Source organism: Trichomycterus rosablanca, chromosome 11 (genome assembly GCF_030014385.1).
Source record: "Trichomycterus rosablanca isolate fTriRos1 chromosome 11, fTriRos1.hap1, whole genome shotgun sequence".
Classification (NCBI taxonomy): Eukaryota; Metazoa; Chordata; class Actinopteri; order Siluriformes; family Trichomycteridae; genus Trichomycterus; species Trichomycterus rosablanca.
In genome coordinates, this window is record NC_085998.1 from 24,721,257 (window position 1) to 24,793,345 (window position 72,089).

Here is a 72,089-nt window from a genome sequence, read left to right on the forward strand (position 1 = left end):
ACCTGTCACAATAATAAACAAAATATGCTAGTAATACCATGTGAGTCAAAATTATGTTAACGCTAATGGATTAGTTTTCTTCTGCAGATAGATGTGCACCATGGGCGCGAAATGTGTGTCCGGGCTTTAAATGGCACTGTTGCTTGCTGGTTTTTGTTTGTTGAACATGATGGCGAACAGGTTGAGACTGTCCTGTAAATCATCTTACACATATTAAGTATATTTTGTGAATAAATGGTTTTCACCATTCAGGTGTTAATATAATTTTTAAAATTTCACTACATCAATTAAAACATTCAGTCTGGCTTAAAAAGTATGTGAAACTCTGTGTGAACAATGTTTTCTAACCCTAAAACAGGCAGCGTTTACAGACCAAGTGGTAAGTATTACACATTAATCATATTTATTTTTAATAACTTTTAAAAATGCTATTAACTAAAGTGCTTGTAACTTTTATAGTGTTCATTTGTATTCCTGGGTAAGGTAAGCTTCTGGTTAAAGTGTATATTTTTTGCTGTAACTTGTTCTAGACTCTATCTTTGTAACTTTGATTATTAACATTGCTAGAATTGAAGTAGCATTTAAGTAGCATTTAACTATTGTTAAAAGATAGTCTGTTGATGCATTAATCTGTGTTTTGCTGATTGGTTAAAGTGGCTTCAGGTGCCTATTGTTGGAGGCCAAGGTGTGAATTGAGGGGCAGGGCTAAGCTTAGTATAAAATTAAATCTCCAGCCATTGAATTAATCAGTGCTTGTAACTTTTATAGTAAGTAAGTAAGTAAGTAAGTAAGTAATTTATTTATAAAGCACATTTACAACCAAAGTGCTGTACATGTTGAAACATAAAACACACATATAAAAAAGCAACACAAAGTATAAAACAGTAGAACAACAGAAACGCAGACCATGACACTCATCCAGGAAACGCTAGTTGGTAGAAGTGCGTTTTTAGTCTAGATTTAAAAACAGAAATGGAGGAAGCGGCCCTGATGTCCAAAGGTAGACTGTTCCACAACCTCGGAGCAGCAACTGCAAAGGCTCGATCACCTTTGAGCTTTGACCGTGACCGTGGCACAGCCAAGAGCAATTGATTGGATGACCTAAGAGATCTAGGAGAACAATAGAAATGGAGCAAGTCTCTTATGTAAGATGGCGCCAATCCATATAGGGACTGAAAAACAAACAGAAGAACTTTAAATTGGATCCTGTAGCTTACAGGAAGCCAATGGAGAAATGCCAGGACCGGGGTAATGTGGTCAAACTTCTTTGTACCTGTGAGCAGACGTGCTGCTGCATTTTGGACTAGCTGTAACCAAGCTAATAAAGACTTACTTATACCCATATACAAACTGTTATAGTAGTCTAGGCGACATGAAATAAGTGCATGAATTACCTTTTCCAGGTCTTGTGGTGACAAAATTGATTTGATCTTAGCAATTGATCTAAGGTGAAAAAAGCTGCTTCTAACAACAGAGTTTATTTGTTTATCGAATTTCAGGTCAGAATCAAATATTACCCCAAGATTCTTTACCTGTGATTTCACATAGTCTGACAGTTCCCCAATGTTTTCTATTAAAGGATCTGTATATTTGGGAGAGCCAAAGAGAATAACTTCTGTTTTATCCTCATTCAGTTGAAGAAAACTATTTGCTAACCAACACTTAATCTCTTTCAAGCATTCCTTCAGGCGTTTAAAAGAGCACAAATCGGTTGGACGCAGGGGGAGGTACAGCTGGGTATCGTCGGCATAACAATGAAATTGAATACCATACTTCCTGATGATTTTCCCCAAAGGAAGCATATACAGTGTATCACAAAAATGAGTACACCCCTCACATTTCTGCAAATATTTCATTATATCTTTTCATGGGACAACACTATAGACATGAAACTTAGATACAACTTAGAGTAGTCAGTGTACAACTTGTATAGCAGTGTAGATTTACTGTCTTCTGAAAATAACTCAACACACAGCCATTAATGTCTAAATGGCTGGCAACATAAGTGAGTACACCCCACAGTGAACATGTCCAAATTGTGCCCAAATGTGTCGTTGTCCCTCCCTGGTGTCAGGTGTCAAGGTCCCAGGTGTAAATGGGGAGCAGGGCTGTTAAATTTGGTGTTTTGGGTACAATTCTCTCATACTGGCCACTGGATATTCAACATGGCACCTCATGGCAAAGAACTCTCTGAGGATGTGAGAAATAGAATTGTTGCTCTCCACAAAGATGGCCTGGGCTATAAGAAGATTGCTAACACCCTGAAACTGAGCTACAGCATGGTGGCCAAGGTCATACAGCGGTTTTCCAGGACAGGTTCCACTCGGAACAGGCTTCGCCAGGGTCGACCAAAGAAGTTGAGTCCACGTGTTCGGCGTCATATCCAGAGGTTGGCTTTAAAAAATAGACACATGAGTGCTGCCAGCATTGCTGCAGAGGTTGAAGACGTGGGAGGTCAGCCTGTCAGTGCTCAGACCATACGCCGCACACTGCATCAACTCGGTCTGCATGGTCGTCATCCCAGAAGGAAGCTGACGCACAAGAAAGCCAGCAAACAGTTTGCTGAAAACAAGCAGTCCAAGAACATGGATTACTGGAATGCCCTGTGGTCTGTCGAGACCAAGATAAACTTGTTTGGCTCAGATGGTGTCCAGCATGTGTGGCGGCGCCCTGGTGAGAAGTACCAAGACAACTGTATCTTGCCTACAGTCAAGCATGGTGGTGGTAGCATCATGGTCTTGGGCTGCATGAGTGTTGCTGGCACTGGGGAGCTGCAGTTCATTGAGGGAAACATGAATTTCAACATGTACTGTGACATTCTGAAACAGAGCATGATCCCCTCCCTTCGAAAACTGGGCCTCATGGCAGTTTTCCAACAGGATAACGACCCCAAACACAACCTCCAAGATGACAACTGCCTTGCTGAGGAAGCTGAAGGTAAAGGTGATGGACTAAACCCAATTGAGCACCTGTGGCGCATCCTCAAGTGGAAGGTGGAGGAGTTCAAGGTGTCTAACATCAACCAGCTCCGTGATGTCATCATGGAGGAGTGGAAGAGGATTCCAGTAGCAACCTGTGCAGCTCTGGTGAATTCCATGCCCAGGAGGGTTAAGGCAGTGCTGGATAATAATGGTGGTCACACAAAATATTGACACCTTGGGCACAATTTGGACATGTTCACTGTGGGGTGTACTCACTTATGTTGCCAGCCATTTAGACATTAATGGCTGTGTGTTGAGTTATTTTCAGAAGACAGTAAATCTACACTGCTATACAAGTTGTACACTGACTACTCTAAGTTATATCCAAGTTTCATGTCTATAGTGTTGTCCCATGAAAAGATATAATGAAATATTTGCAGAAATGTGAGGGGTGTACTCACTTTTGTGATACACTGTATAAAGCAAACAGTACCGGCCCCAGGATAGATCCTTGAGGAACCCCACAGCCAATGGTAGAAACAGAAGAAAAGAAATTACCGACATGTACTGAGAAGGTCCTATTGCAAAGATAAGACTTAAACCAACTCAGTGCTGCCCCCCTAAGGCCAACCACATGCTCAAGACGTTGAATCAGCAAATTGTGGTCAACAGTATCAAAAGCGGCGGTAAGGTCTAATAAGACTAAAATAGCACACTTTCCTGCATCTGCAGCAAGGAGCAGGTCATTAGTCACCTTTAGGAGGGCTGATTCTGTACTATGAAAAGGTTTAAAACCAGACTGAAAAATTTCCAAGATGTCATTTTTTGTCAAATGAGCCCACAGCTGTGAAAGCACCACTTTCTCCAATACTTTAGAAAGGAAGGGTAGTTTTGAGATTGGTCGATAATTATTAAGTATAGAGATATTAAGATTATGTTTTTTAAGTAAGGGCTGCACAGCAGCATGCTTAAAACACACAGGAACAGTACCAGAAGATAGACAGGCATTTATTATAGTCAACAGAGTAGGACCAATTGTATCAAATGTTTCCATAAGGATAATATCACCAGGAGAGGTTGTGGGTTTCATGCAAAAAACCACATCTTTCAATGCAGAAAGAGAGATGGGCTCAAAAAGATAGAAGCTATCCGAACACCCCAAATTTGGATGGGGGTCATTATTAGAGGGTGTTATATTTAATTTGATTGTCTCAATTTTCCCCATGAAAAACTGCAAAAAATCCTCACAAATTTTAGAGGACTCGACAGGGTAACAAATTGGTGGATTTAGAACAGAGTTAATAGTAGTGAATAAAACTCTGGGTTTGTTACTGTGCCTAGATATAATATTTGAAAAATAGCTTTCTCTAGCCAGCCTAGTAGCTTCTTGAAAAGCAAACAGGCAGCTCTTTAAAATCTCAAAAGATACCTGAAGCCTGTCTTTCTTCCATTTCCGCTCTGCTTTCCGACACTCTTTTCTAAGGATGCGGATATTATCATTTACCCATGGCTGATTGGGTTTACCCTTAGCCCGCCTGGTTGTGAAGGGAGCCACAGAGTCAAGGATTGATGAGCAGGTGGAGTTAAACATGGTGACCAATTCATCAGCAGTTGAATTAGATAAAGGAGGCACATTGCACTCTAGAGGGGACATCTTAAGAAAAGATTCTGAAAAAATGCTTGCTGTAGCAGAGTTTATAGGCCGATAACGACAGCTTGTAGCTCTGGTGCCGGTGGCTTGCATTGGCAATGTGATATTAAAAAATACTGATTTATGATCAGAAAACCCAACATCCTCGATTACAGTATTATTAATAGGAAAACCATAAGATAAAACAAGATCAAGAGTATGACCGAGACTATGAGTGGGACCACTGATTGACTGTACAAGGTTAAAAGATTCTATTAGGTGCATAAATTCACTGACCATAGGTTTGTTTGGGCAACAGACATGAATATTAAAATCCCCCAGAATTAAAAGTCTGTCTGCAGTAGGTATAATCCAAGCCAAGAAGTTAGAAAATTCATTGATAAAATTACCAACCACTTTAGGTGGTCTATATATAAGAGCACAAATCAGAGGATTACTACAATCCAGTTGTATAAGCTGCACTTCAAAACTAGTAAAATGTTCGACTGAAAGAGCTTCACATTTAAATCGGTTATTAAAAACCACAGCCACACCCCCTCCTCTACCAGTGGCTCTTGGACAGCTTAAAAAGGAACAGTCCGGAGGGCACAGTTCCAGTAGAGGGCTAAATGCGTCAACACTGAGCCATGTTTCAGTTAAAAATATAAAATCTAACTGATGATTTAAGAAGAAATCTTTCAGGATAAAAGTTTTGTTCGTGAGCGATCTCACATTGGCCAGTGCCATTTTCATCGGGGTGTATACAGCGGCCGAGCTCGGTTCCGGGACGAATTCTCGTAGGTTTGCGAGTACCGCTCCCTCTCTTCTACGGCGAAGTGGGCGTACCCGGACAGGCCAGCTGAGCGCCGATTTGTCAGGCTGAACACACCTGAGATAAACAGGTTTGAAATCTAATTAGTAGTCGCGGACAAGATCAGGTGCAAAGTCCACTCCGCGTTTCCCATCCCACTCCGTGGACAGCGTTGTCATTGAGACTAAACCGCTACTATTGTGCAAGGCAGCAGTGCTCTGAAGATGTGTTTGCGGAGCGGCAGTGCACACGGCTGACCAGAAGGATGGAATAGCGTTACCGTTTCGAAAATAAACAAGCTTTCTCCGGGAGCCCCTGTGAATATAACGAGGCCGGCGAAGGAGTCCAAGCTGTTTGATGACTAGAATACACGATGGAGTAGTGCAATTGTTGAACTTCATCAGCTGGTCAACGGAATAGTTCAACATTGTGCCGATCCCAGGAAAACTCATCCACCGTTCGCCACCAGCCGCAGACGCGATTGTACAGTAGAAAGAACAAAAGTATCAAAGAACAAATGAAAGTATCAAAAGTAACATAAAAAGAAATAGAGCCACAAAGTGTGTAAAAAGATGAAAACGAAAAACGATAAAATACAATAAAATACGATAAAATACGGTAACGGTAGCGGCAGCCAAATGCGCCAGCGTCCACCATCACCATGACAACTCTTTTTAAAATGCTATGAACTAAAGTGCTTGTAACTTTTATAGTGTTCATTTGTATTCCTGGGTAAGGTAAGCTTCTGGTTAAAGTGTATATTTTTTGCTGTAACTTGTTCTAGACTCTATCTTTGTAACTTTGATTATTAACATTGCTAGAATTGAAGTAGCATTTAAGTAGCATTTAACTATTGTTAAAAGATAGTCTGTTGATGCATTAATCTGTGTTTTGCTGGTTGGTTAAAGTGGCTTCAGGTGCCTATTGTTGGAGGCCTAGGTGTGAATTGAGGGGCAGGGCTAAGCTTAGTATACAGTGGCTTGCAAAAGTATTCATACCCCTTGAACTTTTCCATATTTTGTCACATTACAACCACAAACATAAATATATTTCACTGGAATTTAATGTGAAAGACCAACACAAAGTGGTATACAATTGTGAAGTGGAACGAAAGTTATACATGATTCAAAACATTTTTTACAAATAAAAAACTGAAAAGTGTGGTGTGCAAAAGTATCCAGCCCCCCTGAGTCAATACTTTGTGGAACCACCTTTGCTGCAATTACAGCTGCAAGTCTTTTAGGGTATGTCTCCACCAGCTTTGCACATCTAGTGACTGACATTTTTGCCCATTCTTCTTTGCAAAACAGCTCAAGCTCAGTCAGATTAGATGGAGAGCGTTTGTGAACAGCAGTTTTCAGATCTTGCCACAAATTCTCGATTGGGTTTAGGTCTGGACTTTGACTGGGCCATTCTAACACATGAATATGTTTTGTTTTAAACCATTCCATTGTAGCCCTGGCTTTATGTTTAGGGTCGTTGTCCTGCTGGAAGGTGAACCTCCGCCCCAGTCTCAAGTCTTTTGCAGACTCCAACAGGTTTTCTTCCAAGATTGCCCTGTATTTGGCTCCATCCATCTTCCCATCAACTTTGACCAACTTCCCTGTCCCTGCTGAAGAGAAGCAGCCCCAGAGCATGATGCTGCCACCACCATATTTGACAGTGGGGATGGTGTGTTCAGAGTGATGTGCAGTGTTAATTCTCTGCCACACATAGCGTTTTGCATTTAGGCCAAAAAGTTCAATTTTGGTCTCATCTGACCAAAGCACCTTGTTCCACATGTTTGCTGTGTCCCCAACATGGCTTCTGGCAAACTGCAAACGGGACTTTTTATGGTTTTCTTTTAACAATGGCTTTCTTCTTGCCACTCTTCCATAAAGACCACATTTGTGCAGTGCACGACTAATAGTTGTCCTGTGGACAGATTCCCCCACCTGAGCTGTGGATCTCTGCATTTCGTCCAGAGTCACCATGGGCCTCTTGGCTGCATCTCTGATCAGTGCTCTCCTTGTTCGGCCTGTAAGTTTAGGTGGACGGCCTTGTCTTGGTAGGTTTACAGTTGTGCCATACTCTTTCCATTTCCGGATAATGGATTGAACAGTGCTCCATGAGATGTTCAAAGCTTGGGAAATCTTTTTATAGCCTAAGCCTGCTTTAAACTTCTCCACAACCTTATTCCTGACCTGTCTGGTGTGTTCTTTGGACTTCATAATGCTGTTTACTCCCCAATATTCTCTTAACCAACCTCTGAGGCTGTCACGGAGCAGCTGTATTTGTACTGAGATTAGATTACACACAGGTGGACTTTTTTTAGTCATTAGCAGTCATCAGGCAACTTCTGAATGCAATTGGTTGCACTCAGAGAAAAGGGGGCTGGATACTTTTGCACACCGCACTTTTCAGTTTTTTATTTGTAAAAAATGTTTTGAATCATGTATAATTTTCCTTCCACTTCACAATTGTATACCACTTTGTGTTGGTCTTTCACATTAAATTCCAGTGAAATATATTTATGTTTGTGGTTGTAATGTGACAAAATATGGAAAAGTTCAAGGGGTATGAATACTTTTGCAAGCCACTGTAAAATTAAATCTCTGCTAGTAGCGGCTGGTCTTCTCTATCACTAGGTTTTTTTTTTTTCTACTAATCTAAACTAACTTGGGTAAGTACTATCAGTCTCTGACATTGTTCAATCTATCGAACTTTTTTCTCAGCATGTGCTACTCAAACATTCCTGTGCTTATATCTCACAGACCCTGCAGACATCAGAGGGCACATTACAGGAGCAGCAATGCCAGCAACCTCATCTACCCCCAACTGTTGCAACAGTCTCAAACAGTGGTGGTAGGTGGGGTCTGGAACTGTCAATCAGCCGTCCAGAAAGCTGACTTTATCTCAGCTTTTGCACTTTCTCACAGCCTTGACTTCCTGGCACTGACTGAGACATGGATCACCACCGAGAACTCAGCAACACCAGCAGCCTTATCCTCTGCCTACACCTTCTCTCATACACCGAGAGGATCTGGTAGGGGTGGTGGTACAGGTTTGCTCCTGACCAGGAAATGGCAATTCACTACTGTGAATGTTTCTCACCTTAACATTTCATCTTTTGAATTTCATGCTATTACTGTTACTTTTCCGATTACTCTTCATATCATTGTCATTTACAGACCACCTGGCGCACTGGGAGACTTCATAGAAGAGCTGGATGTTCTTCTGAGTTTCTTCCCTTCAGATGGAACTCCTCTGACTCTTCTTGGTGACTTTAATCTACCTACACTTCAGTCCTCCTGTCTTCTTCCTCTTCTTTCATCTTTCGACCTCCTCTTTAACCACAGCCCTCCGACACACAAAGGAGGCAATCTTCTGGACCTGGTCTTCAGCCGTCCAGCTTCTGTTCTGGACCTCAGTCACCCCACTCCTTCTCTCTCTGTCTCCCAACTCTTCCTACCTCCAACCACACTTTCACCCTTACAACACGCCCCAATCTTCACTCTTTATCTCCCTCCCTGCTGATCTCCACCATCCTAACTTCACTACCTAACCCTGACATGCTTGCTACCCTTCCACTCAACTCTGCAACTAATACTCTACTCTCTTCTCTTTCAACATCCCTCGATCAGCTCTGTCCTCCTACCCTCAAACGAGGAAAACCTTCTCACCCTGCTCCTTGGTTTTCAGATGCACTGCGCAGCAACAGAAGAGAATTAAGGGCAGCTGAGAGAAAGTGGAGGAAATCTAAGCTCGGGGTTAATCTTCACTCCTACCACAATCTGCTGTCCAGGTTCTCATCTGACGTGACTGCTGCAAAAACATCTTTCTACAAAGCCAAGCTTGAACAATCTGCTGCTGACCCACGTAAGCTTCATGCTATCTTTTCCTCTCTTCTAAACCCTCTTCCTCCTCCCCCTTCTGCCTCTCTCACTGCTACTGACTTTGCAACATTCTTTCAGGAAAAGATCGACTCAATCAATCCTTCTCTCCGACTGACCCACTTTCAACTGACCCTCAACCCACCAACACACTTACCAGCTTCACCCCACTCACCATGGATGAGGTTACACAGCTCCTCTCATCCAGCAATCCCACTACATGCACACTTGACCCTATACCATCCACCATCCTCAAAGACATCTCACAGGACCTAATCCCCTTCATCACACCCATCATCAACAACTTCCTTACATCAGGTGTTGTCCCTACTGCTTTTAAGAAGGCTCAGGTCATTCCCCTTCTTAAGAAACCTACACTAGACACTACAGACATTAACAACTACAGACCTGTCTCACTGCTCTCTTTTCTATCCAAAATTCTTGAACGTGCTGTCTATAACCAACTATCTGCCTTTCTCACTCAGAATGACCTCCACGATCCGTACCAGTCTGGCTTCAAGGCAGCACATTCTACAGAAACAGCTCTTGTAGCTGTTACTGAGAAGCTTCATGCAGCCAAAGCAGCCAAACTGTCATCTGTCCTTATTCTTCTTGACCTCTCTGCAGCCTTCGACACAGTGAATCACAGCATTCTCCTGACCACTCTCTCCAACCTTGGAGTAACAGGTTCAGCATGGCAATGGATGGCCTCCTACCTGGAAGGGCGCTCCTACCAAGTGTCATGGAGGGGATCCATATCTCCCCCCATGCACTCTCTCAACCGGTGTTCCTCAGGGCTCTGTACTTGGCCCACTTCTTTTCTCTATCTACACCAGCTCTCTGGGCAAGGTCATAGCCTCCCATGGCTTCTCCTACCACTCCTATGCAGATGACACTCAGCTCGTTCTGTCATTTCCTCCTTCAGACACGCAAGTCTCAGCTCGCATCTCAGCATGTCTGCAAGATATCTCACAATGGATGTCGGCTCATCATCTAAAACTTAATCCCAGCAAGACAGAGATGTTGCTCATTCCTGGAGATCAGTCTCCAACCCAGGACCTAGTCATTTCTCTGGATGACTCCCAGATCAGACCATCTGATAAGGTAAGAAGTCTTGGTGTTGTCCTTGATAACCAGCTGACATTCTCTCCTCATATAGCCAACATGACAAGAGCGTGTCGGTTCCTCCTGTTCAACATCAGGAAAATTCTTCCATTTCTCTCCAGGGAAGCTACCCAGATTCTGGTGCAATCACTTGTAATCTCACGGTTGGACTACTGCAACTCCCTTCTGGCTGGAGCTCCCATGTCCACGATTAAACCCTTACAGCTCATTCAAAATGCAGCTGCACGTCTGGTTTTTAACCAACCCAAACACTGCCACATCACCCCACTGCTACGTTCTCTTCACTGGCTTCCTGTAGCTGCACGCATTCAGTTTAAAACACTGACGCTTGCTTACAAAGCCAAAAATGGACCAGCCCCAAGCTACCTTCGTGGCCTAATCAAACCCCGCTCTGTACCACGCAACCTCCGAGCCTCTAGTCTCGCTCGACTTGATCCTCCACCCAGGACTCGAGGAAGACAAGCATCAAGGCTGTTCTCTGTTCTAGCGCCGAAGTGGTGGAATGAACTTCCTCTGTCTGTCCGAACATCTGTCTTTTGCTGTCTTTAAAAAAACGATTAAAAACCCACCTTTTTACTAAACACTTAGGCTGACTTGTACTTATTTACTAACATTTTGTTCCATTCTTTTCCATTTCCAAAAAAAAAAAAAAAAAAAAAAGAAGGCATTTTGGTTCTAACAGGTTTTAGCAGATTTATGTTCTTCGACTGTTGTTTACCTAAACTTGAGAAATAAAATGTTCACTATAGAAGCACTTCTGTAAGTCGCTCTGGATAAGAGCGTCTGCTAAATGCTGAAAATGTAAATGAAAATGTAAATAAAACTAACAATTTCATTAAAGATACTGTGACTATTGTCTCAATATGCTGATGAAGAAAAAATGGTCTAACAGTGTTTGTGGTGTTATTCAGCAACAACCTGAGACCCATGGATGATGTCCGCCATGATCAAATTGATCACTTCCCAGTTTCTACTGACAAGGTAAGATGCAGATTCTGCCCAGATGGACAACCATCTCCTGTCAGAAATGCCATGTTTGTCTGTGCATCAAAACCCCACACAACTGCTTCCAAAAATTCCACAAAAAATGAAGAGAGAATGATTGTGAGAGTGGGATGCACTGTTGATCATTTATGTTTATTGTCATTTTTGAATGAATTGTAAAATGGAGTTGGACTTCTGTGTTTATGTTACATTTTATGTGGTTGTGATTGACTGATGTAGAACTAAATGACAAGAATGTATCACTTCTCTTTATCAAATAAAACATTGAAATGTTTACTATTTTGATTCTTTCTACACCTTAATAGGGCAACATATCCTGGGAGATCTCAACTCAAAAAATCTGAAATACACAACTTTTGTTTTTGTAAAATGTTTTACTTAGGTGCAAAGTAGGAAAGCACTAATTATTTTTTATTATTTTTTTTACAACTAATCTTTCACTTCTGCCTGTTTTCCAATTAATGAGATTGGAGGTGCTGGTTGTGGAGATGTCTGGCTCAATACAGAATACACAGACCTTTAATTTCTGACAGTCTGCACCCAACACAAAATATGTGTTCATTTAAACCATGAAAAGGGTTGAAAAAAAGTAGTTCTAAAGACTTGAAATTTTGCAATTCACAACATAACTATTTACATATACAGTGGTGTTAAAAAAAATAGCAGTCCAACACCATTAACTTGATAAATCAATGTTTTTAGTAGAAATGCTATTTCTACATAGCAAAAAAATTACTTGAAAGTGGAGTAGAGTATTGAAAACAAAACAAACCCAACAATTAGGACATGCATGCCGTTCATTCTGAGTAATCGAAGCATTGATTGAAAGGGGGTTGTTCACCAATTAAACTCCTCACTGCTATTATTTTGAAGTCATTCATTCTGCAGAAGAATGGGTGTCAATTTTGGCCCTTATTTAAGGTAGGAGGGTGGCAAATGTTGCACAGGTTGGTCATAGCGCATTTCCTTCTGAAATATTGGGTAAAATGGGTTGTTCCAGACATTGTTCTGATGAACAGCATACTTTGATTAAAAAGTTGATTTTAGAGGGAAAAAACATACAGAGAAGTGCAGCAATGATAGGCTGCTCAGCTAAAATGATCTCAAATGCCTTAAAGTGACAACCAAAACCTGAAAGATGCAGAAGGAAGCGTGGAACTACTGTTTGAATGGATCAAAGAATAGCCAGAATGGCAAAGGTTCAGCCAGTGATCACCTCCAGAAATATCAAGAAACATCTGAAGTTCCCAGTGAGTACAGAAGATGATTAAGTGAAGCCAATTTACCAGCAAGAACTCCTTGCAAAGTCCCATTGTTAAGAAAAAGACATGTCCTGAATGGGTTCAAATTTCCCAAAGAACACATTGACTGGTCCAAAGAGAAATGGCTCAACATTTTGTGGACTGGTGAAAGCAAAATTGTTCTTTTTGGGTCAAGTGGCCATAGACAGTATGTCAGATGACCCTCGAGCACTGAATTCGAGCCAAAGTACACTGTGAAGACAATAAAGCATGGTGGTACAAAACTATGATATGGGGATGTTTTTCATACCATGGTGTTACATCTATTTATCACATACAAGGGATCATGGATCAGTTTAAATATATCAGAATACTTGAGATCATGTTGCCCTATGTCGAAGAAGAAATGCCCTTAAAATAGGTGTTTTAACATGACAATGACCCAAAACATCTTGGTTACAGACAAACAAGATTGAGGTAATAGCGTGGCCAGCCCAATCCCCTGACTTCAATCCCATAGAGAACTTGTGGGCTGATATCTAAAACGCGTTTTTTTGAGGCAAAACCCAAAATTGCAGAAGAACTGTGGAATGTAGTCTAATCATCCTGGACTGGAATACCTGTTCAGAGGTGCCAGAAGTTGGTGGACTCCATGCAACACAGATCTCGGAAACAATTGTTATGCCACTAAATATTAGTTCAGTAATTTAAAGTAAAGTGAAACCTCAAACATTTTCAGTTTATAGATACATTTTTTGAGTTTTTAAAGAAAAATGCTGGCACTGAACAGCCTAATATTCATTTTTCTTAACTTTCTGTAAAGGATTAACACAAACTGGCTAAATGTTGTTAATGTTTTGATTTAGAATGAAAAGTGTAGTATTTTCAGTGCATTTGCATTTATGGAAATAAAAGTTATTATAATAATTTTGTGCTTTATTCGCTTTTTTAAAATCACTGCTATTTTTTTGAACACTACTGTACAGGGGGTTTACTATACCCTCCCATGAAGTGAACATCTGGCGGTAATCACAGAAACATTTGGCAATTTACCTTTCTGACATATTAATATACAAAGGAAACTGGAGCTCCCAGAAGAAGAACCAACACACAGGGAGAACATGCAACTCCACACAGGAAGGACCTGGACTGCTCCACCTGGGAATTGAACCCAGGACATTCTTGCTGTGAGGCAACAGAGCTACCCACTGAGCCCACTGCTGCCCATGTTCTGTAGTACTGTTAATTGATTTTGCTCATAAATAAGTAAATGGTAAACATTGGCTTGTCTGTAAAAACAATACGAACCTGTCTCGTCTCTACAACTCTATGTCTAAAAATGTGAAATTTGTAGTACCTTTACTCACATTACACTCACTCAGTACAGACTGAGTTTTAACACCAGTTTTAAATTACACATTTAAGATTTTTTTTTTTTTTTTTTTTTACACCCATCACAGCCGACAAATTTACAGAGATCTTAAAAATAATCCTGTAAGCCAAATAAATGTGTAATTAAAGAAAAGATAACTTAATACTGGGCAAGATGCTTACCCTTCAGTACTAGAGTCAAGAACCCACATTTTATCTTTGGTGTTTTTATTATACACAAAAATGTAATCAAAACATTTTAACTAATAATAACATCAAGATTTTTACTTTTTTACTGTATTATTAATAAACAAATCATATAAAAGCAATAGGACAATACATCTGGACAACAGAAACCTTGGCCTCTTATTTAAATAAGCTAATTGGTGTTAACAGTATTTATTTACTTAATGTAGCATTTGAGAGTATAATACTTGCTTAATTAAAAAAAGGTATAAGTTTTCACCATTTTGTCTAGTAATCATGGTTTCTTTCTAGATTTGCCACTTTTCTCCTTTTTCACCTTTTTGCCTTGCCATGGCTTCATCTTATCTGCACCCTCCATTTTTCTTTTTGCACTAAAAAAAATAAAGAAAAGTTTAGAACATGTTATGGCACAAAAGCAGTAACACTGCCAATACTGTATATGCAGCATTCTTTTGAAATATTTTCTTTTACCTTGTAATGCTTACAACTGCTGTGTGACCTGCTTTCGTTAGAACTTGGTCCCACTCCTCATCATCTCCTCGGATCATGTACCTGCACAGAACAACAATAACTGAAAATGCTGAGCTCAGCAATTTCCATGTCTTGCATTCATAGGCATGAAATCAATACATTATTTAGTGTTGTATTATAGTCTGTCAAGTTAATGTAATATCCAAAATAAATAGTATAAATAGTAAACTGTATTCCAATATGAGTGGGAAAAAAAAGAGTAGACATTTGCTTTATGGTCATTAATGGGAAAAATCAAGTATCCTGATCAGGATGGGCCTTTTAATACACACACACACGTTTATGATCATAAATACATGTATCTTTTTAAAAAGTACAGTGAGTGCCCTGAACACTTACTGTGAAAGATCCATGTCTTTAATCTTTTCCATGTCCTTTTTGTGTTTTTCTTCGAACTCCTTGGCAGCCTCATCCTGAAAAAAATAAGGTTTACAGTCATTCAGCAAATTTTAACCAACAAACTAATTCAGCCTTTCAGACCAATTGAACTTATGTGGTTAAAACATGGTGTATTGCATTAAATTAAAATTTGAACAATTCTATTTCTCACATCCTCAGAGAGTTCTTTGCCATGAGGTGCCATGTTGAATATCCAGTGGCCAGTATGAGAGAATTGTACCCAAAACACCAAATTTAACAGCCCTGCTCCCCATTTACACCTGGGACCTTGACACATGACACCAGGGAGGGACAACGACACATTTGGGCACAATTTGGACATGTTCACTGTGGGGTGTACTCACTTATGTTGCCAGCTATTTAGACATTAATGGCTGTGTGTTGAGTTATTTTCAGAAGACAGTAAATCTACACTGCTATACAAGCTGTACACTGACTACTCTAAGTTATATCCAAGTTTCATGTCTATAGTGTTGTCCCATGAAAAGATATAATGAAATATTTGCAGAAATGTGAGGGGTGTACTCACTTTTGTGATACACTGTATATCTATCTGAACAATACAAATCTGTTTGTATTTTGTTAGCTTCGGGCCAATTCCAGCAAGTTCAGTTGTTCTGCCATCACCAAATGCCACCTTGAAGTCTATTTTTATCAATTTCTCGTTATACAAAACATGAAAACTCTACTGTCTGCAATGAAATAAGTCAGAGTACATGTAAAAAAAACCCCACTGGATTCTTTTTTTCCATTTGCATTTTCCATACTGTCTCAATTTTTCCTGATTTGGGGTTGTTTGTCGCTCGAACAATCCATTCAAGAATTATTTTTTTCTGCTTAGCAGCAATACACCATATTTTTCAGCATTATTGCAATCTTTATATAATCTCTAATTATAATCTTATCGTGATCATTGCAACATTTCTGAATTAAGACTAAAAGAACACACATACCAAACACAATCAAGTTTTAGTGCTTGATTGCATAGAAGCAGAGACTTTCAAATATTCTTATTCATTGAAAAATTTGACACTCTAAATAGTCTTAAAGAAGCTCCAAGGCACAGTTTTATTCTGTTGACGTGTAGCAAAGCACCAGGTGCTGGACAATCACTTTCTGCCTTCAGAACTACTTACCCTTCGAAAGTAATCATGAAGAAATGTGGTATCGTCAATAACGCTTTAATAATGAGCAACAGAAGATAGATTTTTTGGTTTCAAACCAAGTGTAAGCATTTTCAAATATTTTAACTTTCAAGAAAACATATCCTTTACATAAAACAAAAAGTGCACACCAATATTTAGGGTGAAGAGTATTTTAAAGTGAGGTCTCCAAATCTTTGCCATAAGGCTGTAAATACAGCATCAAGCATTAGGTGAGAATTATAGCACTCATTTTTCATTATACTTACCAGATCTGTGTGCAGTGTCAGAGCAGTTGGCTCCATGGTAATGTCTTTTAGGGGGACCATCTCTGTCTCAACTGCCTTCTTCTGAAGAGTATCAAAGTGCTACATAAAAGCAAAGGCAGAACAACAAAATAACTCATGCTGTGTTCACAATAGTGAGGAGTAACTAGAACTAATGTCTCAAGTTATGGCTTGATTGTACAGTCCTTTGCAAAAGTTTTAGGATGTGTTGAAAAATGCTGCAAAGTAAAAAAGCTTTCAAAAACATAAGTGTTAATAGTTTATTTTATCAATTTAAATTGACCACCCTTTTGCCAGTTCTGAGCTGATGGTACTGCTGGACATCTTTCAATTTCAAAGGAAAGTGAGCATGATGTGTTTCTTATCTGCTGCACTAAGTATCCTTAGCCAACCACTGAGTCTACAGTGCTCAACATTGCCCGTTTCTTTGTGCTTCTTCAAAAGAGCTTGAACAGCACATCTTGAAACCCCAATCAGCTTTGAAATCTTTGCCTGCTGTGCTCAGTTTTACCATGGTGTATGACCTGTGACATGATTTTATTTATTCACTTTTGCAATTTTGTTAATTGACAAAAATAAACTATTAACACTTCCTTTTTTGAAAGCATTCTTACTTTGCAGAATTTTTTCCACACCTGCCCAAAACTTTTGGAAGCTGCAGTTCTCACCTGCACCACCTTGCGGATAAGACGGTTAAACAGGCCCATGAGCTGAGAGCTGGGGAGCATGATTTCTTTCTCCAATTCATCTATAGATTTGTGCTGCAACCCAAGTCCTAAAAGCAGAGACTAAAAAGAAGTTTAAAGTTTACAAAAAAAAAAAAAAAAAAAAAAAAACATTAATGGGGTTTAGAAAACCTTTAAAGCCAGACATAGACTTACAGACTGTGCAGCAGACAATGATATAGCTGAGAGTTGGTTGAGGAAGTATGTCCGTGCCACAGTAGGCATCATGTCCATGATTAGGTGGTAGTCAACCATGTTTCTGGAATACATTTCCAAACGCTTCAGATCATATGGGGTAAACTGGGCAGCTAGCTCTTCACTGGTAAGCGCTGCAAACAGTTACATACATAGTTATTGTCATTACAGAAAGTACTTTTGATTTATTGAGGTAAATTACATAAATACATACTTCCTGAATTGTCATTTTTGATGTTCTTGTTTTGCAGCATATTCAGTGCTAAAGTAGGGCTAAAACTGCTAAACTGGTAGGAAAGCAGGGAGATGAATCTTCGCCTGAAATCTGTAATACAGAACAATCATTTAAAGTTGCTATTCTTATCATTTCCTGTTAAAGAACAAGCACACCTTAGTGTGGTGAATGATATTAAATGCAGGCAACATAAGATTTACCCTTCCAGAATGCAGACAGCCATAATCCCTGTCCTGCTGCATCATCTGTGTTTAGTGCCTTTAGCATTATACAGGAGTGCTCCCCTGTCAGATCATTCTAAATTTAACAGAAATACATATTAGCTTTACAAATTAAAGACACTGACTTAAGATTAGCCTGTAAACTGTCCTGACACAAAGGTTCTCAAACATACTTTTGGCCGATGACCCCATTTTAGGAGCCGAGAATATTTGTAAATCCCCTGCATTACAGTATTTTAGCCCTATATTTTTTTATTTAATAATTACAAAAGTGATCATTCAGTCTTTTTAATCCTGTTTACACATTAAACTCCACTGAATAAAAAATTAAAATCAAACTCTCAATCTCAAAGAGAAAAATACTGTGAATATTTAATTATAAAATAATTAAAACACCCATAAGATATATTAGCTAGAGTTGTAAATAAATGGTTTGAAAATTAAACAATGTTTACAAAAATCTAAGGTCTCGATTACTATGAGTTGTCACAATACTTTTGTTTACATAGTATTGCATGGATTATTGCAATCCAGCAATATAATCCAGCAATACACAGATATAATTAATATATAGGTTCTTAATCCTTACTGGAGTTTGTCTTAAATATACTGGAACAAATCCAGCCTTTTTCCAAAATCTGCAATGAAGAATAAAGAGATTCATAGAACACTGTAAAACATGTAACTGAGATATCTTATTGAAATATTTTGCTAAATTTTTGCATGAACACACATACTTAAGAAGTTGGGATGTAAGGCCGTATGACACGCCTAAGTAGTCCAGTCTTTCAGCCTTCCTCTCATTCAGCTTTAACAAGAGGGGAGGTAGATCCGTCCGAGGAGACAAGACCTCTTCTATCAGATTCATGGCCTACACACAAGCACACATGCAATAAAAATGGTTTTCATATTGTGTACATAATACAATTCTATTAAAAAATATATAATTGTACGGATGGGGTGGGATGTGTTAACTTTATAAATGTAATTTATTATGAGAGTAAAATCAGGTCTAGTGAAGATCCTTGTCACCTAGTCATAGAAATTACTAACATTTTACCTTTTATAAATAAGACTGCATGCATATCCACTTATTTACTTAGACCTAGAAGGAAGTATTTTATCCAGCATGTTTAAAAGCAGGGAACCTGAACACCATGAGGAAACCCACAAAACCACTTAAAGAACAATCAGAGAGAGTAACAGATGTAAAAATTGAGCCCAGATTCCCAGGACCCATGTTGCTGGGCAGCACATACTCTACTAGCTGCTCCATGTGCTGTGCTCTAACAGGTAACATTACAGTCATTTCAATCTAGACAGCATTAAATGGTCAGTGGCCACACAATATACACAAGAAAACCTGACTGGTTATCAATACTTCAAAGTAGAAAATACTTGTTTACTGCCATATTTAGTACATCTCATGCTGTTGCAAATAGACATTATGTCAAATTACCTTATTGCTGACTGAGTTAAATGCACAGGTAGCCTGCTGTTTTTTGTCATCCAAGAGAGGAAACTGTCCTTGGTAATAGCACTCCAGTAGCTGCATAGCACGAGTCCCATAACCCATCTAAAATTTAACATAAAAAGTCTGAAGTACAAACTTAAATATGAATAATAACTAAAAAAAAAGCTTAACAATTCAACACTGCAGAACCAAGCAAAACTGAAGAGCAAAAATAAGGCTCACCCCTTGATAGTCTGGGTTCACTGCAATTCGCACCACTCTTCCACCTGAAAGGCCGGCAAACTCTGAATCTTGAAACTAAACACACAAAATTTGTCCGCAGAAATCAAAAAAGAGGTAATATCATCCATCACATGATACATAATGGTTAGATTTTCCAATACCTGTTCTGAAACAGTCCAAGGGATAAGATCCCCTGAGGCTTTCTTTCCTCTAGACAAGCTTTTAAGAATTGACTGCTGAGAAATCTCTCCCTCCAAACACACCTTTAAGAAAAAAAAAAAAAGGAAAAACATAAATTACACATTTTTCAGCTTTATAAATGTCGATGCATTCCATTGGAAAATTGTTGTTGTGAGATTGTTGAGTTAATGAATGCATCAAAAGTACTTCAGAAACTAATAACGTAAAGAAGTATCTTACACATGCTTCTTTGCTGTTATACACATGTGAGGTAGTTAACACTGTTAATCTCCCAGCTCCATTGAGATCATTGACAAGCTCCTCCCGTGTAATTCTGGGCTGACCTCACCTTTCTCAGAATCATTCTTACCCCACCAGGTGAGATCTTGCATGGAGCTCCAGAGTGAGGGTGATTGACTGTGATCTTGTATTTCTTCCATTTTCGAATTATCGCACCAGCAGTGGTCTCTTTCTCACCAAGCTTCTTGCTGATGGTCTTGTAGCCCATACCAGCCTTGTGCAGGTCTACAATCTTGTCCCTGACGTCCTTTGATAGCTCTTTGGTCTTGCCCATGGTGGTCGAGAGATTTGAATGGAAGAAACTGATTCTGTTACAGGTGTCTTTTATACAGGGACAGGACTTGTAGGGCTGGGTATCGCCACTAATTTCCTGGATCGATTCGATTCCGATTCACAAGGTCCCGATTCGATTCGATCTTCAATTTGATTTTCGATTCAACACATTTAGGCATATTTGAGTTACATTAACAGGTTTTGTTTAAATATGTACAGATGTACAGAGAACGAATGTGATAATTGTACAAAGAACACTCATTATTAAAAATATTTGTTTTTACATAAATAAGTAATCCACAACAAAAAACAGTAACATAAATTTTTTTTTTTATTATTATTTTATATGTCTGACACGCTACAACAGTGTATGTGTAATGTAAACATACACCTGGCTGTTGCACAGCTTATGCCAAGTTCACACTACACAACTTTCTGATTTGCCGGGTCGCTGTACAGTTCACGCTGCACGACTGATGGGTGATGGGGGGGTTTCACATCTACACCATCTATCACCAGGAGGAATCTCAGATGAGTCTGTCTGGTCTCCCAAACTATGTTTTGTCACAAAAACACACGTGAGAAGTGACGAGGGGTTTAATGAAACCACGTCCTAAAATACACTCCAACAAGTAGCGAGCGATCAAAGTTTGTGCGCTGATGAGCAGCGTAATATCAAAGAGAAAAAAATAAAGGAATCTGAGTGGATTTGGCAACACGACCAACAGGGATTGTTCTGAAGTTGGAGGTTAATAAATATTTTGTTTTGTAGACAACGATAACTATATTACGCCCTTGCTCCACTTGTTTACAACCTCTCCCGTGTGTTTCCCCTCGCTGTTTCACATTGATTAAGAGCCGAGTTGCTCCCGAGCCGGCAAATCTAGCGCAGACCAGTCGCCGAAAATCAGGGCAGAAATCATGTAGTGTGAACCAGGCATTACTGGAGCTTCTGCCATGCTGAACTGATGTGCAGGTCAGATCTCGTTGCACGAAAAAACAGCGGCTGGTCACGCGAGATTAAAGAAGGTAACAGATTTCCGTGTACACCGTAAAAAGGGGCTCATTTAAAAGATCGATCTAGCGTTTATATGAATTGATATCGGATCATTCAAATAAAGATCGATTCGAATCGAAAAATCGATTTTATAAACCCACCCCTACTAATTTGTGTGCCTTTTGTGCACATAACCGGTCTGTGGGGGTCAGAATTCTTGCTGGTTGGTAGGGGATCAAATACAAATCAGTGTGGATTATACTTTAAACTGCTTTTACTAAGTCACAAAGTTAACATTAATATCTACAGTCACTGTCTGGCTGATGAATAAAGCTAGTAGGCCTGCTAGTTAGTTAGCAAGCTTCTAATATTACCCATTTGCTAGCTGAAGAGGGAAAATAAGATGGTGGGGTCATGTACCATGGCTAGAAAGAATATAAATGTTAGAGAAAAATCTAGCTGGAACCACCCATCTTTAAAGTATGAGACCGGAGAGTTTTAGTTTAAGACAGCATATTGTTACAGCCTTTGCTTTACATAAAATGAGTGCAAGTTAACTATCTTATTTATGGTGTGTACGTTTTACGTTGTGAGAGCAAAAAAACTGTGGCTACTTTTTTCAGTCTCTTTAGGTTAACTGCATACAGATACTTTACATTTACTCCACATAGTCCTCATGTACAACCCCCAAATAAGTAAAAGTTGAGACAGTATTTTTTTTCTCTAGTCAGATCCATCTAATTTGCTAACATACAGTGTATCACAAAAGTGAGTACACCCCTCACATTTCTGCAAATATTTCATTATATCTTTTCATGGGACAACATTATAGACATGAAACTTGGATATAACTTAGAGTAGTCAGTGTACAACTTGTATAGCAGTGAAGATTTACTGTCTTCTGAAAATAACTCAACACACAGCCATTAATGTCTAAATAGCTGGCAACATAAGTGAGTACACCCCACAGTGAACATGTCCAAATTGTGCCCAAATGTGTCGTTGTCCCTCCCTGGTGTCATGTGTCAAGGTCCCAGGTGTAAATGGGGAGCAGGGCTGTTAAATTTGGTGTTTTGGGTACAATTCTCTCATACTGGCCACTGGATATTCAACATGGCACCTCATGGCAAAGAACTCTCTGAGGATGTGAGAAATAGAATTGTTGCTCTCCACAAAGATGGCCTGGGCTATAAGAAGATTGCTAACACCCTGAAACTGAGCTACAGCATGGTGGCCAAGGTCATACAGCGGTTTTCCAGGACAGGTTCCACTCGGAACAGGCTTCGCCAGGGTCGACCAAAGAAGTTGAGTCCACGTGTTCGGCGTCATATCCAGAGGTTGGCTTTAAAAAATAGACACATGAGTGCTGCCAGCATTGCTGCAGAGGTTGAAGACGTGGGAGGTCAGCCTGTCAGTGCTCAGACCATACGCTGCACACTGCATCAACTCGGTCTGCATGGTCGTCATCCCAGAAGGAAGCTGACGCACAAGAAAGGCAGCAAACAGTTTGCTAAAAACAAGCAGTCCAAGAACATGGATTACTGGAATGCCCTGTGGTCTGACGAGACCAAGATAAACTTGTTTGGCTCAGATGGTGTCCAGCATGTGTGGCGGCACCCTGGTGAGAAGTACCAAGACAACTGTATCTTGCCTACAGTCAAGCATGGTGGTGGTAGCATCATGGTCTTGGGCTGCATGAGTGTTGCTGGCACTGGGGAGCTGCAGTTCATTGAGGGAAACATGAATTCCAACATGTACTGTGACATTCTGAAACAGAGCATGATCCCCTCCCTTCGAAAACTGGGCCTCATGGCAGTTTTCCAACAGGATAACGACCCCAAACACAACCTCCAAGATGACAACTGCCTTGCTGAGGAAGCTGAAGGTAAAGGTGATGGACTAAACCCAATTGAGCACCTGTGGCGCATCCTCAAGTGGAAGGTGGAGGAGTTCAAGGTGTCTAACATCCACCAGCTCCGTGATGTCATCATGGAGGAGTGGAAGAGGATTCCAGTAGCAACCTGTGCAGCTCTGGTGAATTCCATGCCCAGGAGGGTTAAGGCAGTGCTGGATAATAATGGTGGTAACACAAAATATTGACACTTTGGGCACAATTTGGACATGTTCACTGTGGGGTGTACTCACTTATGTTGCCAGCCACTTAGACATTAATGGCTGTGTGTTGAGTTATTTTCAGAAGACAGTAAATCTACACTGCTTTACAAGTTGTACACTGACTACTCTAAGTTATATCCAAGTTTTATTTCTATAGTGTTGTCCCATGAAAAGATATAATAAAATATTTGCAGAAATGTGAGGGGTGTACTCACTTTTGTGATACACTGTACATCTATTTCTGAATTTCAGGCCTGCAACACATTCCAATAAAGAAGACAGGGAAGTATTTAACTTGTTAAGTTGCCGTTCCTTCTCACAAAGATGCTTTGTCACCAAGGATATCAAGCGATGGACTGTTTTTTTCTGCACCATTATTCCTGCAAACACACCTTAAGACATGCGACAGTAAAAGGTTTTCGCTGTCACATTTTTCTCCACACGTTCTCTAATGGGACAGGTCAGGACTGCAGGCAGTCCATTACTTCCAAAAAAGTAATGACTGCCTGCAACGGAATGAATGTATATTAACATATAAAATGAAGTTAACTAGATAAATCATGAACTATATCCCAACGTTTTTTGATTTGGGGTCACTACAATCTTTGGCATCATGGTTAACTAGATGATTCTTTTATTTCAGCACAGCTAACCAACAACGGAAAACTGCTTGCCATAACAGAGCTGCTATATGCTCAAGTTCTCTTTTAAGAGATTTAAGCACAAACTGTGTGTTTATGTTTGCTCTAGTATATGTAGGTTTGTGAAGAGGATTTTAGAAACTGCCTAGTTAAAGACACTTTAATAGTCTGATCAACAAACTATCAGGGTAAAAAAACTTGTATTTAAATCATATATATGCTGGGCCATATTCACTTCTTGGTTGACGTGTTAAGCCTAAAAGTATTGCTAGATGGACCATTAATGGGTCAATTTACTATGGCCAAACAAATCTATAGGGCTCCAACATAAATGACTAAGCCCTACTTTAAAACAACGCAACAGAGAAATAGCTTCCTTTATAAAACAACTATGCTCATTTTTTTCTAAATGATAAATCTGTTTCTATACCTGCAGAACTGCCAAAACCTCTGGCAAAGAGTTGTGTGTGTTTTGAACAGGGGCCAATAGGCAGAAAAGATGATGAGCTGGGGCATCTGACAGCATCTGGAGATCATTGGGGGAGTTCTGGAAAAAAAAAAAAATCAGGCAACAGATTTCATTATAAATTTTTAGGACTGTTCAAAAGAATCCAGTACGCTTACCTTATAGTGTGATGCTACATATAGGGACATTAGGCGCTGAAGAAAAGCCTCGGAGGCTTTGTGATAACAGAACAGTGTGTCTCTGTTCACATAGTATCTGTAGTAAGTAGCTCAGGAAAGCTACAATAAAAAGTGTTCAATTATAAGAAAAAAAAATCAGACAAAAATGGTCCATGAATTAATGAGATATTAAGTCGCAGTTAAACTTGCCACAACTGCACATACAGTACAGGCCAAAAGTTTGGACACACCTTCTCATTCAATGCGTTTTCTGTATTTTCATGACTATTTACATTGTAGATTCTCACTGAAGGCATCAAAACTATGAATGAACACATGTGGAGTTATGTACTTAACAAAAAAAGGTGAAATAACTGAAAACATGTTTTATATTCTAGTTTCTTCAAAATAGCCACCCTTTGCTCTGATTACTGCTTTGCACACTCTTGGCATTCTCTCAATGAGCTTCAAGAGGTAGTCACCTGAAATGGTTTTCCAACAGTCTTGAAGGAGTTCCCAGAGGTGTTTAGCACTTGTTGGCCCCTTTGCCTTCACTCTGCGGTCCAGCTCACCCCAAACCATCTCGATTGGGTTCAGGTCCGGTGACTGTGGAGGCCAAGTCATCTGCCGCAGCACTCCATCACTCTCCTTCTTGCTCAAATAGCCCTTACACAGCCTGGAGGTGTGTTTGGGGTCATTGTCCTGTTGAAAAATAAATGATGGTCCAACTAAACGCAAACCAGATGGGATGGCATGTCGCTGCAGGATGCTGTGGTAGCCATGCTGGTTCAGTGTGCCTTCAATTTTGAATAAATCCCCAACAGTGTCACCAGCAAAACACCCCCACACCATCACAGCTCCTCCTCCATGCTTCACAGTGGGAACCAGGCATGTGGAATCCACCCGTTCACCTTTTCTGCGTCTCACAAAGACACGGCGGTTGGAACCAAAGATCTCAAATTTGGACTCATCAGACCAAAGCACAGATTTCCACTGGTCTAATGTCCATTCCTTGTGTTTTTTGGCCCAAACAAATCTCTTCTGCTTGTTGCCTCTCCTTAGCAGTGGTTTCCTAGCAGCTATTTGACCATGAAGGCCTGATTTGCGCAGTCTCCTCTTAACAGTTGTTCTAGAGATGGGTCTGCTGCTAGAACTCTGTGTGGCATTCAACTGGTCTGTGATCTGAGCTGCTGTTAACTTGCGATTTCTGAGGCTGGTGACTCGGATGAACTTGTCCTGAGAAGCAGAGGTGACTCTTGGTCTTCCTTTCCTGGGTCAGTCTTCGTGTGTGCCAGTTTCGCTGTAGCGCTTGATGGTTTTTGTGACTCCACTTGGGGACACATTTAAAGTTTTTGCAATTTTCCGGACTGACTGACCTTCATTTCTTAAAGTAATGATGGCCACTCGTTTTTCTTTAGTTAGCTGATTGGTTCTTGCCATAATATGAATTTTAACAGTTGTCCAATAGGGCTGTCGGCTGTGTAGTAACCTGTCTTCTGCACAACACAACTGATGGTCCCAACCCCATTGATAAAGCAAGAAATTCCACTAATTAACCCTGATAAGGCACACCTGAAAACCATTTCAGGTGACTACCTCTTGAAGCTCATTGAGAGAATGCCAAGAGTGTGCAAAGCAGTAATCAGAGCAAAGGGTGGCTATTTTGAAGAAACTAGAATATAAAACATGTTTTCAGTTATTTCACCTTTTTTTGTTAAGTACATAACTCCACATGTGTTCATTCATAGTTTTGATGCCTTCAGTGAGAATCTACAATGTAAATAGTCATGAAAATACAGAAAACGCATTGAATGAGAAGGTGTGTCCAAACTTTTGGCCTGTACTGTATATGCTGACATGAAGCTGTAAAGGGAGCAGTTCCTGTGAGAAGCTGAACAAAAAAAATACATCCATGAAGGCCAGATCAGTGCCAAAACAATGACATTACTGACAGGAATGTTTGCATGGACATTTTAATAGACATTTTCATTCAAGTAATAATCTCAAAACTGCATAGTTCTCTCCTAAACAAAAATATGTGCTGGTTCTCATAAAGGTTTGCCAACATTTTTCTTTTCTGTTTGCTTTAAGACAGTAAGTCATTGATAAGGGGTTGTTTTTGTAGATTAAGAACATACTGTCCAAAACTGCAGAGATGGTTTGTTAACAGGCAACACAAAACATCAAAACTCTATAATGTAGTAAACAAATCATCAAATATTATGAGCATAAAGCTTTAAAAGGATACAGGTCACAAGTTTCAGGCAGTGGACAGCCTGTGTTAATGTGTGGTACACTCAGGCAATTCAGACACAGCAGTGCATTCAGCCATTCCTCCACAGGATCTCCCGAAGCATATCGAATGGACTCCTGAAGAGAAACCTCATAGAAGGAGCGAGCTGAAATGTAATGTTTACAAATTTTAAATGTGTTTACACACACATATGAGCCAAAACATTATGACCATTTGCCCAATATGCAGTCAGAAGAGTTTTGGCCCACTGAGACATGGACTTTCAAGACATGTGAAGAAGTGGTAGCAGATTCTTATGTACGTTGTTTCTTATGACTATTAATTTTTAATAAGTTTAAAACTGTCTCCGCTCTGTCTTTTTTTGTGGAATGTTATATAACAAATGGGTTCCACCTGGGTGGGCAAGGGTTATCATTGTTCTTTGGTTCAGATAGCCTTCTTTGTCCTGGACTGATGTCAATGTGAGCCCCCCTGATAAATACCCCTTTATCTTGGTCCTTTTTCCCCTTGCAGATGGCTACAAACCAGCAGGGAATAAGACTTTGAAGCTACATTGAAGCAGCTATTAAAGGAACACGTGAAACGTCTTTTTCGTAAAAAAGTATATATGGGTCAAAGACGAGACATAACTTTTTAGTGTCCCCATTTGATAAATAATATACAATTATATTAATATAAGTGGATATACCTTCAATCTACTCCAATTGTACATGTTTACTGAAACTTAAAGTAATTTTTACAGAAAATGTATGATTTTTGAAAAAATAACCCTTGAAACCCCCAAAATGTCATTCAGTGCAACGGTCCCCCTACCTCTTTAAGTAATAAAACATTAAGAAAAAACTTAAAATTTACTGCTTTGGCATAATTGTACAAATGTCATGTGTGACATATTAAATAATATTCAATCAGATGTGTTTTTTAATATTAATAATATTCAGGACACTTTCAGTCCCCATTTTCCCAATCTTCAGTTGTCATTCAGTACAACGTTAATAAAAAGCCTTATTTTAATATTTGATCAAGTTACTGCAGTCATGTGACCAATTATAACAACAAAAGAAGATACCTGGGGACCCTTCAGCACACACAAAGGTCAATGCATTTTAACATTATTTGATAAAAATGTCTTTTTACTGACATAGTACATTACAGTACAACACAGAAAACGTAATATTACGGTTACTCTTGTAAACAAACAAGGTTATTAACATTTAAATGTGAATATGTGTAGAAATGTCTTTGAGCTAAGGTCAATGTTAGCTTTGGCTAACCACTGGGATAACTGTAAAATGTGCTAAAGTAAAATTTCTGTCATTCAGTACAACAACAGTCATTCAGCGCAACAGAATTTCGCTGTTGCACTAAATTGACAATGACATTGTTATACTGACTTTTTAATGTTTTAAAATTATTTTTAAAGCAAAATTGAAACAGAAATTCCTTTGTGTGGCCAAATCCACCTGATGAAATTTACTACCTTAAGTCTGATGTCAAAATCATAATCGCATAACTAAAGCCATGTAAAGCCATGTACAGCAAGAACCTCAAGGTTAACAACAAAGGATAAAATGTGACTTCAAATGGTTTTCACTGCTGAATGAATTTAGATTTACTGCAGCAACTTTTTCACGTGTTATGACACAAATTCCACACTTCCACACTGTTCTGGTGCCTTACAAGTTGTTATGATGGCTTCATTAGCTATGTTTTAATATTAAAATGCTTTATGAATATATTGAAATGCTTTAACAGCAACCATTTTTTCATGCTATGACTGAGGACTTCAAATGATCTTATGTTACATCACTTTTATGCAAGTTTCTTGTTTTATTTCAGAATAAAGCTTACGTTTTTGATTGCCTTACTTTTTTCATGATGTAGTTTGTTTATTAGGATTTTAATGTCATGTTTTACACTTTCGGTTACATTAATGATTAAGTCATGAATATTCTGATGTAACAGGATAATTTGGAGTATGTCATTCAGTGCAGCATAAAATCATCATACAGTGCAACAAAAACATTTGCTTAAAATAACTGTTATAAGTAATTATTATATATATTTTTTCATGTGAATGCAAGAGAATCCAGGCCTGCTTCATAGAAAACGGAGTTTGATTGGGTTTCAAATAGAATAGAATGTGTAGCAAAAACGTTTTGTATACAAATAAACAAAATCCCAAGACGCATTAGAGTACAAACAATGCACAGACAATTTAAAACAGAGTAAGTACAGTTTCTTCTGAGGTTTTAAATCTTTTGTAAGAGATATACTAAACTTATAAATTTGAAATGGCTAAGATTGTTCCTTGTGTGTGTATTTTTTCATAAATTAGTCGTTGCACTGAATGACATTTTTGTGCCCTTGTTGTGTGTCAACAACACTAAAACTATCAAATAAGCAAAATGCTGAGAAAAAAAATACATATTTACATAGGTGACACATTTGTGCACAATATTAAATGAAAAAATTATACAATTTAACCATTTTATTTTTTTGGTACTAGGAACACCCTATTCGTCTTTCACCCATATAAAATTGCAAGACATCTAATCACCGTTCACTTAAAAAAAAAAAGCTGCATAAAGACAAAGCCATATGCCTGTCCTAGTTTGAAAAAATAAGCAGTGCAATCATTTACATGTTAAAATTAAGGGCAAAAGTTGCCAGGCCTTTTAAAGTCAACTATGAAGCTACTCTTGGAAACTCGTGACAAATATGGAGTTCCACCCTACAATCTATTTGCCTTTGCCTATCTAGGCTGCCTGTTCTACAGATTGAAAGCCCTACTCAGTTTTTATATTATATAAATGATAAATGACATTTATTTGCAACTGAAGTGATAAAAATGTTGAATTCTAAAAATTCTAAATAACCAACAAAACCAAATCTTATTTTACCCGGAAAACTATAAAACACTGCTTTAATCATTACTATTACTCTTGTAATATTACCAGCTGGGTGGTGAAAACAGTGCTATTGATACCTTAAAAGTAACTAAAATAAAAATAACTATCTTTTTTAAGGATGAAAACAGTGAAAACAATCTGAAGCTTATTGAATCCTTCTTTTTCTCAAAGATTATGGATAATAAGAATAAGATTAAAAAGCAGACACTGGGGACAACAAAACTACAGACTGACAGGAGGTGAAAAAAAAGTCCTTATTGACCGCCAACTCATTTCAATTTCAATCAACAACCAACTTTTAAACTCCCTCCCTAACTTCCTCCGCTGGTTGCAGCACCCCCACCATGACTGATAAGAGCCACACACCATCACAGACCCATTCAGACAAGCAGCCACTGGCCACTTTTTTCACAGAGATCACAGAGAGGACAGTAAACATATATGACTGTGTGGATTTATTTTCTAATGCTGCTTCTTTAATTAACCTTTGTGTAAATTTGTAGTTTTTTTTATTTATTTAAACAACCTAACAGGTCAAGAAAATGGAGTTCATATTGAGATGGTAATGTAGAACAGTAAAAGGTTAAATCCAGGTACCTGCAGCTAGGCTGTTTGTGCCTTTTGTTTGATTTTCAGCTGAGAGACTCTGCTGGCTTTCTGCACTTTCCTGTCTCAGCTTCTGAATTAGTTTAAGAGACAGAGAGCGCCCTGTGCCCTCATACCTAAAAAAAACATCAAGAAAAAGACCTTCAGTGTGATGAGAAAGAGAAAGTAAAATAATTTTTAGTAAGCAAAGAAAGACAGTGTTTTTAATTTACCATCACATTAAAATAATAATACAAATGTAATATGAAATGATGTAAAACAGTAATTAAAACCCGTGGAATAGACACAACCAACTTATAATTTAGTTTTATTAAGTTGTTTTTGGTAATTTCTGAAACTTTTTAATGTTGCATATAGGGCTGGGCGATATGGATCAAAAATAATATCTCGATATTTTTTGCTGAACGGCGATATACGATATATATCTCGATATTTTTTTATCCCATAAGGTCATAACAAAAAGACACTTCTGAGACAAAGATACATGTTCCAATTTTTTTACAGGCACTTTTATTAATATTCATGTTGGGGAAGCTTCACACAAGAACTATTTTTCCTTAAAAAAAAAAAGATGTTTTCTAAGGCATCTCCTGTTGTGTAATGTGAATTACAAATATATTGTCTGGCCCTTTAAGAATGTTAAGTGCACTATAGGGCGCAGGGAGCGAGTGTGTAGGGAAGATGTCAGAATGACACGGTTTCCGGCTGAGCTTGTGTGACATTAAAAGTAAAACCCCGTTAAAGTAAACCCCTCGTTAACCCCCCACCCCACCCCCACATATTTGGACTTTATACATTATTTTATGTATATGTCGCCATAACATTTACATAAATTTTTTTTTTTTACGTATAGAACTCAGTTCTGTAATACAGGCAGAACTAATCGTTCATGTTACTGTGTAACTATTACAACATTTAATGCATTTTAATCAGCGTTCTGCTTCATGCACTTTATTATTATTTAACAGCTTTATTTGTTGTTTAATTGCTGTTTGCTCCGTGTTTACTGCAGAGTTAGTTCATGCAATTTAATAATGTTTGGTTGTTTATTGGCCGACAACAAGAAATACTATAATAGAAGATAAATAAATAAATGACATGTCGGACGTCGGGCGATCATCCAGTATAAACTAACACGACCACGTACAACATCCAGTACAGAAATCCCCATAATGTTTGTATTTACAGATAGAGCAAGTATATGCACATCACATATACAAACACAAGAGTCAGAACAACAGGAGACGCACCGTTACGTTATTATTACTTTCTCAACACTTAATGTGAAGTAAATACGTGCATGTCAGCGCGTGCATGCGCTTGTATTGGTTTTTGAAACGAATAACGACTCGTTTTCTTGTTTTTCAACTTTGGGATTTGAAGTGAAAAACGAATGAAGGTACACGGAGCTGGAACCTTTTGTCTGGACTTGTTTTCGGCGTTCTCTACAGAATACATTATTCTGCTGCTCATCTGACACTTTGAATTCGAACCATCTCCAAATAATTCCAAAAAGAGCCATTATTTTTCTTTTTAGTAAGCAGCTCCTCTTCGATAGCTTCTGTCATGTCTTTATCCGTCTCCATGCTATCGCTGCCTGCAGGAATTACTGGTGAAGCGGTGGGGAGGGGTGAGTTGTGTTCAGTGAGGGAGAGGGGCGGGGCAGGTGAACATGTGCAGAGACAAACTGGGAGAAGAGAAAGACGAACTGTCGGATCTAACTGGAACGCAACATCTATATCGATATATGCGATATTGTCTTATCTTATATCGCGTATGAAAATATATCGATATATTATAAAATCTCGATATATCGCCCAGCCCTAGTTGCATATAATAAAATAGTAATAGAAATGATGTGCAACTCGTGCTTGCACAATTCTGAGTACTTCAAAAGGATTATTAAAATAATTATTTGCGCCGTTTGACATTTATAGATTATTAAATTATTACTGCCATTGTGAAATGGTCTGTATTTTTTGATAAACGTTGTGAACACTTATTTCATGAATGTGGGTCAGAGGTTCAATCCGATTCAATAACTTTGGTAAAAGGCACATTTAAATAGTAATGTAAACAACTTAAGCAAAATGTTTATTTAAGGATCATACTGTTCAATAAGGTTATCCAATAAAAGTGATTCAAACATTTTAAACACACTTGTATCCTGGGCCAAAATGCTTATATCATCTAATAAAAATAAAAAAATTGTACAAGCTGCTAAAAACACATTAAGGATAGGCCTTATAACCTTTACTTTAGAGGCACACACAGACAAGCCAGAAAAAATTAAATGACACTGACCCACTGATTGTAGAAGCCATGAAAACAAGGTAAGGTCCAAGAAGTTTTTTCACTAGAGGCAGAGGAATAGCAGCAGCCTCATCAATGACCAGCAACTCCGCCTGACCCAGTTTAACAGCATCACTGGGGTGGATGTACTAAATCGGATCATCACAAACCACAAAAACATAAATACTACAATCACTATTTATTATTTTGTACACACCACTTACAACCAAACAAATTAACATAAATTAGCTAAAAGAAAGCCAGCCTACCTGAATAGTTTGCCTGTGTTCCTTGAAGATGTTTACTCTGACCACAGCTTTATTAAACTCTGGGTTTAAGGACTGGACTATTTCATAATCCATATGTTCCTGCCAGATATAAGACTTTACTATAAGAATTTAATATTAAACATATCACCAAGACAAAAAGTAACATGATTAAACTAAATGTGTCAACATTGTGTAACATTGTGTAGAGTAAGTATGCAAATCCGTTTAAGTCTTTCTTCAAGAAAAACTTTTTTTATTATTTTCTCACACATTTGTTGACAAACTGGAGATCCTCTGCCCATCTTTGCTCCTCAAAGACTCAGCCTTTTATGGATATTGCCTTTGCACCAAATCATGATTACAATCACCTGCTGACATCATCTGGTTAATATAAAATTTTTTACCCTATTACTAGCCCTAAATTGCTTCTGTCCCAACTTTTTTGTTGGACATCTCTGTATAATAGGAAATAAAATTAAGTTGACCAGAAAAAAAAATTTAATATCTTGAATACTGCAATGAAATAAAAGTCTACTGATGTTTTTTTTTTTTTTTTTTACAATTCGACTCCTAGAGTTCTCTCTAGATTTCTGACCACGATAATTCATGATTTTTCAGGAAAGAGGCAATCTGGGGATAGTACTTAGATAAAAAAAGTTAATAATTATGTGATTTTTAACAGGTAATGTCAACAGGTGATTGTAATCATAATTTGGTACAAAATCTACGAAAGTCTTTGAAAAGCCAAGATGGGCAGAGGATCTCCAGTTTGTCAACAAATCAATAAGAAAATGATTGAACTATTTAAAAACAATGTTTCTCAAAGAAAGAGTGGAAGGGATTTACATCTCTCTCCCTCTACAAAACATAATTTTATTAATTGATTCATTAATTTGAAGGAATGGTGCAAGCCTACGCTGAACACATGATTTCCGATCTCTCAGATGGCACTGTAAAAAAAAAAAAAAAGATGCTGTGTGCTCCAGACCGAAGACGAAAAGGACAATCCAGACTGTTATCAGCAACAAGTTCAAAAATCAAGGTCTGTCATGGTATGGGGCTGTGTCAGTGCCCTTGATAAAGGTTATTTACATTTCTGGAATGGCAGCATTAATGCAGAAAAGTACATTGAGCTTTTAGAGCAACATTTGCTGCCTTTGAGACCACTTCTTATCCAAGGACATTAATGCATTTTTCAACAAGACAATGCAAAACCACATGCTGCACACATTACAAAGGAATGGCTGCGGAGGAAGAGGGTATGGGTACTGGACTGACTTGTGTAATCCTGACCTGTCCCAAATAGAAAATGTGTGAATTTGAAACAAAGAATGCAACAGACAACCTTGTACTTATGCAAAGACATGTTTGCTGGGAGAATGGAACCAAATAACTTCTAAAAAAACTTGGTATCCTTTGTTCCAAAATATCTTTTAAGTTTAAAACACTTACAAAGTGTAGTACAACGACTAAGCTGTTGATGAATACCCAATAATGATACCCTCACCGGTTTCCAATTCAGCAGCTTGTTGTGGAATTTTTCAAAACAGTGCAACTTGAATATTCTATAAACTTTTTACTTTACTTATTTTGCCTTGTCAACTTTGTTTAAGGCATCACATTTAAAAGTAATTACATATACAAAACAGTCAATTTGGTCAAGCAAAAAGTAATTTCTTTGTATTTGTGTCGGTTAAATAAAAAGTCAAGATAATTAACAAATACATTTTCCAGAAATGAGGTTTGTACTTATAATAAATTTTCTTCAAAAAAAAAAAAAAGAAGGGAATTAAAGGTTGGCTTTTCCTTTATTTTTTCAGTGTGAGATTAAACTAATTCATTAAAAGATGAATTTTGTATAACCATTTTCATTCATCTTTACCAGGGGATGCCAATAATTGTGGCAAGGACTGTAATTTCTTCTATTGTTGCATATTTATCACAGTTAAGTTTAAAAATCAAAGTACTTTTAATATTAAACAAATATATGCTCATCCCTACCTGTGAGATAAAGTAACTGGCCCCTTAGCTACTAAATTAACCAGTTAACCAAGTGCAGCTAATTTCACCAGCCACACACAGGCATGATTACTGCCAAACTTGCTGAACTTTAAAATTACTTTAATATCCTGTCTGACTTAAAGCAGGGTAGGTCTCAAAAATGAGATGCAACGTTTTAAGGAAATTTCAATTCACATGGGGAAAAATCCTTGACATCTACCAGTCTGGAAAAATTGTAAAGTCAAGCTAAGGCTCTTGTACTAGAGTGAAACTAGAGTGAGAGCTATGATCCACAAATAAAAAAAAACTTGAAACTTCCCAGAGTGGACAAACTACCAGAAATTGACCAAGAAAGCAGAGATGAGAATCCAATTAAAAAAAAAAGAACTGCACTTGCCTCCAAGATTCTACAATCAATCAGAGAGACAATGGAGGAAAAAACATGGGAGAGTTGCATGGAGCAAATGGCTGCTGACCAAAAAGAACACAAAGGATTCTCATATTTACCACGAAAAAACATCAAGACAACCCTAAGCAAGCACTGGCAAGGCAGGCATCAAATTCTATTTTTTGTCTTTACAAAATACAAATGTCATTGATCCCTGAAAACATTGGAAATCTTTTGCTTTTACTCGTCAGTTAAATAAAGAAATAAAGACATATGCGTGTGTGTGTGTGTGTGTTTACCTGATACTGAAGAGAATCAAAGCCTTTACACACAAACTCAAATAATGTGTGTAAATTGTCTGGGCTGGGGGACGTGACAAAGATGTTGGAATAACTGAAGAGATAAAAAAGCTAATATTTAACATACACATTTATAATTATCAATACAATTATTTAAGAGCTTGTTGAAGTAGCACTTGCCATTTTGTGTTTTTGCTTTAAATAGTTGCCACAGTGTCATCCACAAGCATTATACTACATGGAGCCTGTCTATGACCATTGCAAATAAGAAACAACTCAAGAGCTGACCCTTGATGCAGTTCACTTTCCACTTTAAACCCATATATCTGGCACCACCCACACAAACTTCTCTGCTAATCAAACAATATCACAGCTCCTTCTGCAACCCATCGTGAGCTTTCTCTAGATCTACAAACACACAACACAACTACAGCTGGCCTTCCCTATACTTCTTCATTAACATTCTCAATGCAAACATTGAATTAGCTGTGCACTTTAATCTTCCACTACTCTTTCCCATGCTGTGCCTGATCATGTAGATGTTGTAGCTCTGCACCCTTATTATTAAAAACTGGAAGCATTACACTTCTTTTCTACCCCTCAGGCATCCTCTCACATTCCAAGATTTTGTTAAACAATCTAGATCATGGGTCAGATCAGAGCTACTTTAAGGGTACTAAGTAATACCAAGGGCTACTTGTTTGACACAAACCTGAATAACAAAGCTGCACAGTTCACCTTTAATAATATTATTATTAATTATTATCATTATTAATAACAATAATAATAAATATTTATATATGTTAAGAGACCATATAAATATATATACTGTAGTTTTTTTCTTTTTCTTTTTTTACAAAGTGTTTTTTTTTTCTTACAAATCACTTCTGTAACATTTTTTTAAGGAATCATTAACTGTCACATCTTCAAATCATGTCCTGTTTGTACATATCACTACCTATGTAACATTTTTGAACAAAATAATGTTTGTACAAATTATCAGTTACGTTACATAAAAAAAAAGAAAAAGCTGTGATGTACTGCTGCTGTCCATGGACTCGCCGCACTGGATGCTAAACCATTGGCACGTTATCAGATCCCAGACACAGCTGACACTCTTCTAACCATCGTACTCATACGAGAGAGTGGATATGACATCGGGACCATTCTTCTCATGAACAGTGTTTGCTATTATCAAGCCCCAACTGAAAAAGGCTTTCTTATTCTTTATTAAAAAATAAATAAAGAAAGAAATGCATCTCGCTCCCCACTGCAGCTGCGCTTGCTTGCTTGTCTCAGCAAAGAGTGAGATGTATGTTTGTGCACTTGCGCACGATATAGAACTTCATCCCCAGACAAGATCACAGTTCATATATACAACCCCAAATCAGAAAAAGTTGGGACAGTATGGGAAAATTCAAATAAAAATGTTCCTTACATTTACTTTTATTTGATTGCAGACATTTTGAACCCAAGATATTTTATGTTTTGTCTGCTCAACTTCATTTTATTTGTTAATATACCTCCATTCCTGCATTCCAGGTCTGCAACACATTCCAAATAAAGTTGGGACGGGGGCAATTTAGGGCTAGTAATGAGGTGAAAAAACTAAATAATAATGTGATTCCAAACAGGTGATGTCAACAGGTTATTCTAATCATGGTTTGGTACAAAGCAGCATCCAGGAAAGGCTTTGATGAGCAAAGATGGCCAAAGGATCTCCAGTTTGTCAACAAATGTGTGTGAAAAATATTGAAATGTTTACAAACAAACAAACAATGTACCTCAAAAAAAGATTGGAAGGGATTTGCATATTTACAGTGTACAGTGCATAATATCATTAAACGATTAAAGGAATCGGGAGGAATTTCAGTGCATCCAGGTGAATGCCTGTGATCTTCCATCCCTCAGATGACACTGCATCAAGAACCGCCACTAAACAATAGCTGAAATAACCACATGGGCAAGGGATTACTGTGGGAAACCTTTGTCAAGCACTATAATACAGAGTTACATGCACAAATGCCACTTAAAAATATACTGTGCAAAAAAGAAGCCTTATGTTAACCATGACCAGAAGCGGTGTCGACTTCTCTGGGCTCAGAGGCATCTAGGATGGACCTTCACACAGTGGAAACGTGTATTGTGGTCAGATGAATCAGCGTTCCAGCTCTTTTTCTGGAAAAAATAGATGCTGCGTGTTCCGGACCAAAGACAAAAAAGACCATTCAGACTGTTATCAGTAACAAGTCCAAAAGCCAGGGTCTGTCATGGTATGGGGCTGTCAGTGTCCTTGGCAAAAGTAATTTACACTTCTGTGATGGCAGCATTAATGCAGAATAGTACATTGAGATCTTAGAGCAACATATGCTGCCTTTGCCTTTGCCATATGCATTTTTCAACAAGACAATGCAAAACCACATGCTGCACACATTACAAAGGCATGGCTGTGGAAGACGAGGGTACGGGTACTGGACTGGCCTGTCTGCAGTCCTGACCTGTCCCCAATAGAGAATGTGTGAAGAATTTTGAAACAAAAAATGTGACAACGACGACCCCCGTACTGTTGCACAGCTTAAGACATGTTTGCAGGAAGAATGGGACAAAATAAAACATGAAACACTAAACCGCTTGGTATCCTCGATGCCAAACCTCCTCTAAACCTCCAAATACATCCTACAGATCACTATCCGATGCTGTCTGACTACACTCTCTCCTGCCACCACCTTACATTATCAATATCTTTCAGGTAGTGTCTTCTGCATAGGATATAGTCCACCTGTGTGCACCTTCTCCTGCCCTTGTCAACCCTGTGTTTTTCTTTCTTAAAATGTTCACTACAGCTATTTCATTTAATTTCTGCAAAATTACCACCATCCGTCTTTCCTTATTCTTGTCCTTGATGCACTGTATCACCTTTTGCCATATTTCCTTTACCAACATCTCTATTGAAGTCATATTCAATCACAACTCTCTTCTTTGAAAACCCGCTCCACATTTCATCTAACTCACTCGAACAATTATTCTCTCCCCCATCCCCCAAGCCACTTGTGTTAAGCTGGAAATTGATGGATATGCTTCACATCACTATCAGACACTCTTTTCACCTCCACTATATTCTTGTTGTACTATATTCTTTTATGATTACACCTACCACATTTCTCCTCCCATTTACACCATTGTAGGACAGTTTAAACAGTTTAAACCCAACTACAATGCTCCTAGCCATACTCCCTTTTGGTCTTTTGTACAAACCTTCTCAAACCTTCTCATCCCTAGCTCTCTCCCTTTACCAGTCACAGTGCCCACATTTAACATTCCAACATCACCTCCACCTTCCTACCCTTTCGTCTCTCTCGCTCTGCTGTAGAAAAATCATTCTCCCTCTAAAGAAATAAGAAAACTATGCCCAACAGTAGCATAGTTTTCACCAGCACCCTGCTGACTAACAATAATAAAGGCAGTCATCGTTAATCTTGGCCGGTGTGCAAGTATGACTGTTGATCTGCATATTTGATTTGGCACAGTTTTTTGCCAGATGTCCTACCCTTCTAATTTACCAGGATTCGGGACCTGGCTTTGGGACCCCCAACTTATAGAAACCTCTTAATTTTGTGCGTAATAAAACTACTACTTCTTGGCAACTTGTTTTTGAAGTCATTAGGCAATGTTGTACATAATGAGAATGCGAAATAAAATTATACACACCCAAAGGCAACAGCTCCCGCTATAGACAATCCCAGTGCTGCAGATTTGCCCCGGCCTCTGGCAGCAGTAACAGCCACAGTGCTCTGTAGAGTTTTTTCTGATATAGCTTCTATGAACTTCAATACAGTTTTAGCCTAAACCCAAAGCAAAAAAGAAGCGACATTCATCCACTTCCCAATGAGAAACACTAGTGATTTTTCTTTCAAAAAAAGCTATGGCTTAAAAGGCAGTAACAGTTAAAGTTATCAGCATTATTAGCACCCAATATTAAGTACACCATGCAAAATCTGACTAAAATGAGATTAAAGAGAAATTAGACCCCATATTGTCAGACTTTATTAACCTTAATTAATTAACTTTAATTGCAAGTTAAGGTATTTCTGTCTGGTTTGGTGGCCTTTCAACCCAACTAATGAATAAGTTAGCTAGTGTTGTCAAAAATGCCTGAAAAATTATTAGGGGCAATCAGTACTCCTCACTGGGTGCAGTCTGTGCTGAGGCTGGCAAGGAATATTACTTCTAACCCCGACCATGTTATGTTCTCAGAATACCAACTTCTCCCCTCGGGAAGATGATTCAGAATGCCATTGTGTAGATTTAATAGGTTTATAGCTTTTGTACCAATTTCTATTACTATTCTTAATTCCAACAGGTGAGCAGAGTAGTGGAGGTATTTTAATGTATTTTAATGTGTGTTGTTTGATGTTTGCATTGTATAGTATGTTGTTGTATGTTTGTATATACGATATGTAGCCCAGGGTGGCCCAAGTAAAATTTCCCCTAGTGGGACAATAAAGTAAATCAAAATAAAAAAATAAAAATAAACTATAAATGACGGCTTTGATGCTTCAAAAAGGCTAGCTTTAGTCCATGTTTGTAATGGCAAAGACAAGAGAGCTGTCTGAGCAGACCAGAAATGCTATCATCAAGCACAAGCAGTGTAAGGGTTAAACGGTAGGCTTTTCTAGTTTTTTGTTTTTTTTGTCCTTGTGTTGGTCTGCAGGTATTGCAGCTGTGACTTGGTCTGTTTTTCGAACTGTTGTTTTTTTGACGCAATAAATTACGTAGGGCCTTAGTTATGGGCGAGGTCACAGATAGGTTGTGGTCTCCTAAATTCCCACATTGGTATGATGTAGGTCTGTGTATTGTAATGTTAGTTTTAATCTTCTGTGATACAGTAAGGGTTCTTGTGCTTCGATGTATATGTATAGGCTTTGGACAGGGGATGTACGGTATATGCACCCAGAACATAGTGCCCTGATGGTAAAATGTGTTCCAGCTATTTAGGTATGATCTCCAGGCTGCGCCATGAAATATGATCCAACTTTGTTTTTATTAGTGGCTGGTACAGGTGAAAAATGGGCACCCCCATTTTACTGGCAAGGATTTTTATTATATTGAGCTTTTTGAGACATTCGATTTTTAGTGCTTTTATGTACGAGATGAAGGACAGTTTATGGTCAAAGACCAATCCTAAATATTGAAGCCACTGAGATTTGCCCATTTAAGGATTTTATTGATGTTTATCAAAAAGTTTAGTTCTATTTTATTTATTTATTCATTTCTGTATCCCATACATAGCTCATCTATACGTAGGCTGTTATGCTACATACAATATGCTAGGTGGTATGTCCTTTGTTATGCAGCTTATTTTTAAGTTAAATATTGCGACTTAGGACGTTTCCTGGTTATGTTCAGTAGAAAGATTTTTTTAACTTCTGACATTGACGTATCTGTTAGTGAGAAAATTGTTTATGAATATTGGGAAAAAGCAAAAATTCTGAATTTTTAGTGATTCAGTGTAGTTTTGTTTATGTCTTCTGGACCCGATGTCGTATTATGTGATTTTTTGGTGGGAAAGGTGGAGTGCCTTTGAGGTAAAATCCAGGTTGTATGGTTCCAAATAGTGTGAAGTTTTTCTTGTTTTCTGAAGGTTTAAAACTCTGGGTTATCGTTGTGGTTTGCTGATGTTTTCTCTGAGGTTTCTGTCAGCAGCTCAGCAATTTCTTTTTCACTAGTCATTGTTCTGTCTTGTTTCTTGAGATGCGTTGGGTCCCCTGAGTCAAGACTGAGTCCTTTTATTTCTTAAACTATGTATGAGGTTTTATCTTTTAGTACTTGGTGTGTTTGCATACCTATTATTCATGAACTCTCTCCAGCTGTCTTTTCTCTGAGCTTATTATTCTTTAGGCTTTGGCCCTGGTGTTGCGTAGTTCGTTTAAATTCTCTGTCATGGGGTGCTGGTTGAATTTCTTTTCTGCTAGTTTGTGTGTTTTTATTGCATGTTTGCATTTGACATTACACTATGTGTTCAGTTTTTTTATTTTGTTTGCTGTGGGTTTTTGTTATTGTTTTTCTCTTCAATTTTCCTTACTGTAGTTGTAAACCATTCAACTGTGTCTGGTTTCTGTACGTTCAGTGTATAGTTTTTCCACAAGAGGTTTTGAAATCGTGTCGGCTTTTTTTACTTTCCATCTTTGAGGCAATGTTACTATTTGAGTTTTGTTGAGTTCTTGCGTAGTTCACACTACACGATTCTTGCCTGATTTTCGCTCGCCAACAGGTCGCTGCTAGATGTGGCAGCTCGGAAGCAACTTAGCGTTCGCTCGAGGATAGGAATTCACCTGTTGATTGCTATGTATAAACTGTTCAATGATTTGATCGGAGCGGCTAGCTGAGCGTTCGCCGATTGCTCACAGACTCAAAAAAAAAAATCTAGCATGTTAAATATCTGGACCTTCGGCGACTCAAAATTATTTAATGTAAAAGGTGTTGTGATCAGGTTGTAACTGTTATGAACGAAAAATACAGAAGGGGCTAACAGGATTATTATTATTTAGCATTATTTTAAAGCCATATAACCCACCCCTACTACAAACACATGAAACCAAACTACTGTACAGATCTTTGGCCCTGCAAACCAGTGTTAAGTTTATAGACAATGCAATGAAGCCTATAAAGAAAAGTGCACCCAATCTACAGTGAAACATGGTGGAGAATCCATAATAATGATAATAATATTAAAAGCTGTGGTGTAAAAATAAGCACATTTCATACGGTTGTTTAGACACACCTGGTCAATGGTTTTGCAAGAGTCCACTAAAACACACACTGGCTGCATGTCCTGCAGTGATTCCTTCAGAACTTCAAGCTCCCGCTCTTCTGCCAAAAGACCATCCTCCTGTTGGCAGAGGCACACAAATCATGAGGTATGGCCACCCTGGTAAACAGACAGGGAATGTCTAAGTTGTGGACTAATCTTACCTGTGTTTTAGGTTGGACAGGTTTGATGTTTGCTATGTGCTTGGAGATTGGCAAAACATTAAGCTGATCATCAATGACTAAACAGCTCTTACAGGAGGACAGAGAGAGGATAAATCTGTAATGTTAAAACAGTGACAGTAAGTTGTTTTAAAGACACTGTTTAGGATAATTAAAAATTTTCTTTATTACTTTAATATTTAGTCTATTTGATGACAAATTACATTTATGGTAATATAGTAAAGTTTGTTATCAAACTGTTATTAAACTGTTTTTTGGAATAGGAATTATACCTTACATTGCTACCATTCTGGCAGTAAAGAGATGATTCAAATACTTATGCAGACATAATCTAATTTAGGTCATACAATTCTCTGTAATCCAAATAAGATGTTTTGATTTTTGCCCAGTAATTGGATTGACAAGCTCAGGTATACAAGTATTCTTATTAGTTAGTAGTTTCCTAAAACCGCACGTGTGAAAACACAGTCTATTCTAATATTCTTAGTAGGGTACTAGAAAGTGGGTATCAAAAGTAAACAATGTGAATGCTATACTTATATACTACAAGCTTTAAAATTTTGAAACTGTTTCAAAGTCTGTATATGTATATTTGACAAACAAAAGCATTCTTCTTCTTCACTTGTTTGGATACATGGAATCATGGACAGCAGATGTAGAACTAAAACCTCACAGCCTCTGCCAAAGCCTAAAATGAGCTGTAGTTGAATCATTCAACAGGACAGTGATCTAAATAAAACCTTAAAATCAACACAAAAATGGTTCAATGGACAAAAAAATATATAGGGTAGCTGTAAAGACAGTAAAAACTTGTTTCTTGAAGCCTGTTATGTTTATATTTTCCAGATGTGTCAGTATTTGTGGAATGGACTATATCTATGTTGTGATGATAAACATTTTCATAACAACACTTCTAAGATAATTCACTTCTAGATTAATATAGTGATATAAAACAGATTTAATACAGATCATTCCACAGAATCTAGATTATAGATTAACCAAATGTTACACTTAGAGGTTTGCCATAATTAGATGACCAATTGCATGTAAACCCAACTAGATTACTGTTATAATGTAAAATAATATAAAAATTGTTTGTGTGTGTGTGTGTGTATGTATGTGTGTGTATGTATGTATGTATGTATGTGTATATATACGTATATATATATATATATATATATATATATATATATATATATATATATATATATATTTATGCTCATTGACAGTTGTTAGATTTACTAACCTCTCATTGAATCTTCCTACAACGTCCTGATGGGCCTCTGTCCGATAGCGAGAATGGACATCCTAAAAGATTAAGGACAATCAATATCAGATTTATAATACTGAACTAATACCTAAAAAGGAAAAAAGCAATATTTTTAAAAATGTTCCTAGTTGAAAATGGTCATGTTCATTTATTTTGCCAGATATTACATTAAGGCAATGAAAAGCCAGTGCTGTGTCAAACTGCTGTGTTGTGTCTGTGTAAATTCAATACTCTGGCATGCATGCACAAGTTTAATTCACCATATGATAATCAGAACACTAGTGTTGTTCTGCACCTCCACCATTGGATTCATCCCCTGCTGGAAAGATCTGGGGATGGCTAAAGCAGCCTAGATATTTACCCTGCATTAAGCATCCTCAGTCACCCCTACCACCTACATGCCCTCCCTCACTGCATCCATAAATCTCCTCTTTGGCCTTCCTCTCCTCCTCCTGCCTGCCTGCTCCAACTTCAGCACCCTTCTCTTGATATAGCTCGCAACCCTTCTCTGCACATGCCCAAACCATCTCAACCTCTCACCACCCTTTCCATGCAAAACATCCTACCTGAGCCATGCCTCTAATAAACTCTTAATCTTGTTTATCTGTCACTGTACCCCACTTACTCCACTACTGCCTGCACTCTATTCATCACCACCTCTACCACACTCTCCATTACTTTGTACACATTCTAAGTATTTAAACTTGTCCACTTTCATCACCTTGCAAGCTGCAACCCCTTCCAACTTAACTTTTCTGCTGCCCTTTCTCTCATATATGCACAATTACTCAGTTGTACTCCTGCTTTCATTTCACTTCTCTCCAATGCATTACTCTTGCTACAAATCACATCATCTGGGAACACCATATTTTATGGTGACTCCTGCCTAATCTCGTCCGTTAGTCTGTCCAAGGACTTTTTTTCAAGGCCAACTGCTTTTCCAATCTTTATTCTCTTTATAGTTGCCCTCAGTTTCTCCTAGCTAATCTAAGGCTCTCTTGTTTTCATCATTAATCAGCTCCTCAACCTACTTCCTCCACCTACTCAGTATAGTCTCCTTATTTGTCAGCACATTCCCATCTGCATCCTTTTATCATTCATATCCTATACTTTTAACTCTTTTTCTTTCTTTCTCTGTTCATGTCACACCAAGTACCTTCCTAGCTGATTCCCTCACCACTTTTGCGGTCGTTGCCCAGTTTTATAACACCCCTTAACCACCCACTCTTCTCTTAATTTCACATCACTGTCTTCTTCCTTAAACCTCCACTATCTGATCCTTTGTTCTGCACTCACTCTTTTCCCCCTCTTCACCTCCAAATAAATTTTACAGACCAACAGCTCATGCTGTCTAGCTACACTCCCATGTCCTTACCTTAAAGTCTCTAACCTCTTTCAGGTTTCATCTCCTGCATAGGATATAGTCCATCTGTGTGCACCTTCTCCTGTTGTCACTCCTACTTCTTTCTAAAATATTTTTTTACTACAGTAATTTTCTTCCCTTTTTGACACCACCTCTATTCTTTCTGATTTTCTCATATTCTCTCTCACCTCTATTATAACTCTCGCCTCCACCTTCCAACCCTTTCTCTCTCCCTCTGCTATAAGACACTCTTTCTCCCTCTCCTTCTTGGCCCAACAACAGCAGTTTCCACTATTACCTGGCTGGCCAACAGTACTAGAGGCGAACACTGTTAACCCGGGCTTTGACCATTCTGATATGTGAATATGACTTTTGATCTGCAGATTTGATTTGAAACCATTTTTAATACCTAATACCTCTCTTGACTCAATTCCACATCTACCCGGGCTTGGGACCGGCACCAAGAGTGCAATGATGTTCACACCAATAGCTAAGTTGTAAATGTAAATTTAAATTTCTGGTAATGGACATACAAAACATATTTGGAACACATAAAACAAACAAAAAAGACCAAACCATTTACCATTGTCATTGTGTACAACTGCTTCAGTGAGTTCATAGTCCTCAGCAAAATCACCACAAGACCTCCACCTTCCACTGTCTCAATGGTTCGAGCAAGTAGGTTTGGTGTTAAAGCCTCAAAATCCTTTGAATGAAAACAAAGTGTAAACGTGAAAAATTCAAAAATAAATGGGTGCTTTACTTAGAAGACAATAAATGTAACCAACCTGTAACACACACATGCCAAATGTGTTGCCCAGAATTTTGTGTGTTTCGTTGTAGTAACAGTAACGGATGTTTGTTGCTGCAATAAACAGCTCAAATGGATCATCTTGTTTAAGGTTCAATGTGCCTGTTTTGATCTTTTTCTGCAGCTGCCGCATTCGCTTCTTACGGTTACTGCAACATTAAAAGTGTGAAATGTTAATACAAGAGACTACAAGGGGAAAGCCAGCAGACTACTCAGTCTGATTCGTACCTGCTGAAACCAAGTTCCTTCTTGTAACACCAAAGAACCGACGGTCGTGCCCGTACTGTAGCTTTAGAGAGCATGTGATGAAGAATGACAACCTATTACACAGACAAATAAATCATAATACATCTGTAAATAGTAAAATGCCGACGCTGACGAGTATTTATTTATGTACCTGGTCTCTGCCGTGATCACCGACAATGACAAACATTGAGCGGTATCGTTGTGCTACTCCATTTTCAATCTGAACACGAATCCGATTATCAACTTTTTTTCGGTACATTGCCATGGCCCTTATCTGCAAATAGCATGCATTAGGAAATGGTTAGCACTGCGTTACCATTAAACCCGCAAAGGAAAGCAAAGTACATACCCGTAACAAACAACAGTTGTACGACTATTATTACATTCAGTACCGATCAGTAAAACCTATCACAGTAAAACGTGATCAACCAGTGTAAGTTAGTTTTCTGTAAATGTTTAAGCGTAACACTGTGCCATTACTTTAATTAAGATCTGTTTGTAAATGCACACATAGGGCAATATTACTAAATAAATAAAACACATCATACCTCAAATGCTGGCAGAAAAATGAAAAACTGATCCTAAAATACCTCACTAAAACACACTCACGTGGAGCGACAGCGTTACATCCACACACACGCGACATGTGACGTCAGCGTTTCAGCGACTTGATGCACAGGAAGGACCCTGCAAAAAAAAGAACCCGGCGATTAGGTGAAAGCAAAAGTGTATAAATTAACCTGACCTAACTTAACGTCTTCTGTGGTGAATAGCATTGTTGAGTTAATGCACTATTATTCACATTGTTTTGTGTTATGAGTGCATTTCTGTAGTGATGTGACATTTGAAGCGAGGCTTCGGAGCCTGTGTCGAGCAAAAAGGGGCGTGTCAAATGAAGCCCCGGTTCGAGGCGTGTATTGTGACGTAAAAAATCACGTGACTGATGACAAACGAGGCCTCGGATTCAGTGGGACACGTCATCGTTTCATTTTTCGTGCCGCTACGGTAGCGGCACGCAACCGCATAAAGAGGGTTTGAACTGCAAGGCACTTTGTGGGTTTTGATTTGGCGTTGTTTGGTCTGGTTGCGAGGCGATTGGAGTGTGCGTTACAGTTAGTTTGTAAAGTTTAGTAATAACATTATAGATTATATCAGTTATAATTATTATAGTAATATTATCAGTTATTAATATAATTATATCTAATATTTATATTATTAGGTTAGGGTTTAGTAGACTAGTTAGTTGAGTAGTTTAGTGTTTTATATATATATATATATATATATATATATATATATATATATATATATATATATATATATATATATATATATATATAGTATTATATATCTTAATTACCTATATTATTATTAATATACATCTGTATTATCATTTATATACATCTATATTATCTACATACATCTATATTATTTTAATATAGAGTGTAGGTTAGTTGTAGGCTAGATAGACACCATGGAGCCACCCAGAAAGAGGAGGACTTCTCCTGTCTGGGAACATTTTGAATTGTTTGCTCAAAACAAGGTATGTCATAATTGTATTGTCAGAAAATTGTATATTCAGAAAGTAATGATTACAATATCCTCCATAACCTATACATAATGTGTTTTACTGTCATGATGCAGGTAAGGTGCTTGCTGTGTCATAAGGAGCTCACTTACAGCAACAACACATCCTCCATGATAAGGCATTACAGAGCAATACATGAGCATGCACAGTCTGCTGCCAGTGGTCCAGACACCAGTCAAAGTAAATAATAAATAAATAATCTTTATTTAATTATCTACATCATGTGTTTGGCCCTTGTAATAACTTCAATTACATATTGTTTCAGATTCCAGAAAGAAAATAGTGGATGATGCCCTGGTCAATATGGTCATCAAAGACTCACAACCCTTTTCCATATATATATGCATATGTGTGTGTGTATGTGTGTGTATAATGTAATATCAATCACTGATTGCTGTTTTTGTACCCTTGTACACTTATAGGTGACCTTTGGCATTTGCTGGACTCCAATGTGGGACAGAGCAGGCAGAGTTCGAGTGCAATAGTTGATGCAACCATTGAAGTTGACAGATACTTATCTGAAGTAAACCTGCCCAGACAAGAATATCCACTCATGTACTGGAGCAAACATAAATATATATATCCACATTTATATAAGTTGGCACAAACGTTTTTATGCATTCCAGCCTCCTCAGTGCCATGTGAAAGGGAATTCTCTAAGGCTGGGGAGATTGTATCCAAAAAAAGGAATCGCCTAAACCCCAACACTGTTAAAAAGCTTATGTTTTTAAATAAAAATCAATAAATTGAATTTGTCCCTTCTCCATACTTCTTTGTCGTAGTTTACTGTCCTTCACTCAAAGTTCAATAAACACATTATTCATAAAGCACTCTTGCACTCCCAGTTTAATAAGCACATTTACATTCAGTGTCAGTGTCATCATTGTTGTATTTATTTTAAGTGTTTATCATCACTTAATACCTAATAATATTTCCTAGCAAACAACCTTTTATATTCATTGATACAGAGTGGCAAAGATGGTTGATTTCCTATATAGACATTCAAAGATACTCTGGCTCAGATTACTGTAGATTGTCATATTTCTCTTTTAACAGCAGGTGTCACTAGTGAGAACAGTTCATGAGGCTTCGAGTAATGAACCTTTTGGCGAATCTTTGGACTGGAAAGCCCCATTGGTTCATGAGGCTTCATTTTGCCATCACTACATTTCTGTATGATTAAATATGATATGGGTGTGTATGCGCCATGCCCATTGCAATTTTTGAGTATTAATATCGTATTAGCAAAGGCGTGTGTACAACCTAGGGTTGCCAACTTTCAGGCAATGCCCACCCCAGCGCCCCTCATAGCGCCGGTGTTCTGTCGATTTATCCTACCCATCAATTTGTCCTACCGAGCATGCGCACATCAGTTTTTGACTCGATGCGGGGAACGCCTATAATTCTGTGCTACCTTTGCCTATTTTATTTCTTGCAGCGGTTAGTAACGTGTGGTTTCGTTTTAATTCTTTAAAAAGTTTAAAGTTTAAGTGTATGTAATGCCGTTATTATGTGACTTAAAAAAAAAGCTATATAAAAATATGCAAAGTGCTCAAATTAGCAGTGCTGTACTTGATTGATTACAGTTGAATAACTGTTTATCTAATAACGCTGTGTTAATGTTTTATTTAACCATGGTAATTTGATAATATGTACAGTTAAGGTTGTGTAAAGTTTAAAGTTGAGTTTAAAGTTAATTACTGAAGGAATATGTTGAGCATTTATTACGTGTTTTATGAACTTAGCTATAGGCTCTATGCACGACTGTCTTCCGGGTTCTCGTATACTGGCAGATCAACTTCCGGTATTCATTTGCCGGTCGTCAACAAGCAGATAACGTTAGGCATGGCTCTCTTTTACACTTGTTGTCTTCAAGATTAACCTCGTCTGACAGTGAACGATTTAGACCGACCGACGCATGGTTTGTACTGCTTCTTCTAACAAGCGGGAAAAAGGATTTTAAATGTACAACTCCAGCGACATTGACAAATATGAAGGTAAGTACGTTAGCAAACATTTCCTTAGAACCATGCAAGTAGGGTAGTTGTAAACTGGTTAGTGGTTGTTTTGCTAGACTAGACAAACACTACATCTAGCTTGACAGACCAGTATTAAGATTCATGTTTTAGTTAGCTTTGAAGCATACCATTACAATTTCATTTTTATGCATATTCTGCTTGCACAGTGCCAGGTTAGGCAAGCTTTAAGATAGTGTCAAATCCCATGTATTAATGATGTTCAAACAACAATAAATATATATATGTATGTGTGTTCAATTCCCAGGTGGAGTGGTCCGGGTTCTTTCTGTGTGAGGTTTGCATGTTCTCCCTGTATCTGCGTGGGTTTCCTCCGGCAGCTCCTGTTTCCTCCCACAGTCCATAGACGTGCAAGTGAGGTGAATTGGAGATACAAAATTGTTTGATATTAAAACTTGAACTGATGAATTTTGTGTAATGAGTAACTACCATTTCTGTCATGAATGTAACCAAAGTGTAAAACATGATGTTAAAATCCTAATACAACATAAAACAAACTAAACATATCTGACTGGATATATTAGCAATTTACCCTCAATCTTTTGATTAAGTGTAAAAAGTTTTGTTCACCAATATATGAATGAGTTATCTTTTATTCATTATCAAATGTTATATGTCAGACCATAATAAATTTCCTGTCAATTGATTAATTTGATGTTACAGTATTAACATGTCTTTCTCCAAAAACATATTTGTTGTAAATGCGAGGAGGAACTTTGATTTTTTTATTCTTATGTTTATTACAGCAGGTTATCAAGAATTAGTCATTACAGAATTTATCAGTGTCAAGCTGGCAGCAATGGGGTATCAAATATATATGCTGTTCAGTTCAAAACCTTGTATCATGTTACAAAAGAGAAAAAAAAAACGTCCATTTGAAGTTAAATGTAAAAAGATTTTATTTCAAGTCTTTTTAACGCCATTCAAGTGGTCTATTCATTGTGAAATGAATGTTAAACAACTGCCAGATTCACAAAACGTAAGAAACAGCAAAAACTGTTTTACACACTCAATATAGAAGCACTTTGTAGTTCTACAATTACTGACTGTAGTCCATCTGTTTCTCTACATGCTTTGTTAGCCCCTTTTCATGCTGTTCTTCAATGACTCTCCCAGGACCCCCACAGAGCAGGTATTATTTAGGTGGTGGATGATTCTCAGCACTGCAGTGACACGGACATGGTGCTGGTGTGTTAGTGTGTGTTGTGGTATGAGTGGATCAGACACAGCAGCGCTGCTGCAGTTTTTAAACACCTCACTGTCACTGCTGGACTGAGAATCGTCCACCAACCAATAACATCCAGCCAACAGCGCCTCATGGGCAGCGTCCTGTGACCACTGATGAAGGTCTAGAAGATGACCAATTGAAACAGCAGCAATAGATGAGTGATCGTCTCTGACTTTATGCCTACAAGGTGGACCAACAAGGTAGGAGTGTTTAATAGAGTGGACAGTGAGTGGACACGGTGTTTAAAAACTCCAGCAGCACTGCTGTGTCTGATCCACTCATACCAGCACAACACACACTAACACACCACCAGCATGTCATTGTCACTGCAGTGCTGAGAATCATCCACCACCTAAATAATACCTGCTCTGTGGGGGTCCTGGTCATCAAGAACAGAAAGGAGGCTAACAGTATAGAAAGAAACAAATTAACTACAGTTTGTAATTGTAGAACTAATAAAATAATCAGAGTGTAGACATAAGAGGTATGTTTACATAATGAAGAGGCTTTTGTTGGCTTTTTATGCTTTTGTTTAAAAACAGAGTATAAACTATAATATATATATTTACAATATTTAAATGTGCACGTTCTTTAAAAAATTACAGTCAAAAACGAATGTTTAGCTCCATCCCTTGACAAGTGGTCCAATCTCACGATACAGTAAACAGCTGATTTATGCTCTGATAGCGATCACTGTGTCAAACAACTTATTCTTTTTAACCCGTCGGATGCAGCGTTCAACATGAACCCTGAGAATGTACCGATCCACCCCGATCTTGTTTTTGAAAACACAAAACCTTCTTACTAATTTTAGAACTCAAACTCGTATATTCGCCGCTATACGACACGTTGTGATTAGAAATTTGCCGGTGTTTATAACAAACCGGAAGCTAGACTGCCCGACTAACGCTAAACGGAAACGCGTCACAGAGCTTGCGTGCATAGAGCCTATTGGTATGTGTAAAACTATTTTGTTGCTGCTCCCTTGTCAGTTCAGTTCTAATTATTTGAGATTAAGATATCCCTCATAGAGGGTTAGAATATTATTTACTACAAAATGTTTTGTATTTATATTACAGTACAGATCTGTAATATATATATATATATATATATATATATATATATATATATATATATATATATATATTAAAGATCTGTATTAACAGAACATCTTGTGTATTAGCCAGTATACAAAACATTTTGTAGTAAATAATATTATATATATATATATATATTCAGACAAATCGATGTATATACAGTGTATCACAAAAGTGAGTACACCCCTCACATTTCTGCAAATATTTTATTATATCTTTTCATGGGACAACACTATAGACATGAAACTTGGATATAACTTAGAGTAGTCAGTGTACAGCTTGTATAGCAGTGTAGATTTACTGTCTTCTGAAAATAACTCAACACACAGCCAATAATGTCTAAATAGCTGGCAACATAAGTGAGTACACCCCACAGTGAACATGTCCAAATTGTGCCCAAATGTGTAGTTGTCCCTCCCTGGTGTCATGTGTCAAGGTCCCAGGTGTAAATGGGGAGCAGGGCTGTTAAATTTGGTGTTTTGGGTACAATTCTCTCATACTGGCCACTGGATATTCAACATGGCACCTCATGGCAAAGAACTCTCTGAGGATGTGAGAAATAGAATTGTTGCTCTCCACAAAGATGGCCTGGGCTATAAGAAGATTGCTAACACCCTGAAACTGAGCTACAGCATGGTGGCCAAGGTCATACAGCGGTTTTCCAGGACAGGTTCCACTCGGAACAGGCTTCTCCAGGGTCGACCAAAGAAGTCGAGTCCACGTGTTCGGCGTCATATCCAGAGGTTGGCTTTAAAAAATAGACACATGAGTGCTGCCAACATTGCTGCAGAGGTTGAAGACGTGGGAGGTCAGCCTGTCAGTGCTCAGACCATACGCCGCACACTGCATCAACTCGGTCTGCATGGTCGTCATCCCAGAAGGAAGCTGACGCACAAGAAAGCCCGCAAACAGTTTGCTGAAGACAAGCAGTACAAGAACATGGATTACTGGAATGCTCTGTGGTCTGACGAGACCAAGATAAACTTGTTTGGCTCAGATGGTGTCCAGCATGTGTGGCGGCGCCCTGGTGAGAAGTACCAAGACAACTGTATCTTGCCTACAGTCAAGCCTGGTGGTGGTAGCATCATGGTCTTGGGCTGCATGAATGTTGCTGGCACTGGGGAGCTGCAGTTCATTGAGGGAAACATGAATTCCAACATGTACTGTGACATTCTGAAACAGAGCATGATCCCCTCCCTTCGAAAACTGGGCCTCATGGCAGTTTTCCAACAGGATAACGACCCCAAACACAACCTCCAAGATGACAACTGCCTTGCTGAGGAAGCTGAAGGTAAAGGTGATGGACTAAACCCAATTGAGCACCTGTGGCGCATCCTCAAGTGGAAGGTGGAGGAGTTCAAGGTGTCTAACATCCACCAGCTCCGTGATGTCATCATGGAGGAGTGGAAGAGGATTCCAGTAGCAACCTGTGCAGCTCTGGTGAATTCCATGCCCAGGAGGGTTAAGGCAGTGCTGGATAATAATGGTGGTCACACAAAATATTGACACTTTGGGCACAATTTGGACATGTTCACTGTGGGGTGTACTCACTTATGTTGCAGCTATTTAGACATTAATGGCTGTGTGTTGAGTTATTTTCAGAAGACAGTAAATCTACACTGCTATACAAGCTGTACACTGACTACTCTAAGTTATATCCAAGTTTCATGTCTATAGTGTTGTCCCATGAAAAGATATAATAAAATATTTGCAGAAATGTGAGGGGTGTACTCACTTTTGTGATACACTGTATATATATATATATATATATATATATATATATATATATATATATATATATACTGTATATATATATAGTGTGTATAATATAGTGTGTATAATATATATATATTATATATTAATATATAATATATATTATACACACTATATTGCCAAAAGAACTCGCTAGCCTGCCTTCACACGCATGTGAACTTAAGTTCATCCTGAAAAACTTTGCTTTGTTGGCCTCTTTAATGCTGTTTTTCAATGGTCAGGACCCCCACAGAGCAGGTATTATTTAGGTGGTGGATCATTCTCAGCACTGCAGTAACACTGACATGGTGGTGGTGTGTTAGTGTGTGTTGTGCTGGTATGAGTGGATCAGACACAGCAGTGCTGCTGGAGTTTTAAAATACCGTGTCCACTCACTGTCCACTCTATTAGACACTCCTACCTAGTTGGTCCACCTTGTAGATGTAAAGTCAGAGATGATCGCTCATCTATTGCTGCTGTTTGAGTCTGGGATCTTCTAGACCTTCATCAGTGGTCACAGGATGCTGCCCACGGGGCGCTGTTGGCTGGATGTTTTTGATTGTTGGACGATTATCAGTCCAGCAGTGACAGTGAGGTGTTTAAAAACTCCAACAGCGCTGCTGTGTCCGATCCACTCATACCAGCACAACACACACTAACACACCACCACCATGTCAGTGTCACTGCAGTGCTGAGAATGATCCACCACCCAAATAATACCTGCTCTGTGGTGGTCCTGTGGGGGTCCTGACCATTGAAGAACAGGGTGAAAGCAGGTTAAAAAGTATGTAGAAAAACATATGGACTACAGTCAGTAATTGTAGAACTAAAAAGTGCTTCTACATGGTAAGTTTTTCAGGATGAACTCAAGTTCATATGCATGTATAAATAACAGCTGGAGGTATTGTTGTTATTGAACATTTTAAACTAGTTAGAATTTGCTAAACCAGTTTGTAACTTTTGCCAATGTCTCCATGAATTAATAGGAATTATAAAGCCAAGGGAACTTAATGACAGCAGGGCTGAGTGGTGATTTACGACAATGCAAAGGATTACTGATTACTGCATAAGTTGCTCCATGCTGCAAGACAGAGCTGACAAGAGCATGATTGAAATTGTAAATATTTAGAGCATATTATACAGATTTCATTTAATTTTACCTTTATTATTAAAAAGTCAACATTATTTACTGATTTGTACAGCATTGTTACCTGTTTACCGGTGCAGTGTGACAGTAGATGGGTACATTTTAATGTGCAGAATTTACACCCGAACTACTATGTAAAAAATGTAGACACTAATCCTCCAGAGACTCAGGATGTGTTGTTGTTGTTGTTGTTAATAAACTAGTTTAAAAATTACACAATTATTTGAGATGTATGGGCCACATAGTGGCTCAGTGGGTAGCATTGTCGATTCACAGCAAGAAGGTCCTGGGCTCGATTTACAGGTGTGTTCTTTCTTTGTGGAGTTTGCATGTTCTCCCATGTCTATGTGGGGTTTTTTCCGGGTGCTCCGGTTTTCTCCCACAGTCCAAAGACATGCAAGTGAGGTGAATTGGAGATACAAAATTGTCTATGACTGTGTTTGATATTAAACTTGTGAATTGATAAATCTTGTGTAATGAGTAACTACCGTTCCTGTCATGAATGTAATCAACATGATGTTAAAATCGTAATAAAAAAAAATTGATATATATGTCTGAGAGAAAGGTCAATGAATCAAGTGTGCTACCCATCGTTTTTTAATAATATATAGACCTATCGAGATGTGCTACCACTAGTTATAATACGATATAGACCTATCGAGATGTGCTACCACTAATTATAATAATATACAGACCTATCGAGATGTGCTACCACTAGTTATAATACGATATAGACCTATCGAGATGTGCTACCACTAATTATAATAATATACAGACCTATCGAGATGTGCTACCACTAATTATAATAATATACAGACCTATCGAGATGTGCTACCACTAGTTATAATAATATACAGAGCTATCGAGATGTGCTACCACTAGTTATAATAATATACAGACCTATCGAGATGTGCTACCACTAGTTATAATAAGATACAGACCTATCGAGATGTGCTACCTATAGTTTATAATAAGATATAGACCTATCGAGATGTGCTACCTATAGTTTATAATAAGATATAGACCTATCGAGATGTGCTACCACTAATTATAATAATATATAGAGCTATCGAAGTTCAAGTTCAAAGCTTTATTGTCATATGTACAGTAGGAAACGTGTTTCCCTGTACAATGAAATTCTTATTTTGCTGTCCACACATGATGTAACAAAGTACAAAGATAATAATAAAATAAAATAAAATTAAGAAATAAAAGTTAGATATAGTAAAAAAAACACGCTGAGTATAAGTTATGTACATTGTGCAAGAAAAGAGCTCATATATTCAAAAGATATATTGCAATCAGACAATATAGTTACATGTGCAAAATGTAAAGACAGTAGTGTAAACATACATGTGCAGCTGTATGTAGTCCTGTAAACAGTCATATGTGGTATAGTGCAAGTATTGTGTGCAAGTGTGATAGTGTCTATGAATAATCAGCTCAGCTGTTTAAGAGTCTGATAACTGTGGGAAAGAAAGAGATCTTTAGTCTTGTTGTCCTGCATTTCACACTTCTGTATCTCCGGCCTGAGGGTAGAAGTGTGAATAGTCCATGTTGGGGGTGGGTGGGGTCTTTGATGATGGACGCAGCTCTCCTGTGGACTCTGTGATGGTAGATGCTCTGGAGAGAGGGTTGTACCGTCCTGGTGATTTTCGTAGCAGTCTTTATCACTCTCTCCAGGCGTTTGCGATCCTTCACAGTAGAACTGCCGTACCACACGGTGATGCAATTGGTCAGGATGGACTCAATGATGCAGCGGTAGAAGTTGCTGAGTATTTTGGGTGACATGCCAAATTTCCTCAGCCTCCTCAAGAAATACAACCGCTGCTGAGCCCTCTTTAACACCTGTGTGGTGTTTAGTGTCCAAGTGAGGTCATCACTGATGCGGACCCCTAGGTATTTAAAACTGTTCACCCTCTCCACCTCAAGGTCCCGGATAAACAGTGGCTGATGAGGTCTCCTCTCCCTCCTCATGTCCACTATCATCTCCTTGGTCTTGTCTATGTTGAATGTAAGGTTATTGTCCACACACCAGGTAACCAGACTGTTCACCTCACTCCTGTAGGCTGCCTCCTCTCCTCCAGTGATACGACCCATCACAGCAGTGTCGTCAGCAAACTTCAGGATGATGTTGTCGGGGTGGGAGGCGACACAGTCGTGGGTAAACAGGGTGTAGAGGATAGGGCTGAGGACACAGCCCTGCGGGGTACCAATATTGGTGATTATGCTGGCTGATGTCCTGTTTCCAATCCTAACAGACTGAGGCCTACCAGTCAGGAAGTTTAAAAGCCAGTCACAGATGGTGGGGTGTAGTCCAAGAGATGACAGTTTATGTGTAAGTTTGTGAGGTATAACCGTGTTAAAGGCGGAGCTGTAGTCAATAAAGAGTATCCTGACGTAGGAGTCTTTATATTCCAGGTGTGAGAGAGAGACATGAAGGGTTGCGGCGATGGCATCCGAGGTAGACCTGTTGGCCCTGTATGCATATTGTAGGGGGTCTGTAGTGCCTGGTATATTGCTCTGAATGTGGGCCAGCACCACTCTCTCGAAGCACTTCATAATGATTGGAGTGAGTGCTACTGGCCTGTAGTCATTCAGACAAGATGGGGGATTCTTCTTGGGGAGAGGGACGATGGTGGTGGTCTTCTAACAGGTGGGAACTGTGCATTGTCTGAGGGAAAGGTTGAAGATAGAAGTAAAAACATCAGCCAGCTCGTTAGCACATGCTCTGAGGGCCCGCCCAGGAATGTTGTCAGGTCCTGCAGCTTTGCGGGGGTTGATCCTCTTCAGGGCTTTGTGTACATGGGCTGGTAAGACAACTGGTGGAGGGGAGGAGGGTTGCGTAATGGAGGTGTGTGTATTCTCTGTGGGGCTAGTGGGGATCGACGTCTCAAAGCGGGTGTAGAATGCATTGAGGTCGTCTGGAAGGCTGTTTGAGGCGCTTATGGTGTTGTTGGGCCTAGACCTATAATCTGTAATCTGTTCCAGACATTGCCACATATGCCTGGGGTCAGTAGTGGAGTAAAATCCCTCTGTTTTCTCTCTATATTGTCTCTTGGCTGATCTTATGGCCTTCTTCAGTCTGTACTGTGCTACTTTGAGCTCAGTCTCATCACCAGATCTAAATGCAATAGAGCGTGCTCGTAGCATTTGCAGTACCTCACCATTTATCCAGGGCTTCTGGTTAGGGAATTTCCTGACTTTTATTGTGGGCACAATGTTCTCAATGCAAGTGCCAATGTACCCAGTCACATACTCAGCATAGTTATCTATGTTCACAGACGAGTCTTCCATAGTGGCTGCCTCTCTAAACACATCCCAGTCTGTTATGGCAAAACAGTCCTGTAGAGTGCTCTCAGCCTCTGATGTCCATAGCTGAACCTGTCTGCTAACAGGGTTTGATTGTTTGAGTCTTTGTCTATAGGCCGGGTATAGGAACAAAGAGATGTGATCTGATTCTCCAAATGGAGGGCGGGGTGCAGCCCTAAATCCACCACGTATGTTGCTGTAAACGTGGTCTAAGATGTTCTTGCCACGGGTGGGAATTTTCACATGCTGGTGGTATTCAGTTAATACAGTCCGTAGATTGCACTGGTTAAAATCACCCGCAACAATGAAAACAGCGTCAGGATGGTTAGTCTCCAGCGCGCTGATGACGTCATAGAGCTTACTTAGCGCCGCTGTGTAGTTAGCCCGCGGATGGATGTAAACAGCGACCAAAAACACGCTCGTGAATTCCCTTGGTAAATAAAAGGGACGGCATTTCAGCAATAAAAACTCCAGATCTGGGGAACAGTGTGCTACCTATAACAGTGTGCTATATAGGAGATGTGCTACCTATAGTTTATTATAATATACAGACCTATCGAGATGTGCTACCACTAGTTATAATAATATACAGACCTATCGAGATGTGCTACCACTAATTATAATAATATATAGACCTATCGAGATGTGCTACCTATAGTTTATAATAAGATATAAACCTATCGAGATGTGCTACCACTAATTATAATAATATATAAAGCTATCGAGATGTGCTACCACTAATTATAATAATATATAAAGCTATCGAGATGTGCTACCACTAGTTATAATAATATACAGACCTATCGAGATGTGCTACCTATAGTTTATTATAATATATAGAGCTATCAAGATGTGCTACCTATCGTTTATAATAAGATCAACATAATTTTAATAAGAATAGATCGATAAAACTTAAATATTTACTACAGGAATACATTTCGATAGGGTAGGACAAATCGACAGATAGATCTATAAATCTGCGCTACGGTAGGAAATTTCGATAGGGTAGGACAAATCGACAGAACACCGGCGCTGAATCAGAGACTGGACGCTGGGCCACAGCCGGACAACCAGCGTCGGCGCGCACGCGTTTCTACGAGCACCAGCCAAACCCAGCTGTGGTAACAACTGGGCCGGATCTGGCTACATTGATTCTGGCCGATTCTGACACTCGGCCGACTGTGCCGATAGAAAAGTGGGAACTGGGCCAGATGATTGTGCTAGCTGGGAATGGAGAGTTCTGATTGCTATATATATAGAGAGCTAATTTCTCTCACTGGATCATGAGAAAACCTTCCGGGAACGTTACTGGAACGTTACTTTAAACACATAAGAAAGAAAACCTTAAGGCAACTTTTAGATAACGTTCTCTGTTAGTTTTCATAAAACCATGAGAGAACGTTAGGTTTCATAGTTCCCGGAACGTTCCGGGAACAGCGCTAATTTTTTTAACGAAAATAGAACGTTCCCATAACGTTATGGGATGGTTCCCAAAAAATAACCATAGGGGAACCAAAATCTAACGTTACGGGAACGTTCTGTGTTAGCTGGGAACAATCGCGATTGTTTACATACTTTATATTTTAATTAAAATACCAACATGTCATGAGGCAGAAACTGAGCAGACGCTCGCAGAATATATATCAGGGAAAGTTTAATATCAAAAGGGCGAAAACAGTGTACAAAATCAGGCAGAGTCCAAAACCAGAGGATAAACAGACAGGCAGGAAACGGAAGACAACAAGGATTATACACGGTAATGGTAAGATTCAGAAATAAGGACACAAACACGATCGGCAAAACTTCACAACGAGACTAAAACAGAAGAGTTTAAATAAGATTCATGGAACCGAACACAGCTGAACTGAATCAAAACTCTGGAGACGGTGAGCGCGATCAGGATTGGCTGACCGGGGACATGTGATAGTCACGTGACAGTCCGGGGGCTCATGGGAATTGTAGTCCATATGGTTAGACGTGGAACGTGCCCCCTCCATCCACTCCCCAATCACAAGAGGACAAAATCAAAGCTGAGCTGAGTGCTTATTCGAAGTCCCCCTGTGTAGATACTGATCCAGACTCACTTATATGGTGGAAACAGTAAACAGGCTCGATTTCCTTTTAAAAAAGTGTTTGTGGTTTTGCACTTTTCTTATGCTGCACATTATTTAAAGTGAGTTGTTTGTGAGTTTTTTATATAAAGGATATAGCTAATTAAGATTTCTATTTTGTTCAAATTATTGTTAATTATTGTTATTGTTATAAAGTTATAAAGAGTTCCTTGAAAGGATAATTAGGTGGTGCTGTTACTATTTTTGCATTTCTGCAGTCTTTTAAATAAAAATTTTTCAATTGCATTATACAAAAAAAGAAAAGAAAAATGCAATCGCAATCGAGAATCAATAATACATTTGAAAATAATCGATTTTTTTTTCCAATATCACCCAGCCCTAACTGTATTACACATTCATGTGGACAGGTCTGTAAAAATGAAATGTGTGGCCCTCTGGTTTAGGTGTTTATGTGAAATCGGCCCTTGGTAAAAAGAAGTTGTGCACCCCTGCTTTAGGACATGCGCGCATCCACAGTAAGGGAGGGGTGGGAGGGGTAGGCGGTTGGAGCTCGCTGATTGGCCGTGGGGTGCTCACACAGAGAGACGAGTGAAGAGCCACACTGTCTAGCGTTAGCTGTGAGCTAACAAGCAGAAACTGAAAAACGGCTCGTCTTTTAATTTTTCAAAATCAACATTTTTTATCAGTTCAACCGGAAATGAACACAAGCGCGTGCATGCGCGGACATGTACTTATTTACTAAATATATCTTCAGTGTAAATCGAGCACAAGTGTTGAGAAAAAGGAGCAAACAATAATAATAACGTTACGCCCAATCCGCTGTTCTGACTCTTGTCTGCCATAGATTTTCCTGCCTATGTAAGAACTATTTTTTCCTAAATAAAAGCGCTATATTAAGAACGTCTCACCTGTCGTGTAATGTGAATTATAAAATATATTGTCTGGCCCTTTAAGAATGTTAAGTGCACTATAGGGCGTAGGGAGCGAGTGTGTAGGGAATAGATCGGATTTGTACCGTTTCCGTGCTCGTGTTTTGCACTGAGCTTGTGTGACATGTAAAGTAGCGTTCTCGTTAACCACTCAAATGTTTGGACTTTGAATTATTTTAACATTATTTTACATCACCGTCATTGCAACATGAACATTTGCATTCATATTTTTTGTTACGGTATAGAACTTCATTCTGGATTACAGGCATAACTAATCGTACACGTTCATACACTTTTAAGAAATATCTGTAACTATAAACTAAGCAGTTAACTTTTGAAATATATTGAAGTGTGTAGCCTGCTATTATTCTGTTTTGTGTGGGCAGAGAGAGATTACAATGCCAAAATGTTGTTTATGAAACGGATAGTTCCGGTCCTAAAATCTGATTGGCTGAGCCGTGTTCGAAGCCGTTGTAAAATCCCCGATAAACGCACACCTAGGACCACCTCACATCATTCCATATTAATACGCCACTGAATAAAAAAAGTTAATGTTATTTTCGCCCTCATGTTGCCTAGCAACACTGTTAATCGAACTATTTTGCGTCGCGGAAGAATGCTTTATTGTAAGTTTATACACAATAAATACATTTATGAATTAAACATTGTTGTATTTATTATATTTTATGTTGACCGCCGTTTTATAAAAGCAATAAGCCACTCGAGACCGTGCATTACTGCTATGATTTTAGCACGGGGAAAGAAGTTTTAGGCACTCCGCTTCGCGGAAAAAACTTCATCCCCGTGCTAAAATCACAGTAATGCACGGCCTCTCGTGGCTTATTGCTTTAGTTAATGTTTGTGTTAAAGTGTAATTGATACACATGCATTTATACTTATGCGTATTTATTATAGATCAGACAAGATAAGCAATGTTTGACGTTCTGATTGTTAAATCTTTTTATAATAAAACATTGAAATATTGTAATTACACTCGTGTGTACACTGTAAAGTTTGTCCGCGACACCCCCCCCCGCGGTAATACCGTATACCGCGGTATTTCCTGAAGACGGTATGAAAATCGGCAATATCGCCCAACCCTAGCGGGTACTACATTGGCCTGTCCAGACCTGTCTCCCATTGAAAATGTGTGGTGCATTATGAAGCGCAAAATACAACAACGGAGACCCCGGACTGTTGAGCAACTGAAGTTGTACATCAAGCAAGAATGGGAAAGAATTCCACCTACAAAGCTTCAACAATTAGTGTCCTCAGTTCCCAAACGCGTATTGATTGTTGTTAAAAGGAAAGGTGATGTAACACAGTTGTAAACATGCCCCTGTCCCAACTTTTTTGGAACGTGTTGCAGGCATCAAATTCAAAATGAGTGAATATTTGCAAAAAACTATAAAGTTTATCCGTTTGAACATTAAATATCTTGTCTTTGTAGTGTATTCAATTGAATATGGGTTGAAAAGGATTTGCAAATCATCGTATTTTGTTTTTATTTATGTTTTACACAACGTCCCAACTTCATTGGAATTGGGGTTGTATAGTTTCTTTAAGAAAACAAAAAAAATATTATCTAGAAGTACTGAAAATATACAGTGTATCACAAAAGTGAGTACACCCCTCACATTTCTGCAAATATTTTATTATATCTTTTCATGGGACAACACTATAGAACTAAAACTTGGATATAACTTAGAGTAGTCAGTGTACAACTTGTATAGCAGTGTAGATTTACTGTCTTCTGAAAATAACTCAACACACAGCCATTAATGTCTAAATAGCTGGCAACATAAGTGAGTACACCCCACAGTGAACATGTCCAAATTGTGCCCAAAGTGTCAATATTTTGTGTGACCACCATTATTATCCAGCACTGCCTTAACCCTCCTGGGCATGGAATTCACCAGAGCTGCACAGGTTGCTACTGGAATCCTCTTCCACTCCTCCATGATGACATCACGGAGCTGGTGGATGTTAGACACATTGAACTCCTCCACCTTCCACTTGAGGATGCGCCACAGGTGCTCAATTGGGTTTAGTCCATCACCTTTACCTTCAGCTTCCTCAGCAAGGCAGTTGTCATCTTGGAGGTTGTGTTTGGGGTCGGTATCCTGTTGGAAAACTGCCATGAGGCCCAGTTTTCGAAGGGAGGGGATCATGGTCTGTTTCAGAATGTCACAGTACATGTTGGAATTCATGTTTCCCTCAATGAACTGCAGCTCCCCAGTGCCAGCAACACTCATGCAGCCCAAGACCATGATGCTACCACCACCATGCTTGACTGTAGGCAAGATACAGTTGTCTTGGTACTTCTCACCAGGGCGCCGCCACACATGCTGGACACCATCTGAGCCAAACAAGTTTATCTTGGTCTCGTCAGACCACAGGGCATTCCAGTAATCCATGTTCTTGGACTGCTTGTCTTCAGCAAACTGTTTGCGGGCTTCCTTCTGCGTCAGCTTCCTTCTGGGATGACGACCATGCAGACCGAGTTGATGCAGTGTGTGGCGTATGGTCTGAGCACTGACAGGCTGACCTCCCACGTCTTCAACCTCTGCAGCAATGCTGGCAGCACTCATGTGTCTATTTTTTAAAGCCAACCTCTGGATATGACGCCGAACACGTGGACTCAACTTCTTTGGTCGACCCTGGCGAAGCCTGTTCCGAGTGGAACCTGTCCTGGAAAACCGCTGTATGACCTTGGCCACCATGCTGTAGCTCAGTTTCAGGGTGTTAGCAATCTTCTTATAGCCCAGGCCATCTTTGTGGAGAGCAACAATTCTATTTCTCACATCTTTGGAGAGTTCTTTGCCTTGAGGTGCCATGTTGAATATCCAGTGGCCAGTATGAGAGAATTGTACCCAAAACACCAAATTTAACAGCCCTGCTCCCCATTTACACCTGGGACCTTGACACATGACACCAGGGAGGGACAACGACACATTTGGGCACAATTTGGACATGTTCACTGTTTGGTTATGTTGCCAGCTATTTAGACATTAATGTCTCAGAAGACAGTAAATCTACACTGCTATACAAGCTGTACACTGACTACTCTAAGTTATATCCAAGTTTCATGTCTATAGTGTTGTCCCATGAAAAGATATAATGAAATATTTGCAGAAATGTGAGGGGTGTACTCACTTTTGTGATACACTGTATATCGTTTTTTTTTTTATTATCAAATAACTATGTTAAATAAGTGTGTTACGTAATTGATGTGTTATGCTTACGACATGCTTTAAAACAGTATTTTGGCGTTTGACTAAAAACTAGAGTTGTAACCTAAAATGCTTGTGAGTTTTGCTGTGTATTCAAAACCGCCCTCAAATGTAAATCAACTCTGACTGTGTGTGTGTGAGAGAAGGGCAGTAATTTTGTTTATTCGCATCATGACCAGGAGAGGGAGCTGTTTGTTCTAACAGTTTTGTAATCTCAACGGTTTTTCACGATTGCAGGTTTTTTTTTTTTTAGTCTCTAAATGTCCCCTTTTGTCAAAACTTAATACGCAGCAGCCAAAACCACACACAACATGCAAAACGTCTCACACTTTTTGGAAAAAGTAAACACGTCATCTAAAACTCTTTCAACCTCTGCCAAAATGGCATTTTAGGGTGACCATGTCCTCTTTTTTGGACTTAAAAATGCGTCCGGCTTTGTAGTCTGCGTGCGCTATTCTTTGCGTGTTTTGCACTGATTTCACCTTTCTCTTTAGGTCCCGCCTTCTCGCGCTTCTCTTTAAGATGTCCAAGCGCAAATGAAAATTCACAGACGAATTACAAGAAATTACAGAAACATCCGTGTTTCTGTCTCGGTCAGGATCCTTGGGAAGCAGAATGCATGATCTGACGTACATGATAGCGCCACATCTTGTCGAAATTGCTCTTTTGATAAACTGTTTTATTTGTTGTTGTTATTGCCCAGATTTTTGATTCCCAGAATGTTCTTTAGAACTTTAGTTTTTGGTTCCCAGAAAACCTCACTTTCTAGTTGTGCTAATGGAGAGTTCTGCTTGCTATATACAGTGTATCACAAAAGTGAGTACACCCCTCACATTTATGCAGATATTTAAGTATATCTTTTCATGGGACAACACTGACAAAATGACACTTTGACACAATGAAAAGTAGTCTGTGTGCAGCTTATATAACAGTGTAAATTTATTCTTCCCTCAAAATAACTCAATATACAGCCATTAATGTCTAAACCACCGGCAACAAAAGTGAGTACACCCCTTAGTGAAAGTTCCTGAAGTGTCAATATTTTGTGTGGCCACCATTATTTCCAAGAACTGCCTTAACTCTCCTGGGCATGGAGTTTACCAGAGCTTCACAGGTTGCCACTGGAATGCTTTTCCACTCCTCCATGACGACATCACGGAGCTGGCGGATATTCGAGACTTTGCGCTCCTCCACCTTCCGCTTGAGGATGCCCCAAAGATGTTCTACTGGGTTTAGGTCTGGAGACATGCTTGGCCAGTCCATCACCTTTACCCTCAGCCTCTTCAATAAAGCAGTGGTCGTCTTAGAGGTGTGTTTGGGGTCATTATCATGCTGGAACACTGCCCTGCGACCCAGTTTCCGGAGGGAGGGGATCATGCTCTGCTTCAGTATTTCCCAGTACATATTGGAGTTCATGTGTCCCTCAATGAAATGTAACTCCCCAACACCTGCTGCACTCATGCAGCCCCAGACCATGGCATTCCCACCACCATGCTTGACTGTAGGCATGACACACTTATCTTTGTACTCCTCACCTGATTGCCGCCACACATGCTTGAGACCATCTGAACCAAACAAATTAATCTTGGTCTCATCAGACCATAGGACATGGTTCCAGTAATCCATGTCCTTTGTTGACATGTCTTCAGCAAACTGTTTGCGGGCTTTCTTGTGTAGAGACTTCAGAAGAGGCTTCCTTCTGGGGTGACAGCCATGCAGACCAATTTGATGTAGTGTGCGGCGTATGGTCTGAGCACTGACAGGCTGACCCCCCACCTTTTCAATCTCTGCAGCAATGCTGACAGCACTCCTGCGCCTATCTTTCAAAGACAGCAGTTGGATGTGACGCTGAGCACGTGCACTCAGCTTCTTTGGACGACCAACACGAGGTCTGTTCTGAGTGGACCCTGCTCTTTTAAAACGCTGGATGATCTTGGCCACTGTGCTGCAGCTCAGTTTCAGGGTGTTGGCAATCTTCTTGTAGCCTTGGCCATCTTCATGTAGCGCAACAATTCGTCTTTTAAGATCCTCAGAGAGTTCTTTGCCATGAGGTGCCATGTTGGAACTTTCAGTGACCAGTATGAGAGAGTGTGAGAGCTGTACTACTAAATTGAACACACCTGCTCCCTATGCACACCTGAGACCTAGTAACACTAACAAATCACATGACATTTTGGAGGGAAAATGACAAGCAGTGCTCAATTTGGACATTTAGGGGTGTAGTCTCTTAGGGGTGTACTCACTTTTGTTGCCGGTGGTTTAGACATTAATGGCTGTATATTGAGTTATTTTGAGGGAAGAATAAATGTACACTGTTATATAAGCTGCACACAGATTACTTTTCATTGTGTCAAAGTGTCATTTTGTCAGTGTTGTCCCATGAAAAGATATACTTAAATATCTGCAGAAATGTGAGGGGTGTACTCACTTTTGTGATACACTGTACGTACACTGCAAAAAATGTGGAGTAAGATTTACTTAAAAAAACTTAGGAAAGTTTTTCCACGAACAAACTACTAGTAAATTTAACAGACCATATATTCAAGTAAAAGTTACTCACAATTCTATCTGGATTTTACTAGAAATTCTTCAGTAAAAGTTACTTTGCTACACACTGCTTCAAGTATATTGTAATATCTGTATCTTAGTAGATTTTACTTAAACGTTGCAGCACTAAAAGCATTAAAACATGGCTTATAAAATGCTATATATTATTAAAATGCTATATTATAAAATGCAAAATAATTTTACATTATTCAATTCAACATCAATGATTACCATATACAAAAACCACTATAACAGACAGACAACATTTTTTGTCAAACTTTTTTATTTGTTTTGCTCAATTAATGGAAATGCATTTTTTACTTACATTTTTGTCTTTCAAACAGCGTGTTTTCTAAAGTCTCACTCGCTACACAAAAGTAAAAAATTTAAATGGAAAACAAACTATGAAAGTGTCACAGTGTAAGGACAAAATAAATGATATCAATCTTTCAAACATTTTTCTGAAAACTAAATAATAAAAATAGATGCAAGTAAAAGTTTGTCAGAAACACTTACTCCAGGTGGACTGACTGTAGTTATCCTCCTGAACTCATCTTTCACCTAAGACAAAGATTAAAAAAATAACATAAATGAGTCATTATAAAGTTTATGTAGACCTCAGAATGTTATGTTACATATTATAATTAAATTTTACTTTCTCAAGGTTTGCTCACAGGTCGCCTAATAATGCACATTTATATTTGAAAGACCCAGGACTATACAGCCTCAGACAAATTTATTTTTAAGTAGCAAAACAGGCTTTCATAATCATTAGACAAAAGAACTATTTTAGAACCAACGTTTTAAGCCCATGTTCATTAAACGGAACAAGTTATCCCGATTAATATTCATTCATAATACATAACATTCATTCTGCCATGCTAACGGATGCTAATTTGGAGTCAATAGTGTAGAAAGTTAAACAAATTTTAAATATTTACAATATTAACTGGCACGGTAATATAATTTCTTAAAAAATGACAACTTACCATAAAAGAGTCCCCTTTGGCCAAAGTATGTCCTCAACAACCGAAAAACTTTGTGGTGAGAAGACTTGAGAAGATTCAAAAGTCTCAGCAGGTCGTTTTGCACTCCATGTGTGAAACATGTCCGAACTTGCCATGCAATGCGCATGCGTGGAACATAAAGTAATATTTACTAGAAGTTTTTAGTTTTGCTTTGCTTCAACCCAAGAAATAAAAAACATAGTTAATTTTACTTGGTATTTAGAATAAAATTTACTAATGTATTTGATAACAAATAATTACAAAGAAACACAAAGTAACACACTAAATTATATGTGACATTCTTAAGTAGCAAGACTGTACTAGAATATTCTTGTATAAAGTACTTTAAAAATCTTCACTCTATTTACTAAGTCAAAAAATAATTTTTTGCAGTGTAGAGCTAATTTCTCTCACTGGATCATGAGAAAACCTTCCGGGAATGTTACTGGAACGATACTTTATACACATAAGAAATAAAACCTTATACAAGCTTTAACTAATGTTCTCTGTTAGTTCTCATAAAACCATGAACGTTAGGTTTCATAGTTTTATAGTTGGTACTTGTAAGTAAAGGTTGATCTACATGGACCGTCTCAAGCAAAAGGCTGCTTTTTTGGTAAGTTCCTACTAAAAAACTTTAAAGATCATAAGAAAACCTTCCGGGAACGTTACTGGAACGTTACTTTAAACACATAAGAAAGAAAACCTTAAGGCAACTTTTAGATAACGTTCTCTGTTAGTTTTCATAAAAACATGAGAGAACGTTAGGTTTCATAGTTCCCGGAACAGCGCTGATTTTTAAAACGAAAATAGAACGTTACCATAACGTTATGGGATGGTTCCCTAAAAATAACCATAGAGGAATCCAAAATCTAACGTTACGGGAACGTTCAGTGTTAGCTGGGTGTCTTGGGCTAAACGTTGAATTGAAAGTAATATCTGACCATAATTGCATTTATTAGTTGTCTTGTTAAAAGGTAGCTGTTTGTTTATTATAGCTCAATAACATAGTTGCATGGTTATTGATGCATTTGTCAAATATTATACACATTGGCATTGCGCCACCAATTACATGAAATTACAATCCCCCCTGCCAACCTGCCAAGTGTCTTCTTTTTTGAAAACCAGAAACATGGTCACCCTACACTGTAAAATTTGATAAATTGTTACTAAAGAAATCTAGGAAACCATTTACCTTGTAAACGTTAAGTAAATATAACTCTTATTTTTAAGTTATATTTACTTTAGGTCTACTGTTTCTACATGTTAGGTCTACATGTTTAATGTATTAAATCAAGCTTAAAGGTTCCACTAGGTGCCTTGAAATGAATAAGACATAACATGGCAGGTGTTAACACTGATGACATCCTGAAATTCAACTACTATTCAACTATGATAATCAGAGAGCAACTGTGACCATCCACACTCAAAATTTAGCTTTAAAAGTGATTTTTCTCTTGTTCATTAAAACTTAAAAATGGTACATTCAAACTGGTGGTCCTGGCAAATGTAAAAATACCACAGAAAATAGAAATCCAATTTTTATGTAAATTTTTTTATGTAGATATCTAATATTTTAGGACTTGTGTGCCACAAATAAAAGCATCTAAAACAAAAAATAAAGACAAAAAAACCTTACAAAGCAAATACCAAGGTACTTTGCAATTTCTCTGACTTGATATTGTTAGGGTACCTGCAGCGTCTGGTGAACGCACCACCAGCTCCCAGCGTCGCAGGTGTTACAGAGCACAGAACAGCAAGGCTTCAAATAGGAGGCTGCCTAATTAGTGCAACGACCTGCAGCTGCGCTCACGCTATTTAAGTGAGCCTCGCATAGCTGCAGGCGTCGCACCTTCTCTCTTGTTTTCACACGCATGGCTGTGCAGTCGCACCCCTTTTTCAGGGTCAGTTCGGTATCCCCGGGCATTTCCAGAATGGTCGGGTGTGTATGCTGAAAGGCAGAGATAAATAAGGTTTTCTTTTCCAGGTAGGGAAAGATCGGTGCGACCCCGCGCAGCCCCCGCGCTGCTGTTCTGTTCCTCGCTTTTGCCAGATCTCCTCTGTATCCGTTAGCTGGTGGCTAACGTTAGCCTAGCTGCCGGTACAGCAGAGAGATCTTATCCGCTTAGGCGAATCCTTCAGTGCCAGCTTAGCCTAGTGGGCTAAGCGTTTGTTTGTGGCGCTGTCAGCATCGGTTCGAATCCACGCAGTAACCTATTAATTTGTATTCTCATTTTTTTTCCTTAACAGATCGGTTTCCTCCCCGCCCAGCGGTGCTAGGCTGGTGACAGCGCTGATTCGAGAAACTCTGAAACTCCTAACGGTTTCGGTTTCTGTTTCCCTTCTCCGTTTTTCGGGACCGTTTGTTCTCTGCGCCTTTTAAGCACGAGACTCCCGTCTTTGCTTCCAGCTAGTAGATAGCCCAGTGAGTACGCGAACGCCTCGCACGCCGGCGATCCGGGTTCGCGACTTGTGGTTTTTGTGTTTGTTTATATATTTTTTCTTTTTGTCTCTTTCAGTTGCCTGCGGCGCCAGCGGCTTCAATCGGGGGTTTCCCGATTTGTTTTTTGTTATCCTTTTCCCATTTTGTGTTTTATAAAATATATATTGTTTATAAAGAATAAATATATATATTTCTCTGCATTCTTGGGTCCTCCGCCTCTCTTTATAATAGTAAGGTGCGACCAATCATGGACCCAGCAGAGATCCCCCCTGTATCCGACGTCCTACGTAGATATCTCAGAAGATATGTAAAAGTCAAGCAAATAGCTTGAGCGTTAAATGCTGGAAGGCTCAAGGTGCAGGGCATTTTGACTTAGTTGCTGGCTGTGTTCAGGTATTACAGTCAATATCTCAACAGGAATCGACATGAAATCTGTGACAGCATTTGAATCCTGCAGACAAAAGGGAATGGTGGACAGGATAAGAGTAATCTAGGGCAGATAGAATGCTTCGTCATTTATACATACACATGTTTATAGTACAATGAAATTTGCACATCCCCCTGAAACCAAAGAGGTTGCGTGCCTTGCTCAAAGGCCCAGCAGTGCCTGCATGACAGAAACTGGTATACCACAGTTCTACCCACTCGGCTACCACTGAAAGCACATGGGTGGTGATTTTCAGTGGTTTGTGTTATCAACAAATCTCATTAAGACATTAAATAACTGAACTGTCGTGTTTAGCTTATTTGTCTTTGCCCCTGGGCAAAGATTGCAAGTGTCCTGCCAATATTTCCTTTCTTGGATTTAAAGTTCTCAAGAAATCATGGGATGTGGTGCTCCAAGGAGGCAAAAAAATCTTGTTCAAAATCGTTTGGTTCTCTTGTTAACTCTTCAAAAATCTTTAAGAACAAAACATAACACAAATATTATAAGTTATTTATTTTATTAGTTAATTATAATACTGTATATTTATTTTAAGTAAATACACTTATCGTACCTGCTGTATTCTGAAAAGCGCTGGCAATCTGTAGACATCCTATTTCATACATGAAACTGAAGAAAAAATTACATTACATTATTTTTACAGCTTTGTAATTAAAGTGTTTGTAAATAATATAGCATACTGGCTTAACTGTACACTTCAAACATGGTAAGACGTGGTCATAACACCCTAATTTAAATATAAAAAACATTAACCACATTCGTTAACATGCAAAGCACAATTAGCATGGTTATCATAAAAAGCTAAATTGAC

General features: G+C 38.7%; 1 protein-coding gene and 2 long non-coding RNA genes across 4 annotated transcripts; 2 read left to right on the forward strand and 1 right to left on the reverse strand.

Annotated features, from left to right (window-relative positions):
• Positions 1-14,187: 14,187 nt before the first annotated feature.
• Positions 14,188-47,079, reverse strand: nat10 (N-acetyltransferase 10). Of its 2 annotated transcripts, XM_063004089.1 has the most exons (29): positions 46,994-47,079; positions 46,597-46,719; positions 46,428-46,519; positions 46,177-46,348; positions 45,972-46,094; positions 44,002-44,063; positions 42,738-42,852; positions 42,547-42,654; positions 39,474-39,607; positions 35,766-35,859; positions 33,078-33,176; positions 32,821-32,957; positions 30,508-30,632; positions 26,993-27,143; positions 24,745-24,841; positions 24,551-24,667; positions 19,776-19,877; positions 19,615-19,689; positions 19,378-19,494; positions 18,656-18,789; positions 18,508-18,556; positions 17,898-17,994; positions 17,677-17,787; positions 17,424-17,596; positions 17,211-17,330; positions 16,525-16,623; positions 15,054-15,127; positions 14,655-14,735; positions 14,188-14,554 (listed from the first exon to the last, which is right to left on the reverse strand). In XM_063004089.1, the coding sequence occupies exons 2-29, from the start codon at positions 46,708-46,710 to the stop codon at positions 14,458-14,460; spliced, it is 3,069 nt and encodes a 1,022-aa protein (XP_062860159.1). In that variant the 5' UTR covers positions 46,711-46,719; positions 46,994-47,079; the 3' UTR covers positions 14,188-14,457. The 2 variants fall into 2 exon arrangements, with proteins under 2 accessions (XP_062860159.1, XP_062860160.1); XM_063004090.1 differs by lacking the exons at positions 14,188-14,554; positions 14,655-14,735; positions 15,054-15,127; positions 16,525-16,623 and having other exon boundaries at positions 17,217-17,317.
• Positions 47,080-47,799: 720 nt separating this feature from the next.
• On the forward strand, positions 47,800-48,781 carry LOC134323185 (uncharacterized). Its single transcript, XR_010014026.1, has 3 exons — positions 47,800-47,985; positions 48,087-48,210; positions 48,296-48,781. It is a non-coding gene; the product is annotated as an uncharacterized LOC134323185 (long non-coding RNA).
• A 917-nt stretch (positions 48,782-49,698) lies between these two features.
• On the forward strand, positions 49,699-50,712 carry LOC134323146 (uncharacterized). Its single transcript, XR_010014020.1, has 2 exons — positions 49,699-50,027; positions 50,314-50,712. It is a non-coding gene; the product is annotated as an uncharacterized LOC134323146 (long non-coding RNA).
• The last annotated feature ends 21,377 nt before the right edge of the window (positions 50,713-72,089 follow it).

What these genes read in the sequence shown, in the direction of transcription:
- nat10 (XM_063004089.1), bottom strand. Translation starts at nt 46,710, where the DNA reads ATGGCAATGTACCGAAAAAAAGTTGATAATCGGATTCGTGTTCAGATT. An exon ending in CTTGGACTGTTTCAGAACAG is followed by an intron (nt 19,690 to 19,775) that starts GTATTGGAAAAT and finishes TTGTGTGTTTAG; the next exon opens with TTTCAAGATTCAGAGTTTGC. An exon ending in TTATCCGCAAGGTGGTGCAG is followed by an intron (nt 16,624 to 17,210) that starts GTGAGAACTGCA and finishes GCTTTTATGTAG; the next exon opens with CACTTTGATACTCTTCAGAA.